Genomic DNA, 69,921 nt, shown 5'->3' with positions numbered 1-69,921 from the left:
GACGGCAGAGACCTAGGACTGCAGTGAGTGGGACACCGGACCCCTTACTCAGCTCTCCTCCGGTATCAGCGTCTCCCCCCAGGGGATGAGCATGGTGATTGTGCCTTGAAGAACCCTGGCTCTGGACGTCTGTAAAGGTGCTGGCCATGAAGCTGTTCACTTGCTTCTTGCAAGTCCTGGCTGGGTTGGCTGTGCATTCCCAGGTAAGGACCTGGCCTGGCTTCTCTTGACCTTCTCATCCCAGCCATAGCAACGGGGGGTGGGGGTGGGGTGGGGGCGCTACGGTCTGAAGTTACAGGCCCACTTTAGAGAGCAGCTCCTGCTGGGATGCCCACATCTTTCCCAGGGACTGGTCTGGACATCAGGGAGACCTCTGGCTGGGCAATCCCCAAATCCTGGGGGCTGTCTTGATGGGGGCAGGGAAGCCACAGGGAACGACGAAGGTTTCCTGTCTGGCCCTTGGAGCCCAAGTGGCTTTGCTAAAAGCATCTGTCCACTAATCCCAGTCAGTTCCCTGGCCTTGTGGTCAGGGTTGAGGCCCCATGACCAACCAGGCACCCCCAGGACCTCTGACCTGGCCAGAGAAGCTTGTGGTGGGGAGCTGAGGCCCTTCCCCCGACCAGTGCTCCAGTTGAGCAGGGGGATCTTGGGTGGGCTTCAGATATGACAAGGGATCCTGCCATTGCCCTTTCCTCCTGGTGGGTAGTTGAAGGTCCTGAGTGCAGGGCCTGGGGAAGTGAGCAGGGCCCTTTTCCCAGGAGCTGGGTGAGTCTGGCTGGGAGCCAGATTGGGCAGCAAAATCCTGACAAAGCCAATGCATTCCCTTCCTGCTACACTGCCCCTGCACTGCCCACTGCCCCGGGAGTCCTCTGCCCCAGCCCAGCAGTGGCTGGGTTGTGCAGTCCCCGTGCTGAGCAGCCAGGCCATCAGCCTGCTCTCTGCAGTGTTAACCAGAGGTGTAACATTACTGGCAAGCAGCACCAGCTCATGGCGCCGCCTGCTCCAGCCCCTGAGTTCCCACCAGCTGATCACCTCCCCCTGGGCTCTGGCACCCAGCCAAGGCGGGCTGTAGAAGGCCCAGCAGGGCTGGCCTGGGGGCTGGGTAGAAGAGAGACCCCACAGGATTAGAAGCCCTTTGGAACATGAGAAGCCTCCCGGAACCTCTAGCTTCCTACTCTTTTCCAAATGAGGAGACTGAGGCCAGAGAGTCAGGTGGGTTGTAGCGGTACAAAATAAGAGGCAGTTTTGAGACAGGGCAGAGTATGTGCAGAGGATGGGGAGGAGCTCAGGGCGGACTCAAAGAGAAGAGCCCCAAGGAGATGCTCCTTCCTCACAGCTGCACCTTTGTGTCCATTGCAGGGGACCCTGTCTGCTGGGAACAGCTCAACAGAAGTGGAAGGTAAGCCAGCCAGGCCAGCTATGCACGCCGAGCCCCTCTCTTCTTTCCTAATGAGCCCCAGCAGAGAAGGGATCGGTCTGAAGGATGGGAGCAGGCCAATAGTAAGCTGGGGAGGTTCTGCAAGCTCGACATGTTGGCTGAAGCCCAAGAGAGTCCACCTCTCGTGACCCAGCAACCTAGAGAGGTGCGGTCATAAGTTAGGGTCACCTCACCAAGCACACAGAAAGGAGGACAGGATAGCCAGGGTTCATCCAGCTGGCTCAGAGCCCCTGACCAGCATGCGGTAAGGGTGCAGATGGAGTCTTAGTGGACGGGATCAGCGTTGAGTGCCAGAGGCCAGACTGGAGTTTGAGAGCTGGATGTAGTAGGCACGCAGTCCAGAGGCTTGGTCAGGTCCAGAGCCTGTGCAGCTCTGACCAGGCCTTTCCATTGATTACAAACAGGCGGGCTGTGGCACACCCTCCCTGGCCCTTTCACTCTCTGCCCTGGGTTGTGTCAAGACGTAATCTTCAAAGGGCAGTAGGACCTTTGCCAAAGAGTCGGACATGCAAAAGGCAGGGAGCTCATGCCAGGTCCTTCCTCCTTCTCCCTTCCTGCCTCTCTGAGACTCGGAGGATGGCCACATGCCATTGCTGAGGCTTCCAACAGCACCATGGGAGAAGGGATGTACTTGCAGGGATGTCCTTGCTTACACAGATAACAACTGACTTGCTGTCATGGGCTGGGAACACCCTCTGCTGGCCTGCCCGCCTGTCTGTTCACCAGCCCCTTGGGAGCATCCTGACCCCTGCCTGTCCCTGCTCTCACACCTGAAGCTCCGACCACTGAATGGGTGAGAGAGGTAGCTGCCTCAACTCTACGGACTTGCCCATTTTCTGAGCTCTCTGGAGTTGGCACAATATCATGCTCTCTAGGGTTTGAGCAGGGCTGCCCCTCTCGTCCCAAGATCATATCCCTTATTGATGGTTTTAGTATGTAGATCAGGCACCAGCTTCCAAAGGTGTCTTGGCCTCTGTTTCCTCATCTGCTAAATGGGAGAGTTAGATAAGTACTTGGTGTCAAAGACTCTTTTCCCAAGGCTGTAAGAGTCTGAGTCCTTGGAGGAGACGTGAGTGTATATACTCCCAAGGATCCTGATGAGAAGGCTTGGAGATGTAGATTCAGAGTGTAGGCCAGCTCACCCATAATCCTAACAAGCAAGGGGCCTGCACTGTGGCCAAGGAAAGACCAGCTGTTAAAATCTGACTTTACTCTCTCCCACTAACGCCGGAGTCAGAGGCAGCACGTGCAGCCATGGGCACTGATTTTCACCGCTGTTCTTCCGGGTCCCAGGGATGGGCGTGTCCTGTTACTTGGCCTGACCGTAGGCTGTGAAGTAGGAAGGTAGCAGAGTTTCCCAGCTGAAGAACCTGAGGCTTAGAGAGGCCTCAGGGATCAGCCAAAGCTCTAGGCACTCTTCAGTGTAGTGGACAGAGCCAGCATGCTCAGCCTCAGGCCTCCCAGCTGCACAGGAGCCAAACAGTCCTAAGTAGAGTATCCCTGGTGGCAGGCTGGCTGGGTGCCTGGCCAGTGAGGAGGACACCAGCTAGGCTCCAGCTGGTGGCCAGTGGCTGCTGCAGGGATCTTTCCAGAAGCTTGCTCTCTGGACTAAACAGTGTTCTTCTTGGAGTTCTTCCATTCTGGGTAGCATGTCCCTGGGGACAGATGGCGGCTCACTCATAGGGTTGGACAGGTAGCTGAGGAGCCCATTCTGGCCCCAAAAGAGGCTCTCAGAGGAGGGCCCAGGGCTGGCAGGAGCAGCCTCCCAGTCCTCTCCCTAGCCAGAACAGGTTTGGGGTTAGTGGAGGTGCTCTTCAGAGCAGTGGAGCACAAGTCTTTCCTGAGCGGCACATCACACATCTGAGAGCAACGGAACTCTGTGCTTCCTCAGGCAGCCTCTCGCCAGGTCTTTGTGTTTTCTGCACACCCAGACAGGGGACCTCCAGGGGTGAACCTTCTTCCTATTTCTTGGTGCTTCCAGGTAAACCAGGCCTCAGCTCAGCTCTCTCTTGGCCTTTCTAGGCCACTAACAGGTCTCGGGATTTGGGGGTCCTGGAACCCAAAATGTTTACATGAGAGGATGTGGGATAGGCATTTGTATGAGTGGCAGGAGGGGGCTAGGCCCCCTTTTCTGCTGTCCTTCCCTGGTGACTGAGTTTTTTGTGCAGCTGACTGCTTCTCTCCCTTATTTACATTTCCACGGCAGAGATTAAATGTTCGTCCGTGGCGTGGTGCTCAAGAGGGCTTCAGACTAAACACTCAGTTCACGACGCTGGCGAAAGGGAGGTGGCCCCTGACCCATATTGCAAAGGCAGGCTTTCCTTGGACTCAGGGACTGCCTATGAGGAGAGAGAGGCCTTGTTTCCCCAATTGGGTCCAGGAAGAGTGTCCAGTAGTCTGGAAAAGTAGAGTCAGAGGGTCCCCACATCCCCCTCCAGCCCCTGGTCTAGCCCAAGTGCCATCAAAACAGAGCAGTGTAGGATGGAACACCAGACGCCTAGATAAGTACGGTTTATTGCCTCATGGACGCACTGCCTCTTGGGTATTTTCCACCAGCTTGCAGCCTTTCCCGAGGGCCTCTGCTATGTCTGAAGTTTATTTTTCTTCTGAGATTACCCGGAGCCACATATCCTCACAGGATCTGTGGGATGGACTTCGGCCCCCTCTGTCTCCTAGGAAGGACCACAGAAGTGGGGGTCTGCTGGGAAAGGCCACTGCTCTCTGTTAAGGCCAACTTGTAGGTGACCCAGGTCCCAAGTCTCCCATGAGCTGAGGATGGTCATTCAATGTGGAACAGGCTGATCCAGACAGTCTGTCAGGGCATACGTGACCTTAGCAACCATCTCTTCCCAGGCTGCTTCTCTCTCCCAAGCGCAGGAAACCGATATACCTGGAATGGCTAAGTGACCTTCCCAAGGTCATACAGCCAGTATAAGGGACTGCAGCCAGATGGCCTGCTTTGGCTGCTCCCTGAGAGCTTGCTGGTACCAGGCTACCCCTTGAAGGAACAGCATCTTTGGAGGGATTCCAGATCAGTCCCCCAAGAGATACCACTACCACCACCAGGACATCACAGGGCTCGGGGGTCTGTTCCTGGTAATCCTCCGTGAACTATCACCTCATCAGTCAGGAGTCACTTAGCCTGTGTTTACTGGGGGGTCAGCTCCGGCCCTCCCAGAGTCTCATTTTGGCTCCAGTGGAGATAAGAACCACTAGTGATGGTGGGGAGGATATGAGCTGGGGACCCAAGCTATGCTCCAGAGAAGAACACCACTCCTGGTAGCGTGGGTGGAGAAGGCTTCATGGAGGAGTGGGGCCTGGGGACAGGCACATGGATGCCCTTGGACCACTCAGGGCAAGATTCGAAGCTGGGGGGGTCAATACTGATATGTCCTAGCTCCTGTAATGGGTGGTGGGACCACATAGACAGGAGGCTGGACCACATAGACAGGAGGCTGGACCACATAGACAGGAGGCTGGACCACATAGACAGGAGGCTGGACCACATAGATGACAGGAGGCTGGACCACATAGCTAGGCATGCTCTTGGCTGCAGAGGATATCAAGTGGGACAAGACCTATGGAAGCTATAGTGAGGTTGGGACAGAGGGTAAGGGAAGGCTAGCCCTTCCTGGCAGGAGAACTGTTTTCAGCAAGTTCCTCAAGGCCCAGGAAGTACTGGGTCAGGCTAGAGAAAGACCCAGAAGCTTGAGGAGTGGTCAGGGCATAGTCCTCAAAGCTTCAAGGAAGCTTGGAACCAGAGAGAAAAACAGAATGAAAAACTTTGGATCTTGAGAGATTCCACTCCATTGGAATTTGAGCCCCCCAAAACTAAGAGGCCAGCAGACACCCCAGAGGGTTGGCAGCAATAGTCCAGAGCAGAGGGACCCCACATAGGCCCAGGGGCTTCATGGAAGAGGTGAACTCCGTGTGAACTGAACCCAGGAGCTGAATCTGGGCCATCAAGAAGCAGGTTCCTGCTGACCTGACCTGGCCTTCTGTCTCCCCATAGTGGTGCCTTTCAATGAAGTATGGGGACGCAGCTACTGCCGGCCAATGGAGAAACTGGTGGAAATTGTGGATGAGTACCCTGATGAGGTAGCACACATGTTCAGCCCATCCTGTGTCCCCCTGAATCGCTGTACTGGCTGCTGTGGGGATGAGAGTCTACACTGTGTGCCGCTGAAGACAGCCAACGTCACCATGCAGGTAGGGAGGCTCTCCCCCACCTGTCACCACCTGCCATAGCCCACAGAATCTCTAGAAATTACCCAGAGAGGGACAGAGGCAGGCCAAGGCCCTACAACGGGAACCAACCTCCCAAGCCAGAGTCCATTACTCCCAGCACAGAGTCCATCCTCTTGAACCCTCATCAAGGCTCTGAGCCCCTCACTGGCTCATAACTGTCCATCAACTTTTTACTTCCCACAGATCTTGAAGATCCCCGCCATTGGGGACCAGCATTCCTACGTGGAGATGACATTCTCTCAGGATGTGCTCTGTGAATGCAGGTTGGTCCTGGGTGGGCAGCAGGGACAGGCTGTGCACTTAGCAAAACCTAAGCCTCTGCAAATCTTCACAAGGCCCCTGGGGCAGAGGCAGGGGCTGCCACAAGCTGTGCTTGCTTCCCTAAGCAAGTGGTCCTCGGGAGATGCTTTTCCACTTTCTATGCCCTACCAGCCCACTCGGCCTGAGGAGCTGGCCTCAGCAGCTGGGGTACAGCTGCTAAGATATCCCAGTAGGAAGGGAAGACTGAGTCTCTCCTAGAGTCTGGCCAGGGCCCCTGTGCATGCCATGTCTCTACCCTCTGAGATGAGCAACACCTGCCACAGGCTTCAGGAATCGGTGCAAGAGGCAAAGACATCACAAGCCTGTACTTGATTCTGGACCAGGGACAAGGAAAAGGAGCACACTGCTAACTGTCCCCAGGGAGCTCTGACCAACGCTCAGCCTTGCTATTTGTCCCCCAGGTTCTTGGAACATTTGTGACTGGGAACAGCAGCCTGCCATGCCGTCTAGGTTCATGGGGAATGACATAGGTTTGATACTGCTCTTTGCTGTGGACAAGGGCACCAGACTAGGGGTTTGGGACCCAGGCTGGAGCTGAAGGAAAGGGCGGATGATGTTTCATGCATGTTTATTCAATGCCCACTGTGTGCCACGCTAGGTGCTTGGGATAGGGCAGTGAGCAAGATAGATGAGGTTCATGCCCCGTGGCCACCTCATCCGCATGGCATGCATGAGGAAAGGAGGTTCCGTGCAGTTCTGTGACTTGCTCAGCTAGTGAGCGTTGAAGAGGGATCGAGGCTCGGCTTCGCCCTCTCACTCCTGCGACTGCATTTTTCCTGCTGCCTTTCTTGGTAGTTACCACGGTCTCCACAGCCCCAGTGCTAGCCACGTGGCCTGCCTTGCCTAGTGCCCGGGACTCTAGCTGCCCACTTTGAATCTGAGCCCTGGCTCCAGGCCCTCCCCACTATGCCAGTATTGGGGGCCTTGACTCACCCCGTCTACCTCCAGCGAGGTAACAATAGCTCAGTCGTAACCCCCGCCCCCCAGCTCTGCACATTTGCCAGCCCAGCCACTCTTGGGGCAAGGTGTGACTGGGAAGAGTAGGACACACTCAGGGGGCCCCTGCTGCCCCTCCTGTCCGCAACACTCTTCCTGGGAAATACTGAAGCTATCCTCTTCCTTCAGGCCAGGCAACAGGGACACCTTTCTTCTCACTTCTGGGCCAACAGCCACGGTCCCAGAAGGCAGAGCTGGGACATGCCTGGTGACTGTGAAGCAGGATCCCTGCTGTTGCCACGGTGGGGTGAGGGGTTGAGCCCAGCCAGGCAGCCTTAGCTAGTGGCCACCATTGCCCTGTCGTCCACAGTCTTGTCCATCATTGAGGGAACTCCCACAATGCACCCGGGAAGGAAGCGGGGGAAAGTGAACAGAAAAAGTACAATAGCAGAGGACAGATCCTAGATTTGATGCCAAGAGTCTAGGACGAGCAGAAACATGTGATGGAGAGCCCCCAGGGGGAACATCGACCTCTCTGGAGGTTGCCAGGACCTAGGTAGGGCAGGAGCCCAAGTACAGGGTCCTCTACCATAGCTTCTTCACCAGCTCCGTGCTGCCCCCTAGCGGCGCTGATGCAACTGCGTTACAGGACTTAGGAACTGGATGGGAAGTGGGGAGATAGCAGGAAGCGCCCACTCACTCTTCTCTCCTGCACCTCTTTCTGTTTCCCTAGGCCTATCCAGGAGAAGACGAAGTCAGAAAGGTAAGCGTACTGACTGGGGCTCGAGGTGATTGTGGGGCCCGCCAGCCCCTGTCCTAGCTGAGGAGCTGAGGAGCCCCAGCTACGGTGTGCTGATGTTTCGCTTGTTGCAGGAGGAAAATCAAAGGGAAGAGGAAGAAAGAGAAGCAGAAACCCACAGACTGAGGGACCCCACCAGTGAGTGTGCTGGGGGCACAGGGCTGGCAAAAAGGCTGGGCCTAAGGGACAGGGGCTGCCCTAGCAGCAAGAGTCAATGGTCAGGGAGGGGCGAGGTAAAGCGGGATGAGATCTTGGGGTGAGAACAGGGAATGCATGTCTTTTAAGGTCCAACGTGCTTCCGGGGACCTTAGTTCTTGTCTCTTATCTATGTGTGGCCTTAAACAAATCACTTTCCTTGTAAACTGATGGGGCTGGCATCAGCAAGCGTTGGGCTATTCTGCAGGCATCTGCCAAGCGCTGCTGTGTGCCAGACACGTGGGTGACAGCCACATTTCCTGCTCTTCCCATGTTTGCCTTTTGCTACACAGCTGGCCCCTTCCAGGCAGCCCTGGGAAAGGTGTAGAATCACCCAACCCCACCCGCACGCACGCGCCTTCCGCTTCCCTGGCCAATGTCTCTGTCTTTGGGTCCCGTCCTTCCTCTCTTCTCTCGGTTCCTTGCCTGTCATGCTTCACGCCCACCCGGGGGGCAGCAGGACAGAGTCCCAGGCTACAGTGTAGCTGGAAGAGGAGGATCAGTGAAGGGACACACCAACCTGGCAGCCAAGTTAGTGGGAGTTAAACGTTACACACACACATAGATACCAAGTGCCATCGTGCCATTTCCCAGATATGGATGTTTGGGGGTGTCTCATTCAAGTATTCCCCAAAAGAATTTCGAAAGCTCATGTGCCTCTTGCTTAATTTTAGGCTGGCCATGAACATTTGCAGGGAGGAGGGTTGTTTTCGATAGGGGGCTGTGGAGCCCAAGTTGGCTTTAAACTTCCAGCAATCCTCCTGCCTCAGCCCCCCAAGTGCTGGGAGCACAGACATGTGCACTGTAAATATTTCCCTCTTTGTAAAAATCATATGAAGGAACAGCTGGGTTTGGAGTACCTGTCCTTCTTTAAGAGAAAGGGCTACAGCAGCCAGGACAGCATGTCTCAGGCACTTCCTCACACAGAGTTAGAGCGGAATATCCAAGAAGGCTGAAAACTGATCTCTTAAAAAAAAAACAATAAACAAAAAAAAAAACACCTATTTGGGGGAGTGACGATGTGGTACAGTGGTAGGGAGCTTGCCTATCATGTGTAAGGCCCTGAGTTCGATCTCCAGGGCCACAAAACATACAGTAATATAATACAAACGTTTGTCTGAAGATCGGTGTCTTGGGGTAACCAGAGACACGGTTACATGATGCCAGATTGGCTTTAAATGTCTCTGTCGCTGAACAGTTGTGTGATCTCAGGCAAGCTTCTTAAACTCACTGAACCTCAGCTCCTCGTTTGTGAGCAAGGAACATCCTCGTGGGGTGTTGTGAAGGGTGAGTGAGTACTTGGCACAAAGCCAGGCACCTGAGCAGGTGCTTGGCAAGGGAGGCTGAAGCAAGCGGCTTGCTAGCCTGGGTGTGAGCAGGGTTCCCAGGGCACTGCTTTTCCTGCTGCTCCTCAACCTCTGCATCCACCCTCCTCTATAGGAGGGAACCTTGTCCTCCACAGTGTCCTGGTCTCCCTGACTTGTCTGTGTTTGGTCTCTGGCAGGTACGGTGATGCTGTTCCCTGGAGGTAACCAGCCCCTCAGAGGGGAGACCCCACACCCAGCTCATATATTTATTACCGCCACCCTCTCAGATCCTTCCCTGCTGGTACCTACCCTCTATTTATTAGCCAACTCGTCCCTGCTGAATGACTTGCTCCCTTCAAGATAAGGGGCATGGAAGGACAGGACCCTCAGGAATTCAGTGCCTTAAACAGAACGTGAGAGAAAGGAAGAAGCCAGCCACGGTTCTGTGGGAGCTTCGGCTTGGGAAGAAGCAAGACATGGACATGGACTTTCAAGGGGCAAGCCGGGCCCCTGAGGCTCTGGGTCTCCAGGGAACTGGAGAAGAAAAGAGAAGGTCCAGTACCTACCCTGGTCCCTGGCTCCGCCCAGATAGCAGCTCTGGCCCTGGCTGCATTGAAGACAGGAAGAGGGGGACCCAGCCATGTCCTCTTGCTGCTGGAATCAACTGTTTACCCTGGAGACCAGGACAAGACATTTGGCTCTGGAGAACAGAGCTTGCCTGTGGGCTTTGCCTTTCAGTCTAGAAGTTCACGCTTCGTCCTTTGCAAAGCACCACCACCCTGCCCTCCATCTAGAACACAGGCGGAGTGGCCTGGGGCCAAACAGAGGGCAGGCTGGATAACAGCCCAATAGATTGGTGGATTTTTCACAGCTGCAAGCCAGGGGCATGTGTCCTAGTGTTCCGACTATGGAAAGCAAGCAGATTCCTGGAGGGCCCTTGCAGCTCACCAATCGTCTCTGCCGGGACTGTCTAACCGCCAAGCCAGATTCTCTTGAATAAAGCATTCTAGTCTGGAACCAACCTGTTCAGGATGTGTGTCTTCCCGAGCAGTGGAGGAAGCAGAAAATGGAAGCAAGGCAGATAAGGGAGGGTGTGGGAGAATCAAAGAGCATGATGGTAGACCCAAGCCTCTCTTCCTCATCTCCAAGAGCCTTCCCGGGCTGGCAGAGGGCATGTCACAACGGGTAGCATCATATATGTTCCCCCTTGGACAGCTGGGGAAACTGAGGCCTGAGAAGGCAGAATGAATGACACAGAGGCAAAAGAGCACTGGGCTGAGAGTCAGAGGCCAGTCTTATCCCAGACTTGTGAGGAGGCACTGAGTTTTCATCCGTTCACTCTTGGCTAGACCTCTCCAGCTTTGACACATGAGCCCTTCTACTGACTCAGTGGCCCTGCATGGTCTTCAGAGACTGTCCCTATATAGATTATGTCAGGGCTGCCCCTGGGATCCATCCGCTCCCAGAGATACAGCCTCACCTCTAAAAGCTGGGGAGAGGTCTGGCTCCAGCCTCCTCTAAGGCCCATTTTCCCACCCTATACCCAGCCTGGAGCACACATTCTGGATAGCCTATAAGTGGGTCTCCCAGGGTCTTCAGGCCTCAGGAGGGTCACCCTGTCCTAGGCTTGCTGAAGCACAATGTCCCCTCAATCACCATTTGGGCCCTGGATGCCTGGATCAGCTGCCAACTTCCTTCACTTTCCTTCCCCTCCCCCCAAAAAAGATTGTGTTTTTTGCGGGGTGGCGGCGGTGGTGCATGCCCCTTTAATCCCAGCACTCAGGAGGCAGAGCCAGGCAGATCTCTGTGAGTTCGAGGCCAGCCTGATCTACATAGCGAGATCCAGGACAAGCACCAAAACTACACAGAGAAACCCTGTCTTGACAAAAACCAAAGACTGTATTTCTTCTTCGAGTCCAAACCACTTTCTAAGAGACACCCTGACACGTGAGGTGTTGTGAGTACCTTTTTATGCCGTGTGTGCTGGTTAAAGAGTCCTACTTTATCTCTTGAGGTGAAACACACAGGGGCTCAGAGGGCAGAAAGGGGTGTGCCTATAGGCCAGTGGTTCTCTTCCTTCCTTTAATACAGCTCCTCATTGGTGGTGACCCACAACCACAAGATTATTTTCTATGCTACTTCATAACTGTAATTTTGCTGCTGAGGATGTCTCAGTTCCTAAGATCATGGGAAATATTTTTTTGATGGTTGCGACCCACTGCTATAGGCTTTGCTTGAAGGTCATGATGGTGAGCAGGGTAGAGGGGCCTCTATGTAGACAGCTGCCTTCCACTTGTCTGTTCGCAGAAGCCTGGAGCCCTGGAGGATGGTCTGGCAGTCCGGTTAGCATGTGTTCTTGGCTAGGGATCAGAGAGGGTGTGGGCTGGCCCCAGGGGACTCAGCTGAAGAGATGACTTTCTTGCTTCTCTCTTCCTCTGCAGCTGTTGGAAGGCATTATCACTGGCTATGTTCTCTGAAGAAAGCACCCCTCCCTCGCTCAGGCCTCTGGCTGGACCCTGAGGACCCCAACCCCACCCTGTAGCATCTCTAAGGGCTTTCAGCTCCCACTCAGGCCAGCAACCTCTGCAGTAACCTAGACAGAGACCAGGATGGTTCTGGGGTCAGAAGAAGCAAGCCTTGTCCTTGGCCAGGGTGTTCACTGCAGGAACAGTTAGGAAAGGAACATCATGGTGGGTGCATTTGACCAAACTGCAGGTCCTTTCAGGTCGTCTGGCTCCTCGGGGACCTGTGTAATGTGTTTGTCACTCATTGGTGGAATATCAGTCAGGTTCTGAGGAGCTGTGTGGAGTGGAGCACACATGGCCTTTGCCCTGGGCTCTCCTTCCACAGAGAGCTGTGTGTTAGAGGTTGTAGGTTGCCATTTCAGTTGCTCAAATTGATGACTGGACTCAAAGCTGAGGAAAAGGAGCTCTTGAGCACCCCAAATTCTAAAACAAGGAACAATTTGGGGCCATACCAGAAACGCTTGCCTAATAAATCCATTAAGAGATAACTTGATGGGAGGGGTGAGTTGGTTCAGTGGTTAAGAGCACAGGCTACTCTCCCAGAGGACCTGGGTTTGATTCCCAGCACCACACATGACAAGTCACAACCATCTGTTCTGAAGTTCTCAGGAATCTGACACCCACTTTCTGGTCTTTTCAGGGACCAGGCATCTCTGTGGTACACAAACATATACACAGTTAAAACACTAAACATATTAGATAGCTCGATAGATGATTGATAGATAGATAGATAGATAGATAGATAGATAGATAGATAGATTGATTGATAGATAGATGATAGATACATGGATGGATGGATGGATGGATAGATAGATGAGTAGATAGATGGATAGATAGATGAGTAGATGGATAGATAGATACATAGATAGATAACAGATGGATAGATGAATGGATGGATGGATGGATGGATGGATGGATGGGTAGAGAGAGTTGAGGAACAGAGACAGGAACATACTTTAAGAAAGGCTGGCAAGATAGTTCATCAGGTGGTGCTTATCTTGAAAACTTTGTGACCTGAGTTCGGTCTTTGGACCCCACAAAAGGTAAAAGAGAGAATTAACTAACTCCACAAAGTGGGTCTTGTGACCTCTGAACGTGTGCTATGTAGCCACAGCACATATACACACTAATAATGAGAACAATAATAAAAATTTAAACATCTATAGTTGAAGGTGGGCTGGTGGTGCATACCTGTAATTACAGCACTCTGGAAACTAAGGCAGGAAGATTAAGCATTCACGGTCAACATGAGTTACACAATAAGATTCTGTCAAAATTAAACAGAAGAGGAGCAAAGGAAGGTGGAAGGAAGGAAGGGAGGGAAGGAGGGAGGGAAGGAGGAATGAAGGAAAGATGAAGAAGGGAGGGACGGGAGGGAGGGAAGGAGGAAGGAAGGAAAGAGGAAGAAGGGAGGGAGGGAGGGAGGGAGGGAGGAAAGAGGAAGGAAGGAAAGAGGAAGAAGGAAGGGAGAGGAGGGAGGGAAGGAGGGAGGGAAGGAGGAAGGAAGGAAAGAGGAAGAAGGGAGGGAGGGGAGGGAGGGAAGGAGGAAGGAAGGAAAGAGGAAGAAGGGAGGGAGGGAGGGAGGAAAGAGGAAGGAAGGAAAGAGGAAGAAGAAGGGAGAGGAGGGAGGGAAGGAGGGAGGGAAGGAGGGAGGGAGGAAAGAAGAAGAAGGGAGGGAGGGAAAGAGGAAGGAAGGAAAGAGGAAGAAGGGAGGGAGGAAAGGAAGAAAGGGTTTTCCAAACTGCAGCTGAGGAATACCAGAGATGACCTTGACACTGCTCTGCTGGAGGTGGTCCTTCAGCTCCCTCCTTCGGCTGAGTCGGCCTGGTCTGCCTTGGGCACAGCCTTGGGTTCTTGAGCAGCTTTCAGGAGCACTAGTGCGTCACCTTCGTCACTTGGAATGCTGAGCTGTTACTGCATTAGCCATCTTGAGGGGAAGGGAGCTCAGACGACCATGGAGGTGGGAAGCAGAGGAAAGTCTCAGCCCAACCCAAGCTCCTCTGGCTCCAGTCATCATAGCCATCCCAACCGATGCCTCAGGGGGCTGGATGGAGGGCTCAGTGGTTAAGAGCACATGCCGCTCTTGCATAGGGGCCGAGTTCAATTCCTAAAATCCACCTTGGGTGGTTCAAAAACTGCCTGCAATTCCAGGTCACAAGTATAGAAGACCTCTGGCCTCCATGGTGTCGGCACTCACAGGCCCGCACATATACACATAATTAAAAATAAAGATTATGGGGCTGGATAGAGGGCTGAACAGGAAAGAACACTCGTTGCTCTTACAGAAGACCCATGTTCTGTTCTATTGTCCCACCTCTGCAGGCACCAGGCACACACATGACACACAGACATACATACATACAGGCAAAACACCCACACATGTAAAATCAAATAAATAAATCTTTAAAACAATTTTTAATGATTTATTTTTTATTTTATGTGCATGGTGTTTTATCTGCATATATGTCTGTGTGAGGGTGTCAGATCTTGGAGTTACGGACAGTTTTGAACTGCCGTGTGGATGCTGGGAATTGAACCCCAGTCCTTTGCAAGAGCAGTCAGTGCTCTTAACTGCTGAGCCATCTCTCCAGCGCCTAAACAAATCTTTTTAAAGTAAAATAAAAGTTACAGGGCTAGAGAGATGGCTCAGAGGTTAAGAGCACCGACTGCTCTTCCAAAGGTCCTGAGTTCAATTCCCAGCACCCACATGGTGGCTCACAACCATCTGTAATGAGATCTGTCACCCTCTTCTGTGCACATAACAAATAAATAAAAAATAAATGTTTTTTAAAAAGGAGTTTATAGGACTCAGCTGAGGGCCCACACCTCACAGGGCAAAGACAAACTGTTCCTACCATGCCTTTCCTAACTGGTGGGATCAGGAGACACCATAACAAGAGATTGTTCTAGAACAGTTTGCTCTGCAACGATACGTAATCAGAACAGAAACTCAGAAAAGGCAAAAAGGCAGTGTTCCAGGGAAATACTGTAGACCAGGAGGCCATGGGAAGTGTCATCATGGAAAGGACATTTACAGCATTTATGACAATGTGGTCATTCAGAGACAAGGGTGCTCCAAACTGAGGACATTGATGAGGGGGTTAGGAAGGTCCCAGGGTGGCTGGAGCATGATGGGCATGGGAGGAAATCAGGAGCCAGAGCCGATGGCTTTATCTAAAGGCAGGTAGAGAATCAAAGGTTGGTGTAATGTGACAGGAAACCACCAAAGGGGTTGAGCTACAGAAGAACTTGACACGCACTTTATTTACTTATTTGTTTTGTATACAAGGTTTCTCTACATAGCCCTGGCTGTTCTGGAACTCGCTCCATAGATAGACCAGGCTAGCCTCAAACTCACAGAGACTCACCTGCCTCTGCCTTCCAAGAGCTGGGATTAAAAGTGTGTGCCACCATCACCCAGCCACCACTGGGTACCTTTTTGAAAGATCATTCCCTGTCACTTGAAAAATGTTCCCTAGGGCCACGAGATTGAGAGGCCACAAATGATTCATAAGACTGTAGCAAATCCGGACACAATTATGGTAGATGGTTCTAGTAAGAGGCACAGGGCACAGAGAGAGGGAGAGATGGGGGGGGGGCATTCCTGTATGTGCTGGCTGTCGGGCTGGTTCCTGAGCATCGGCTCAGTCTCAGGACCAGGTGTTTTGGAGCGGATAGTAGTAGTAGAAGCAGTCGGTGACGGGACAAAATGTACTTGCATGCAAATGCCCCCTTCCACTTCTCCATCTGCTAAAAGAAATTGCATTCCAAAGAATTTAGGAAGCTAAGGAGCAGTCATAGCCGAGAGGCTACACTGATCTACTAAAGAGAGGGCTGGAGAGATGGCTCAGAGGTTAAGAGCACTGACTGCTCTTCCAGAAGTCCTGAGTTCAATTCCCAGCAACCACATGGTGGATCACAACCGTCTGTAATGAGATCTGGCGCCCTCTTCGGACCTGTGGTCATACATGCTCTATACATAATAAATAAATAAATCTTTAAAAAAAAGAACTAAAGAGAAAAGGCAAAAGGGCTGGGAGCAGAAAAGGAGCCTTTGATGATGAAGAGCGACCTGGGGCACAAAAGAAGGGCGCTGGGAATATTCCACCATGCTCCCTGTCCGTAAGGCTCTAGTGTTATTTGAGGGTCTGTTCAGTACCAGGCAGGGACTGAGTCCAGGTCACACAAAGGTAGGTGAGACACTGTCTCTGCCCTTAGAATTCTTGTTAAAAGGGGTTGAAGAGCTAGCTCAATGGTTAAGAGCATGCGTTGTTCCTGAAAGGACTTGGGTTTGGTTCCCAGCACCACGTGATGGCTCACAACCATCTTAACTCCTTCTCCAGAGGATCCATCACCTTCTTCTGGCTTCCATGGGCACCAGGCATGCGTATGGTACACAAACATACATGCAGGTCAAACATTCATACACATAAAAAAATAAATTTAAAAAATTTAAAGAATATATATTAAATTTATATTTATATGAATGTCTATCAAAAGGGCTAGGAGTATACCTCAGGGGTAGGACACTTGCCTAGCACACAGAAGGTCCAATCCTCAGTACTAGGGAAAAAAAGTTAGTCGAAGGATTAAGATTATAACTAGAAGGAAGGAAAAGTTAGTGGCAGTTGAGCTGCTTCTTAAAGAATAGGCACATTATGGACCAGACGTGGCAGCCTATGCTCTCAGGAGGATGAGGCAGGAGGTTTGTGAGTTCAAGGCCAGCCTGGGCAACATAGCCAGATGGTGCTTTAACAAATAAAATAACGAGATGTTGGGGGTGGGGGAGCAAATCACCTCAGCTCTAGGTAAAGGCAAACTGTTGACTGAGTTGGGAAACTCCTGGTTGAACTGTGTCCGTTCTCAAGCAGTTTTGGGGGTGTGGGGGGAGAGGACTGGTGAACTGGGAGCCACTGATTTTTTTTTTTAAACAAACACTATAAGACCAAAAGAAAATTTACAAATTTTCCCTCCCTTGTACAGATGAAGACATCAAGGTCCAGGCTGTCAAAAGCCATGCAGATTAAGTGAGCCAGAATTTTCAAATTCACAGGAAGGACTGACATGGGATGGAATCCAGACCTGAAGCGGACACTTCCTGGCCCTGGCCACCACTCCTCCTCCACAGGATGGGGAGCAGAGTGGGGAGGAGGGGAGCCCCACTGGAGATGCTGGCCAAGCCATCTGTGAGGTGTGTCTGGGTGGGTCAGCAGCAAAAGCCTTTCCACAAACTCGGGTGGGAAATCAAGGCTCCAGACAGGGCGGCAACAGAACAGAGGCTTGGTGTGGAAAGATGGCTGTCTGTCAGCAACAGAGCTTAACATCTGTTTCTCTAGAAAAGCCTAACCCTCCCTTTCCTGAGGGAAGCCTGAGCATCCCCTCCCATGACATAGGCTATGATTGAGGAAAATGAGACCAAAAGGATGCTGTTTCTGGTCCCTGTAGCCATGGAAAATATCAGATGGTCAGCAGAAGGGGCTTGAGGCATCCTCGTATTTGGGTTGTGGGATGTCACTTGCATGGCAGGTGAGACACTATTGGCCCCTCTGCAGGGATGTTCAGTGCAGGAGACCCAGGCGCTGTCTTCCTGCCCCTGCTCTCTCCTCTGTGGCCTTGCCCTGGCATGCCTCAGCTAGGGCCACCCAACACTACAAGGCCACTGCAGTAACAGGAGCCTCAGGCCTCCCAACCCACAGTGACAGTGTTGAGAAGCGTGGTGGCCCAGGGGATCTGAGGTTTAGCCTGAGGCTGGACATTTCCCTACAGAATCACCCGCCTCTGTCAGCACCATCCTGGGCCCATGAAGCCTGTGGAGTCTTTCCTCACTTGCTCAACAAGTCCCCAGGCGGGAGATCAGCCCAAGGAATTCCTTTCCCAGCATCTTGGAGGGTCAGAAACTGACAGCTGGCCACGGCTGGCTGCCACACAGACACAGAAGCCACGGGCTGAGGGAGCAGAGCCAGGCCCAGCAGGCTAGGATCACATGTAGTATCCTTCCTTCCTCCCTCATACAACAAGGCCAGACCTGTAGGCCATGGGTGTGTGTGCGCTAGAACTACATAAATCCTCAGTGTTCCCTGGGAAACTGGAAATACAACCTCTCACCCAACAGGAAGCTGAGGGGTCATGGGGACCCCTCTCATGTCAGAATCTCAAGCCCTGGGTCTTTCTTTTTAAGATTTATTATATTACAAATATGAGTACTCTATCTGCCAGAAGAGAGCATCAGATCCCACTATATATGGTTGTGAGCAACCATGTGGGTGCTTGGAATTGAACTCAGGACCTCTGGAAGAGCAGCCAGTGCTCTTAACCACTGAGCCATCTGTCCAGCCCCACTCTGACTCCCTCTTGAGAGAGGAGCCCTGGTCAGTGCAGCTTAGCTCCACCAAAGACACACAGTGCCAGGTGGGGTGTGGTGGCACTTGCCTGTAATCCCAGTCCTACAGAGGCAGAGGCAGGAGGATCTGTGTGAGTTTGAGGCCAGCCTGGTTTGCAAAGTGAGTTCCAAGATAGCCAGGACTACATAGGAGATTCTGTCTTAAAAAAAAAAAAAAAAAAAAAAAAAAAGACTCAGAGTGCCTCATTGCCTCATCAAGACTTCATCTTTGTGTGCATGGAGATGTTTCTGGCCCTCGCCTTCCTTCCCGATGAGAATATAATATCTAATACTCTTAAGAGAGTCTACATCACTATGAAATCACACTCCTCGGGCGGCACTCCTAGCATCAAAGGGCAGCCAGTAACAGCTGGCTCGTTCCTGAACACTGTCCTTGCCCCACACACCTACAGTAGTCTATCTATATTTTCACTTTCTGAAGTTTCAGTTACTTAGAATTGCAAAACATAAAGTGGGAAATTCCAGAAGTAAACAGTCTGTAGTTTTTACAGTCGTATGCTGCTCTTGGTAATGTGATGAAATCTCCTACCATCGTATGCTATCCCGCCAGGGATGTGCAGCATCCCTTCCTTTGGCTCATCCACGCTGTATGTGCTACCCTCCTATTAGTCACTGACTAGCTGTCTGTGGCTGATTTTCAGCTCGACTGTGGTGGTGTCATATTGCCTGTATATGGGGTTTGGTAGTAGGTGGCTTTTCAAGCATCAGCTGGGAGTCTTGGAACTACTGCTAAGGAAAAGGGGGACTACTGATAGCAGCAATCCTGTATCCTCCCCAGAGATGCTGTGCCTTGCTAGTACAGGTCTCTCCCTTGCTTAAGCAAGCAGCAACTGCTTGTTTCACGCAATTGGTGGCCATATCTTCTTTCAATATTCTCCTCCAAAATCTTTCTCACAAATACTCCCCAAATCCAAAGAACAAGCAATAGATATGTTTGAAAGCTTTGGTACAAAACTGGGCTAGGCTGCAGCTGGAAATTATTTCCCCCCAAATTATCTCTACCTCTTTCTTTCCTCTGCCCTCTCCACCAGAACCGGCTCAGTCCTGACAGGTTGTCTGTGGCCCATCCTCGTTTGGTCTTCTTTGGACAAAGCAGATCATACTTCTTGTCATAGTTTTTGTGAAGGTGTTTTACATCAAAAGACCCCGCCACTCTACCTTCATCACCAGGATGAAGACAGGGAAGAAGAAAGAGACGCAGAGCCATGGCTAATCTGCTGAGTTTAAGACCCAAATGAGGGGGCTGGGAAGATGGCTCAGTGGTTAAGGGCACTCCCAAAGGACCTGGGTTCAAAACCCAGCACCCACATGGCAGCTAACAACTGTCTGTAACTCAAAGATCTGACCTGCAAGCAAAACACCAATGCACATAATATAAAAGTAAATACATTTTAAAATAATAATAATTTTTTTAAAAAGACCCAAATGAGACTAAGATCCATTGTGTATTTCATAGCCTGCTTTTAAAATTTAGTCTGGCCAGGGGCTGGAGGGATGGCTCCATGGATAAGAGCACTGCACACTCTTCCAGAGGTCCTGGGTTCAATTCTCAGCACTCACATAGCAGCTCACACTGTCTGTAATTCCAATTCTAGGGGACCGGACACCCTCACACAGACATACATGCAGTCAAAATACCAATGCATATAAAATAAATTAAAAAGTCTTGGGGACTGGAGAGATGGCTCAGTGGTTAAGATCACTGACTGCTCAGCACCCAAATGGCAGCTCACCACCACCTGTAACTCCAGATCCAGGGAATCTGGCATCTCTTCTGATCTCTGTGGGTCCCAGGCATGTATGTGGTGCTCTTACATATGTGCAGGAAAAACACTCATACACATAAAATAAAAATAAATAAAATCTCTTTTAAAAAAATCATCTGTGTGGACTGTTTCCAATGACATTAGCTACTTTTCTATGATACGATTTTAAGTCATGAGTTGTTTTTCATCATCTGGAATTTCCATAGTTTGGTCAACAGATGCGCTATTGGGCATTTAGGTTTTAGTGATGCTTATTACTAAGAAAACTGTGACGAGCATCCTTGAAGATAGCTGTGTGCCGAAGTTTCTTCCTTCAAAAAACAACAGCCTCAGTAAATCTCTGTCCAGTTCTTCATGCAATAAAAACGTCTCTGCCACTCACGATTCATACACAACTCACGTCATAGTTGGAGAAGAGGGCCTTCTTGCTATTTCCCATGGACCTAGGCTCTCTGTTTCCATGGTCACTCTGGTGGGAGAAAGGGGAAGATGAATTATCCACCGGCCTTTGAAGCTCCCACCCTAAAATACCACATGCTTCATCCCTGAGCACTTCAAAGCAAGTCCTATGACTCAGCCTAACTTGCAAAGAGTTGGAGAAGCATGATCCTGCCTCATGCCAGGATGACTGACTGTGGGAACACTTCTAAGCTACATATGGGGTTTGCTCTGTTTCTGGAAGATAACCCATTATCAAGTTAAGAAGAAAATCTGTGAGCTTTGCCTAGAGTTTGTGAAGAAGTGTTTGTCTTTATGAGGAAGTGGTGCTAATGTCTGCCAATGACTTCATGCCTTCTTTGATCTGCAGATGTGATCACTCATGCCCGACCTTACTTTATCAGGGCGTTCATACATATCTTGTCTCTGCCCAGAACCTTCTCCACGGCTCTCCTCAATTGCATTCCCTGGTTAATTTCTTCTCAGGCTTTAGAGCTCCCTCATCCGCTCGGCAATACTACATGACATATGCTGCTGTTCTTGGCATTTGGGGTACATCAGTGAACCAAGCAGACAAAAGTCCATGTGGCTCTCACCCCAGAAGTGGGAACGAAATGTAAGCACAGAGAAAGAACCAGTAGAGGAGGCCATGCTGTCAGTCTCGGGGAGAGAAGGGCAGCAGACGGCAAGAGGAGCCAGACTGGGGAGAAAATGCTTGCAGGGCTCTGACTCAAACTAGGGCAAGGGGAACCAGGCAGATTTCTGACGAAGACTGTTCTAGAAGGGGGCAGCTCCAGGGCAAAGGCCTTAGGGTAAGCAATATTTGGTTTATGGAGGAGCTTGTATGAAGTTGGATGGGTGAGGTCAGCAAGGGTGAAGAAATTAGAAATGACAGTGAAGGGGGGCCTTGGGGGCCACAGGAGGTCCTTGAGTACATCTTGGAGCAAGATGGGAACCCTCACAGGTTTGAACAAGGAGGGGCAGAATCTTACTCATGCTTTGAGGCGTTCCCCAGGTGGCAATGTCCTTTGCATTTGGGACAAGATTAGGAAGAGGAGAATGAGGTGAAGAGTCTTCAACAGTAAGTCAAGTACGCATAACCCGATTCATGAACTCTACTATGTGCAATTTTGGGGAATTTTTTTTTGGGGGGGGAGTGGGCCAGGGTGGGGGGATGGTTGAGACAGGATTTCTCAGTGTTGCAGCCCTGGCTCTCCTGGAACTCACTCTGTAGACCAGGCTACTATATGCAATTTTTGTGGTCGCTCATTTACTGCATATGTAGGGGTGTTTTATTTGCATCTATGTCTGCATCACATGTGTGCCTGGTGCCCTCAGAGGCCAGAGAGAGTGTTAGATCCCCTGGGACTGGAATGACAGGCCATTGTGAGCTGCCTTGCCGGAGCTGGGGATTGAGAATTGAACCTGAGTCCTCTGGAAGAGCAACAAGTGCTCTGGACCACTGAGCCAACTTTCCAGTATCCAATTTATTTATGTTTTTGAAAAATAAATCAGTAAGACTGGGCAAGGTAAGATATGCTTGTAATCTCAACGTTCAAGAGTCAGGAGACTTAATGGATTAGAGAACAACTTCAACAACACAGGGAAATCCTGACCTAAAGGCAAAAGCAGGGGACAGTGAGACGGCTCAGGGTGCCAATGTCACCTGCTGCCAAAGCTGGCAACCGGAGCTGCTGGATCTTTAGACCTGTGTGGTAGAAAGAGAGAGCCGACTCCTGGAAGTTGTCCTCTGAGCTCCTTATGTGCCATGGCTTGTGTGTGTGTGTGTGTGTGTGTGTGTGTGTGTGTACATATACACACAATAAAAAATAAGATGTCAAAACACCCAAACAGAAACAAAATTAGTTGGAAATGCTCTCTCGGTAAATGGAATAGCAAATAAAGATGCTCACATCCGAGGCATTGAAGCAAATGGGAAGAAATGTTTGCATTTGGGAAGTTCAAAGGCAAACAACTCCCACAGTGAGAGGCGGACAGGAATATATATGTATATATACGTATATATCTTTAAAATTTAGAGTTCACAGAAAAACAAAAAACAAAAAACTAGGCATGGTGAGGCACGCCTTTGATCCCAGCACTCAGGAGGCAGAGGCAAGAGGACCTCTGTGAGTTTGAGGCCAGCCTGGTCTATAGAGAGTTCCAAGACAGCTAGGGCTATTACCAAGAGAAAACCTGTCTCAAAAACACTTTTAATGAGTGAATGAATGAATAAGTAAATAAAATTTACAGTCCACATTGAAAGACCCCCGGAGAGATCTCCCTTCAGGAAAGACCCCCGGCTCAATGAGCACGCAGCGACCACCGATCAGATGCAACAGCATGAGGTTTATTAAAACACAGGTACCTGGGGCAACCAAGCCTCTCGGAAGACCAGCGCGCCTCTGGGTTGGTGGGATGGGTTTTTATAGCAAGAAGCGCGGGAAAGCATTAGTCAAAGGGTTCTGATTGGATAGTTTAAACAAGGCGCAAATGGTTACAAAGCTCTGATTGGACAATTCAAGTGAGGCGTGAATAGTCAAAGGGTTCTGATTGGATAGTTTAAACAAGGCGCGAATGGTTCTGATTGGACAATTCAAGTGAGGCGCGAATATATAAGCATAAATCAAATGGGGCGTGGATTCAGGCTCAGGGCGGTTTGTGGGTTTCCTTGGTAACCAGATATGTGTGTCGACTCAACCCCTATATAGAATTCCAGCTGCTCTGGTTGCCTTCTAGCTGAATTCCTTTGTTCCCCTACGTGCCTCACAAGCTAGGGGGTTTGCACAACAGGGCAATGCTTATCGGCTATCTGGGCTGCGGTGGGGCCATTCTATTTCCTGGAACTGTCTTTTGTTCCCTTATAAGCCTTGCAAACATAGCATTCCTATAGGGGTGCCGGGGGGTCTTTCAACATGAAAAATCAAAATGATTTTTTTTTTTTTTTTTGGTTTTTCAAGACAGGGTTTCTCTGTGTAGCTTTGTGCCTTTCCTGGAACTCACTTGGTAGCCCAGGCTGGCCTCGAACTCTCAGAGATCCACCTGCCTCTGCCTCCTGAGTGCTGGGATTAAAGGCATGTGCCACTACCTACCGCCCAGCATCCAAAATGATTTTTAAAAAATAAACTTTACAATTCACTGAGTTTTATCATCTTTACAAGGTTATGCAACAATTGTCAATGTCTACCTTACAGTCCTAGATAGCCTCCTCCCTCTGTCTACCTTACAGTCCTGGATAGCCTCTTCCCAAAGAAACCCAACATTCATTCTCCTCTCCCTGACATCTACTTTCTGTTTCCACAGACTTGCCTGTCTGGGAACTTCATCTTGTGTGTTGTTTTTTGGTTTTTTGTTTTTGTTTTTGTTGTTGTTGTTTTGTTTTGTTTTTGGAGCTGAGGATCGAACCCAGGGCCTTTCGCTTGCTAGACAAGCACTCAACCACTGAGCTAAATCCCCAACCCCCGGAACTTCATCTAAATGGTTTGTAGCCTTTTCTATCTGGCTTCTTTCACTTAGTAACTATTTTCAAGGGCCACACATGTTGCCCATGTAATCAGTATTACATCCTTTCATACACAAATACTAGTTCATTTTATGTAAATTTCTCATATATCGATAGACTTTCTCCTACTTCCTTTTACAAATCAGATGTGGTGTACCACCTGCAATTCCAGCCCCCTGGAGGTGGAGGCAGAAGAACCAGAAGTTCAGCATCATCTTTAGCTATAAAATGAATTTGGAGCCAGCCTGGGCTACATGGAGTCCCATTGCAAAAACAAAGAGAGAGGAGGTGAGGGGGTGGGTCAGGGTCTCCTGTAGCTCAAGTGGGCCTCAAACTCACAATGTAGCTGAGAATAACCTTCAACCCCTGATCTTCCTGACTCTACCTTCCAAGTGTTGGGACGGCAGGCATTTGTAGCATGCGTGGCTCACTTTAACGAAAATTTGTGTTGTTTTTGGTCTTGTTGCATAGCCCCAACTGGCTTCAAACTCAAGATCCCCCTGCTTCAGGCTCCTGAGTGCTGGGATTGCAGCTGTGTGCCAACATTCTTCCACTTCTGCTTGCCTGTTGTGACTGTTGCTGCTAACAGCATTTATGTACGGACTTCCACATCAGCGTGTGTTTGTGTCTCACACCGATGCCCAGGAGTGGACTGCTGGGTGGTTTGTAACCGTACATTTGACTTTGTGAGCATCTACTGACTCACTTTCTGCAGATCCATACCACGCACATCCTCAACAGCAGTGTACGGTCCCAGTTTCTCCAGAACTTTGGCAAGCCTTGCTACGGTAATCATTCTTATTGTGGACACCCAGCGGGTGTTAGTGGTATGTTGTTTTAATTTGCATTCCCTTATGGACCAATGATACTGAATATCTTCTCACCTGTTTATTTGTTGTTTCATGTCTTCTTTGAAGAAATTATTAAAATCCTTTGCTCAGTTTTGAACTTCTCATCTTTGAACTTTAGGGAAAACTTGAAATTTTTGTTAAAATGTGTAGTAGTTTGAATAAAGATGGCCCCCATAGACCATTTGCATGCTTAGGGAGTGGCACTCTTTGATAGGAGTAGAAGGATTAGGAGCTGTGGTCTTGCTGGAGGGAGTGTGTTTTGAGGTTTCAAAAGCCCATTGGAGACCCAGGCTCTCTCTCTGCCTATGGATCAGGATTTAGCTTTCAGCTACTGCTCTAGTATGCTGCCGAGCCCTCAGCCCACCATGATGATATGGACTAACCTCTGAAATTGTAAGCCAGCCCCCAGTTAAATGCTTTCTTTCATAAGAGTTGCCCAGGTCATGGTGTCTCTTCAGAGCAATAGAAAACAGTGACTAAGACAAAATGTAGGAATTCTTTTGTATGTTCTGGATACCAGACCCTTATCAAATGCACGATTTCCAAAATTCCCTCCCATTCTACGGGTAATGCTTTAGTTTTGTTGTAGCTTGTTGGGTTCCAGATATTTTATTATATTAATAAAGAGATAAATCTGGAGCTGGTGAGGTGGCTTAGTGGGTAAAGTCATTTGAGCCTGGTGACCCGAGTTTGAACCCCAGAGAAAGCAACAACTCTGGGTGCGGGGGGGGGGGGGGATTGGAGGGGGGGAGAGTGTGGAGGAGGAAGAGGAGTCAGAGGGTACCGTTGTGGAAAGCTTTCAAAGAGACAAGGCCATAGCGAAGCGCAGTGTGGGTCTGACAGGTGAGGGGCTCGGGTCAGACGCGGCTTTCTTGGTAATGCCTTTGACTCCAGGTTAGGCCACAGCCTCTGCGCTGCTTAACTCTGTACGACTCATTTGACCTTAATGCCCAGGAAGACCCGGGCAGATCTGTCGAGGCCATAGAGGCATACCTACACCTAGACCCTGGGGCAGAGGACGCACCCAACTAAGAAACCTTGACTAACTGAAGTAGAGAATGAGAAACGTCTCAGAAGTGCGTGGTGCGTTTCATTTGGCCCAGAGGTCTGAGGCAGCCCCTCCCACATCCCTGAGTGACCCTAGACCTCTTCTCTCCACCCTCCACACACTCATCCCCATCCATCCCCACCCATTCCCACTCCCACCCCAGTCCCAGTGTCAGACCTGGCAAACTCTAGGGCTTTAAGAGCTGTCAGAAGCCCAGGAGGACGATGATTGGAGGTTTATTCTAACGGGTTGAGGATGAGCTCATCCGTAGCCAATGGCCAGCAGGCACCCAGGCTAGACGCCCCACCCCCTCCCCCCAGGCACCTGCGGAAGGGCGGTAGGCACGGACCCTTGCGGAGGTGAAGGGACAGCGTGAGCCCGGACGCCCGGAGCTGGCACGCGGACAGGTACAGTGTTTGCTCGGCTCTTCAGTCAGCCTGCCAGGCGAGGAGGAGCCTTCCTCTCCCTGCCTTGGATGTCCCCCGGAGTGATGCACCTTGTGTGCCTGGGACGCGCACGCGCTGCTCTGCTGGACGTGTGTGCAGTCCAAGGCGCGCGGCTCGACCCGAAACCCCGCAGCCCTGCGCAGCAGGCGTTGGTGCCCCCGAACACAGCCCAGGAAGCTTCCTGTCCTGCTGGGCCTGGCAGAGCAGGAAGGCCGCCTTTCTCCATCCCCTGGCCTCAACCTTCTGGCTGCTTGGAGATGTGTGTTTCCTCCCCCACCTCTCCCTTTATTCTGTGTGATCAAAACTCCCCCTGGGTATTTTCCAGGGTCCCTGAGACAGCAGAGGTGGCTTCTAGGACTGCGGGAGGGACAGAGTCCATGCTGCTGACTGCTTCCACTAGCAGCTGCCCATTCTTGTCCCTTGGGCCACTGGCGTCACACATTACTTAGGGAGGGGTTGGTGTCAGGTCCTTGGGAGGACGCACTGGCCCTCGGGTCTTCTGAGAGTCAGGAGGAAAAACCATCGACTCACCCTGACAATCCCTGAACTCCACGTGAACTGTCCTCACTCACTCATCTCATCTGCCAAGGGCCTTTGATGAGCTCTGCACTTCCCGCTTGGTGCCTGGGGAATGAGGGGTTTCCTCACACACTGACTCCTGACCTCAGGGGCAAAGCTAACAAAAAGCCTAGACATGTGTTTTGTCTAGGGGGAGAGGTACCATGGAGCTGAAGCCCAAGGCTGAAGGAAATTCCACAAGGAAAGTGGGGGATCGGGGGGAGGGAGGGGACGGGAACCTGTGGGAACAGAAGCTTCGAGCCTGTGTGTGACCTCGATATGCTTACTGTGTGTGCCAGACACTGAGTTTGCTCTGTGGACACTTTTTGATGGCGGCTGTGGACCACGAGCATCCCAGCTCCCGGATGCTCCACACCTTACAACATGCTGGGGAAGTACTTGTGGAATTGAATTTGAGCAGAAAAGAAAGGAAAGGTCCCAGCTGTGTTATTCTATCATTACCACCCCTGAGGTAGGACCCGGCTCAATGAAAGGGACCTTATCAGCGTTAGCCCGAACCCCTCCAGAACCCCTCCAGCTCGGCAGGCACGTGGATATCAGTCTCTCCGATGTTTAGTGGAGGATGCTGGAGTACAGGTAGGGGAGTGGCTCCCAGCAAGGGCCTTCCTCGTGCATTTACTTCTTCCAGGTCACAGCTGCAGGAAGGTCCACAATGAGCCTGGTAGCCTGTGAATGTCCACCTGGCCCAGGCCTGGAGCCGGAGCCCTGTTCACGAGCACGGTCCCAGGCCTGCATGTACCTGGAACAGATCCGTAACCGGGTAGCTGCCGGGACCCCTGACGTGACCAAACGTGACTACCTGGTAGATGCAGCTATACAGATCCGCCTGGCACTGGAGCGAGATGTCAGTGAAGACTATGAGGCAGCCTTCAACCACTACCAGAATGGTGTGGACGTGCTACTCCGTGGTGTACATGGTGAGGGCCGGGGTGCTTGGGGACAGAAGGAGGGTGGGAAAGGGCCAGTGAAGGGTCCTTTGTATGTCTATACTGGGGGTGTGGGGCAGAGCACTCACCCTGCCAGGCCTCCGTGAAGGACAATAATGAGGACTTGAATATATTATGGCAGACCCCACTAGGCTTTACCTATATTAACTCGTTTGAGTCTCCCATTAATAGACTTGTTTATTGCACGTAGTTACAAGTATACAGGAGTTATTATTACCATCATTATCTGAAATAGGTCTTTGACTGTTGCCCAGGCTGGTCTTCCTATCTCAGTCTCCTGACTGCTCAGACTACAAGCGTGTGTGACTCTGGGCAAGAACTAATGTTCATAAAACTTTCCAGATGAAGAAATTGAGGCATGAAGCAGTTAAAGAACTTGCTCAAGGCTCCTCAAAGGCTCCAGAGCTACCAAGGGGGTCATCGGGAGTTGGAACTGTTTCTGCTCCTGTGGCTGTGTACTTGACCCACCGCACTTGGCTAGCCATGGAGCTGGGCTGGGCAGTGGCCCCGTGGAAGCTTGCACTCCAGATGAGGGGAGAGGCCTGACTGACAGGTGGATATGTAATTATAGTCCTGGGTGAGGAGAGCAAGGGGGGGCCGGCAAAGGCGGGGAAGAGGTAGACGGACCTGGCACAGGACATTTTCTAGACATGAAAACTAATGGGGATGCTGGAGGACAGCATGTGTGTTGTCCAGGGTAGGGTCTGGCAAGTGTTCTGGAGAGGGGGAGGTCCCAGGCCTATGGGGGCAAGAGAAGGGCTGGTCAGGCTGGTCAAACTGGCCTCCATGCTGAGGCCAGTTTGAGACTCTAGAGTCTGTGGCCACGGTCACAGTCTCCCTAACTCTCTGTTGAAGAGACCCTCCCATGCCTAGGCTTCAGGGGTGCCTGGTGCATTCCGTTTCCAGCTCATCTGGTCTCCACCCTGGCCTTTTCCGTGGCTGGCGGAGATAGAGGAAGCACTGTATTCTGGGAGCTTCTCTCCCCTCTTCTGAAGGAAAAGGTTCTGCAAATTATTCCCCTTGTTCCTTCCCGGGCTATGAGAACAGCCAGGGAGGTGGTGGGCACCAGCTGTGAAGAGCAGTTGGCTGAGGGGTGAGTGTGCTTCCCAGTCTCCTCCTGCATCTTTCTCTTCATCCCCAGCTCTCACCCCAGAGCAGGAGCTCCAATGGAGCCAGAGGATGAGCTGGCTAAAACTGTCTGCGAAATAGGAGCCATCAGCCAGCTGTGATAGGCAGAGGTAGTTAACAGGAGCTGCCATCTCAGCCCACCAGGAAAGCCCAGGATAGAGGGCAGGGGTGCAGCCCAGGTGACCACAGATGGTGACCCCGCCACCCCCACCCCCACAGTTGACCCCAACAAGGAGAGATGTGAAGCTGTGGAGTTGAAAATTGCCAAGTACCTACGGAGGGCAGAGGAGATCTTCAACTGCCACCTGCAGCGGACACTGGGCAGTGGAGCCAGCCCCAACACGGTGAGGAGACCCTCCCTGGAGCCTTAAGGAAGAGGAAGACTCTGGGAGAGACAGCCACTTCCCACCCCCATTCCCCTCCTGCTTCAGGGAAGAGTGGGTAGTGGAGGGTGTGAGTCCAAGCGTGAGCCAGGGGTGCCCTCCCATCCTTCCTCTCTCTCCTGCACACACCCTCACACCTCATTCAGCCTCACAGAGCACTTGGCATGCATGACATAGACAACCACCCCAGTTTGCATGGGACTCCACGCCATTCTCATATGTACACTCAGCACCTCTGGATTCTGTTTCTGGTGAGTGGGCACACCACAAGTATTTGGAATGTGCATGCTTGCTCCCAGGTCACTGCATCCTGCGGCTTTCCTTTCACAAAAGTAGGCTGTCTAAATTTCCCACCCCAAACCCTGAGAGCATCTGCCTTCTGTAGACAAGGCTTTTGGAGAAAGGGCTTCTAAGTCCCCGAGAAGCATTCCTAGCATGACCCGGTAAGAGCTGAGCAAAAAGTCAACCTGGGTGCCTTGAACCAGTGTACCCCCAAACTCTGAGTCAAGAACAGGTCCTCTGCTCAGTCTGTCCCTTTGAGGCAGGGTATTCCTGGACCCTAAGTCCTACCCACTGTGGCCCCCAGGACGCTTTCCTGGCATCCAGAAGTGCCTGTCCGCAGCCAAAACTGAGGCAGCCACAGCTGAGGCCTTGTTTCCTTCCTCTGCAGGGCTTCAGCAGCCTGAGGCTCCGGCCCATCCGCACACTGAGCTCTGCCCTGGAACAGCTGAGGGGATGCAAGGTGGTTGGGATCATTGAGAAGGTGAGCAAGCACCGGGTGTGGGAAGGGAAGCAGATGTGTACAGTCGGGTGGTGGGTGAGGGAGAGAGGTGGGCTAGGGAGGGAGGTGGGAGGTGTGGCAGATCTTTCTTGTCAGACTATCTTTGGATCACCAGCCCCCAAATAACAACACGGAAACTTTTTATTAATTACGAAAGCTTGGCCTTAGCTTAGGCTCGTTCCCAACTAGCTCTTCTTATAACTTCTATGTTCTGCCATGTGGCTTTCTTACCTCTTTTCCATTCTGTATGTCCAACTTGTTCCGCATCTCGCTAGTGTCTCATGCACCCCTAGGTTCATCTCCGGAGTTCCTCTCTGCCTGGAAGTCCCACCTATTCTCTCCTGCCTAGCTATTGGCCATTCAGCTCTTTCTTAAACCAATCACAGTGATGTATCTTCACACAGTGTAAACAAATGTTCTGCAACAGGAAGACATCTGCAGCAGCTGCCTGCATCCAGAGGGTGATGTGGGGGCTCAGAGGGGATAGCAGCTGAGTCCAGTGGCCCTTCTCCCCTCACCCCAAATCTACCAGTCAGGTTCTAGAGAGGAAATGAGAATGGGAAGAGACCTTCTGTTCCCCTCTACCTTCCAGCTCTGACACAGGAAACCCTCAGAGACTGTGGGAGGAGCTTTTCCCAGGGACCTCTTCAGCACTCACCACCTGATCACCCCCACTTCCCACAATCCTCCACCTTACATTCACTCTGCACACCAGGCCTGCAGCCCTGAGTATCCCTGACACACACAGCTGAGCACTTCCTGTGCCGAAATGCCCTCCTCCCAAACTGGCCAGTGGACATATGCACTTCTGTGAGATGGCTTGTGTTGTCCAGGGCCTTGGCAGCCCACACCCTTTCTCTTCTGGTATGCCCGCCCTCATCTGACCCTGTCTTGTACCATTTTCCTTTCCCTCAATTCAGGGTGGACAAGAAGACAGGCCATGATGGCCTAACCCCTACTGAAGTAGAGAAATCTGAGGGACAAAGAGGTCATATAAGAGTTGAACCTGGGCCGGGCGGTGGTGGCGCTCACCTTTAATCCCAGTACTCAGAAAGAAGGCAGAGCCAGGTGGATCTCTGTGAGTTCGAGGCAAGCCTGGTCTATAGAGCAAGATTTAGGACAGGCACCAAACTACACAGAGAAACCCTGTCTCAAAAACCAAAAAAATAAATAAGAAAGAAAGAGTTGAGCCTGTATCAAATTGCCCTCTGCCTCTAGCCCAGGCTCCTCTAAACAGTTCTTTCCCAAACTGGCCGTTTATGAGAGTAATCTGGTAAGTTTCTCAAATATATAGATATCATGACTCCATGCCAAACGTATGGAATCAGAATTTCTAGGGTTGAACCCAAGAATGTGTAGTTTAAAGCACTGGGCAATTTTGGTGGGTCTGGGAGGCCATAGAGAAAAGGACAGCGATGTGGGATTCTCTGCCACACAGGAGGGCAGCCTGCTGCCAGGGATGAGGGTCTGGGTTTGGCCAATGAACCATAAACAAGTCCCCTCACAGTGCTGAGAATCGGTTTCCTCATTAGCAAAGTAGGGTGGGAATTCTGCCCCAAAGGGGTGATCAGGGAAGGAAACGGAACGATTTTTGGAAAGGCCTGGCACCTACTAGGACACTGAAGCGTGGTTGATGGCTCTGAGCACAAGCGACAAGGGTGGGAGGTGCTAGTTCCCATCTCTAGGCCTTGCTCCAGCTGCTTCTCCTGGGTCCCTGGAACAGGCCCCAGGCTCAGCTGAAGGCCCAGCCAGCTTCCCATCTGTCGAAGCCTCCCCTCCCATTGAACTGCCCAGTGGCCACAGCCTGACCTTGGCTAAGCGCAGCTGCTCTTACAGACAGACTGACACCATGTCTCTGAGTGAGATGCCAGTTAGGAAGAGAGGGGTTCCCACTAAGGAACTTTGGGAAACAGTGAGTTGAAATCACACCGCTTGCACTTTGATTTTAGACAGTCTTGGAGCTTTCGAGATGTGCGTGCATAGGAGTCCCCAAGGGAATCTGACTCAGAAGGTTCAGAATTGTTCAATCCTGGGGCGTGCGCATGTGCAAAACATTCTAAACATCAGTGAAAGTACGCATTAAGATGCTGAGGTCACGCTGGGCGGCAGTGGCGCGCGCCTTTAATCCCAGCACTGGGGAGGCAGAGCCAGGAGGATCTCTGTGAGTTCGAGGCCAGCCTGGTCTATGGAGTGAGATGCAGGACAGGCACCAAAACTACATGGAGTCTTGAAAAACCAAAAATTAAAAAAAAAAAAAAAAGACAGATCGCCTCTTTCCCTTTTCACCCTCTCTCAGATACTCAGGTGGTGAATGCCAGCTCCCTCCTGGGGGCTTTCTTCCTCCCCTGGGTTATGCCCAAGCCAGGGACAGGAATTTCCCCAAATTAGGAAAGGTGTTAGGGCTATCGTTCCCATTCCACGGCTCTGCCCAGGCAGATCCGGGTGGCAGGGCTGTACCAGTGTCTGCCAGTGGCAGCCCTCAGGCTCAGGAAGGGAGCCAAGAGCTTGCTTAGGACAACCCTGCCCCCCTTAAAGGTGTTGGCTGTGGGGCTGACAGGGAGGGATGGAGGTGGTAAGGGGGCAGTGAGGTGAGTGTGTCAGAGATAGGTAGGCAGCCAGGATGCTCAGGGCTATTTCGGGGATTGTTCCCACCTCCCTCTGGACCTCCTCAGAGAGCCATGCTGAGTCTGGCATAGGGAAGAAAGGTCTCCTGAGTTGCTTCTTGTTTTATTTGGCTCAAATACATGTGGTTTTGTTTGGTTGGTTGTTTTTTTGTTTGTTTGTTTTTGGTTTGCTTTTTTTTTTTCTTCCAGGGGTGAGGGTTCTTTGAGACAGAGTTTCTCTGTGTAACAACCCTGGCTGTCCCTGGAACTCACTTTGTAGAGCAGGCTGGCCTCGAACTCACCTGCATCTGCCTCCTGAATGCTGGGATTAAAGGTGTGTGCCACCACATCAGCTTGTTTTTGTTTTTTAATTGTAACCAACATCTCCAAATGTGCAGATTTCATATAAAAGTCCATATTTCAAGCTTCTCCTGGAAAAAAAATAAAAGATCTGGAAATGAGGGGCTCACATTCCCACGAAGCAGTAGGGAGCCCAGGAGGAGCTGCCCACTTCAAAGGAGGCACTGGCCTTGTCTGCCCTCTGCTCCAACTTTGCTAGAGCATCTGTTCCCTGCTGAGCCTTTGAGTTTAAGAATCTGTCTGAGCCAGGCATGATATCTTTAATCCTAGCACTGGGAGAGGCAGAAGCAGGTGGATCTCTGTGAGTTTGAGGCCAGCCTGGTCTACATAACAAGTTGTAGGTCCGTCGGGGCTTATAATAGAGAGACCCCCATCTCAAAAACAAACAAGAACACCTTCGAAGCTTTGGGACTTGTTAGCTTCATGAAAGGTTCCACTGAAGATCTAGATTTCTTGTGTGTCTTTAGAGAAAGGCCTTATTGTGTTTCAACAATGCACACTGTATCTCCATGCTCCCCAGAGCTCCCTGCCTTCCTTCTGGTTTTTCTTTCCATTGTGTAGTGTGTATGCATGTGTGCCCATGCATGTGCCCATGAGCACACACAGGAAGCAGCTGTCCCACTCTGTCCTCTCTACTGTATTCCCTTAGGGTCTCTCACTGAACTGGCTGGTGGCCAGCATGACCCAGTGACCCTTTGTCTGTGCTCCCCAACAATGCTGCTTCTTACCTGGCTATGAAGATCTGAACCCAGGTTTCATACCTTCACAGTAATCCCTTTTGCCCACTTAGACATTTCCCTAGCCCCTTGGGAGGGAGTGTGTGTGTAGGGCCATAATTGTCTTCCATCTTCCCAATTATGAGGCTAACATCCCCATTTGTGGATTAATTAAAATCCAGTGTTCTGTGTCTCAGCTATATGGACTCCATCATGCAGAAAGCTTGGCAGTGCTATATTTTAATAATTATCCCCACTTTTGAGACAGGGTCTCATGTAGCCCTGAATGGCTGCAAACTTGAGATGTAGCCAATGATGACCTTAAACTCCTGATTTTCCTGTCTCCATATCCTGAGGACTGGGATGACAGGTATATGCCACTATTGCTAATTTACAAGATGCTGAGGATCAAATTCAGGCGCTCTCTCTCTCTCTCTCTCTCTCTGTTTTTGTTTTGTTTTGTTGTTTGTTTGGGGTTTTTTGCTGTTGTTTTTTGTTTTTTGTTTGTTTTTGTTTTTGGAGCTGAGGATTGAACCCAGGGCCTCATGCTTGCTAGGCAAGCGCTCTACCACTGAGCTAAATCCCCAATCCTGTTTTTTGTTTTTTCAGACAGGGTTTCTCCATGTAGCTTTGTGCTTTTCCTGGATCTCACTCTGTACACCAGGCTGGCCTGGAACTCACAGAGATCTGCCTGCCTCTGCCTTCCAAATGCTGGGATCAAAGGCGTGAGCCACCCTGCCCAGCTTCAAACCTAGGGTTTCACGCACATGCTGGGCAAGCACTCTACGAACTAAGCAACATCCCCAGCCCCTTAATGACTGTCTTAAAGGGAATAAGGCTAAGACTCAGGGGAGTCAGGTGCTGGGTATTCTGTCCTCCAAGCCACTTAGCAGAGGCAGAGGATTTTTTCATTTGTTTGGTTGGTTGTATCAATGGGAAAATGCCTGCTCTAACAACACACTGGAAGAGAAGGAAGTTTAAAAGAAAGAAAGAGAGAGAAGGAAGGAAGGAAGGAAGGAAGGAAGGAAGGAAGGAGGAAAAGAAATTAACTCACTATTGTACCTAACTTTAAGATAATTGTTGCTAACATTTAAGTCTAATTTCTTCTGTAAAATGGGTTGTAATGTGTTTTGAATACAGAGGTTTTGATGCACGGGCCCTCTTTAATTTCTGTCTCCCATCCTTGTTGAGTTTCCGACTGTAAATCAGAGGGCTTGACCAAGAAGGAGGTGGTGGGGAATCCCACTTGGGGAAGGGTGGTGGGGAATCATCTGGGGTGTCAATACTTGTGGGAAAATTTCTTAAATTGCCCCAGCCGTTTTCTGCCTCTTCAAGTATTGCACAAGTTTGGTCAGGGAGCCAAGGCCCTCCTGAGTCAGGTCTCTAGCCATTAGAGGGAGACCTCTTGTGCTCAAAAAGGGTACTGCTGCCCTGATATAGGAAGGAGGTCCTGGGGCTCCGGCAGCCCCTGCTTTCACTTTACTAGAGATGGAGACACCAAGGGCCACCCCGGCAGGCACTTACCCACTCCAGGATCAGCCTGTTTGGATTCAAATTCTGATGCTACCACTTCTTAGCAGTAGGGTTAAAAGTGAGTAATTTCACTTCTCAGAACCTCAATTTCATCAATGAAGCGATTCACTACTGACTCCCACCTGGTGGGGAGTACGCACTTAAATAAGCTGTACAAAGTCATTAGCACAGAGTAGGCGCTTTATTGTCAATGTCCCAGATTCTCTGCTTTTATCAACAAGCACAATGATGCTATAAAGCATTATGAACTGCCGTGATCCCAATTTTAGGGGGCTTAGGGAAATGGCTCAATGTATGAGGGACTTCCTGTGTAAACAAGGGGACCTGAGTTTGATTCCCAGCAATCACATAAAAAATCTGGGCATGCTGGGGTATGTGTCTGTAACCCCAACATGGAGGAGGTAGACAGGCTGATCCCTGGAGCTTGCTAGCCAGCCAACCTAACTGCATAGGTGAGCTCCAAGTTCAGTGAGAGACTGCCTCAGAAAATAAGATGGAGTGAGGCTGGAGAGATGGCTCAGAGGTTAAGAACACTACTTCTTCTTCCAGTGGACCTGGGTTCAATTCCCAGCAATCACATGGTGGCTCACAACCATCTGTAATGAGATCTGGTGCCCTTCTTCTATTGTGTAGGCTACGTGCAGATAGAATACAATAATAATAATAATAATAATAATAATAATAATTAATAATAATAATAATAATACAAGATGGAGAACAGTTAAGGAGGACACCCAGCATCATCAACTCTGGCCTCTACACACACACACACATATACGCACACATGCACACACACACACACACAAAACCACAAGAACAAGGTTCAGAGAAACTATGTGGCTTGGCAAGTGTCTGATATTTTCACGACTTTCTTTAAGGGCTTTCCTGTTTATGACCTAGTAAACCAGTGATAGAGCAAAGGTGGGTATTTATAATTCCTCTTCCTCTTTGGTCAGTTTGTTTGAAACTGGGGTCCTTAGCTAAGTCAGTAACAGAGCTTTTTTTTTTTTTTTTTTTGAGACAGGGTTTCTCTGTGTAGCTTTGCCTGTCCTGGAACTCACTGTGTACTCTCAAACTCACAGAGATCCGCCTGGCTCTGCCTCCCGAGTGCTGGGATTAAAGGCGTGCGCCATCACTGCCTAGACAGTAACAGAGCTCTTGACTAGCATGTATGAGGCCATATGTTCACCCCCTCTAGGGCATAAAGAAGTAATCCAGGGCTCTCTTCCCCACTCCATCACTAGGCTACAGCTTTCACCACTGTCTGGGAGTGTGGGCCCAGCTTCCCCCTCTGGCCAGCCTGTCTGGTCAAGTAGTGACATCAGAGTGCTGTCTGGCCTTTGCCCTCATCCTGACAGAATCCTGCCTCCCTGCTCTGACACAGCCATATGGCCACTCCTTCCCTCTCCGACAGCCGGGGCCACCCTTGCCTGCCTAGGAGATGATTCAAGGGTCCAACGCTAAAGAAGGTTTAGTGGTGGGTGGACCACTACCTCTCACCAAAGCCAGCCAGAGATGGAGAGTTACTACCAAAGGGCAGCCTGGGGTGGCTGGTGTTAAACATGATCACACTTTATTTAAAAGGAAGTGTAGCAAGGCAGTTCCTGGTCTGTCAATCACATTCTCAAGAGCCTCAGCTCCTTCGCTTGTTTTTCCAGACAGGGTTTCTCTGTGTAGCCTTGGCTGTTCTGGAACTCTCTCTGTACAGCAGACTGACCTCGAACTCACAGGGATCCACCTGCATCTGCCTCCCAAGTGCTGGGATTAAAGGCGTGCGCCACCACTGCCTGGCTGGTTTGGGTTTGAGACAAGAATTTACCATGTAGTCTTGGCTGGCCTTGAACTGAGAGAGATCTGCCTGCCTCTGCCTTTCTTTCTTCCTTCCTTCCTTTCTTCCTTCCTTCCTTCCTTCCTTCCTTCCTTCCTTCCTTCCTTCCTTCCTTCCTTCCTTTCTTTCTTTTTGGTTTTTTGAGACAGAGTTTCTCTGTGTAGCTTTGGAGCCTGTCCTGGAACTCACTCTGTAGCCCAGGCTGGCCTCGAACTCACAGAGATCCGCCTGCCTCTGCCTCCCTAGTGCTGGGATTAAAGGCATGCGCCACCATGCCTAGCTTCACTTGTAAGCAAACCTCAGGAGAACTGAATAGTTACTAGGAACTTCAGCCATGCCACCTTTAATCCCTGACAGGGTGATGGGCTCTGGCCAAAGCCTGTAGTGAGGGGTTGACCTTGGCTATCCTCTGGCCGTATAGAGCCTAGCTAGTGTGGACAGCCTAGGGGGATGGGTGTTCTAGTGAGGGTTCTGGCAGAAACAGAGGATCTTAGACCACTTGCCATCATAGGTGAGGTACCTACATCATCCTTGAACTTTGCAGAACTGTGGGGATCCCGAGTTGACAGCGTGGTCCCCCCCTTGTGGAGTTCACAACCAGTGGAGACAGGAGGTTAGATCATGTGAGAAAGCCCTCCTGAAGGTAAGCCCAGAAAACACTCGAGATAGGGTAGGCATCCCGGATGCCGGAGGAAAAGGCACCAGAGCTTAGATCTTTGGGTAGAGCCAGGGGAGGCCACTAGGACAGGATGGATGTCTTCCTCAGAGCATGGAAAGCCCAAGAACTAACACACACCATGACCAGTGCCTCCTGGATTTTGGCAGGTGCAGCTGGTCCAGGACCCAGCAACGGGAGGAACCTTTGTTGTGAAGGCACGTGCTACTCAGCTGTGCTGTCCAGTGGTACTTCCTTGGAACGTTCTCAGAGCTTTTGAGACCCCTGCCTGCCCTCTCTCCTCTCCCCAGAATGTACATATGGGGCCCTTGCTCCCTCCAAAGTCCAAAGCTGCTTGTTCTTCTGAGCATTTCCCCAGGCATGGCCTCCAAGACTGACATACATGCACACTACCTCACCCTTGGACATTAGACTCCATGGGATTAGAGGGGTGAGGGCTGGACCCGGGACTGCTCAGGGCTGCCTTCCAATCCCTATCCTGGTGTCCTGCAGCCAGAGCATAGGCAACATCAACTCATCTACATGCCCTGCCCCTCCCCAGGGCCTTCCCAGGTGCCACATGGGAAGCCAGGAGCGGCTGACAATCATCCCACACGGAGTGCCCTACATGACAAAATTACTTCGATACTTTGTGAGTGAGGACTCCATCTTCTTGCATCTGGAGCATGTGCAAGGTGAGGGGACCTGTGCCCTCTCCCCGCCCCACACCCCCCACTCCATTACCTCCCTGATGAGCCCTGGGGAGGAGTGCAGCTTCCTCCAGATGTGTGGCACAGACAGGGAGCCCAGTCTTTCTGAAGGCTGAGGGCAGAACCAGGCTGTTGCGAACCTCTCTGTGGTGCCCAGGGAAGAGGGGGCATCCTGCGGAGGATGTCCCCGCCCTAGGCAGGTGAAGAGGGCGTTCATTCAGCTTTCTCCTCTGTGGCCATTCGCTTTAGTCTTGGCTCTTTGCACTTTCCTGGTCAGTGCCCGCCCCTAATGGCCGCAGAGTGGCTGGTGCTGAAAACCGTAAAGGGAGGGACTGAGCCACGGAGCTGATACTTAGTGACTTTAAAATGTGCGGCACATCCTTGGGTCGTGGCGTGGGCACTGAAAATCCGTGCTTGGCCCCTTTGCCTTCTGTGACACCACTCTCCCTAAAAGACATAAGAGGAAGTACGACATGTTGAACACCGGTATTCGAACAAGCTGGTGCTCCATTTAATCCAAGCTCACGAGCATCAGGTGTGCGGGCTGGGAAGCTGAGCTCCCCGGAAGTAGGTCAGAGCAGGGGAGAGTGTGTCCTAGGTCACAAGGGGAAGAGCAGGGTGATGAGATGGCTGAGCAAGGCCAGGAGCCCTGAGAAGCAGGCGGTGGGCATGCTGAAATGGAGAGGGGTGGGGTGGGATCGGGCCTGGACCTAGTGTCCACACTCTTCTCCCTCCCACACTCTCCCTGTTTGGCCCAGGAGGTACTCTTTGGTCACATCTACTCTCCCAGGCCCACTTTCAATATTCTGGGCTCAAGCCTGGCTCTGCCCAGGAGAAGTCAAAAGTCCAGCCCAAGACCCACCTCTGCCTCATGACCCCTGCAAAGCTCCCACCAGGCCACAGCTTGGCGCAGGACAGATTCCCAGTGGAGCCTCCCTGGACTTCTCAGAGCCTTCCCCCAGCCAAGGAGATCCCATCCCTCCAGCTTCAGAAAGAGGCTGACAGCGAACCTTCAGCCAGGACCAGTCTTTTCTGCTCTTCGGACCTCACAGAAGCCCCGTGTGGCCACTTGCGCAGTCAAATCAGGCGAGCTGGCCAGAGTTCGAACCCTGCACCCAACCGGAGGCTCCACTGGGTACGGGAAGGGGCTGACCGGGTGCTAGGGGCCTATGGCCGAGGCAGAGGTCAGAACCCGCCATCAGCAAACAGGGCCAGCCTGGGGTGTGGAAAAGCTGTCTGGAGCCCGAGGGAGGAGCAGGTGAAGCGGTGGGCTGCGGAGATGCTGGTGGCACTGGAGGCCCTCCATGAGCAGGGGGTGCTGTGCCGGGACCTCAACCCACAGAACCTGCTTCTGGACCAGGCAGGTAGGAGCCCCAGCCTCCCCTGCTTCAACCCTACTCCTCAGGTGGGAGCCCAGAGTCAACAGGACCCCCAAGATTACAAGGCTACCTGCTGTTTCTCTCCACTCCCTTTCTTCCATCTGGCCCTGTACAGAAGACCCAAGCCTGGGACTACCGCTCCAGGAACACCCCTAAGTCCTGGGCAGCAAGGGGCCATACCCTTAGGGAGACTCCACTTGGGATGACATTCAGCCCCCTCACATGATTGTATTGGGGGAGCCTTGGGATTGCTTAGAGATGCTGGCCGCTCAATGACGCTACTTTCAAACTTTGTCCCATCATCCCTCCCTACACACCCTGGACAAGGTCACATCCGACTCACATATTTTGGCCAGTGGTCAGAAGTGGAGCCCCAGTGCAGCCAGGAGGCTGTGGACTGCCTGTACAGTGCTCCAGGCAAGATGGGAGTTGGGGGAGATTCCTAGACCTCGGGTGCTTTTGTACGGGTTAAGGACAGAGGAAGGGCAGGGGGTACTAGAATGCCAACAGAAAGAACGTGTGTTCTTGTTCTCACAGAGGTTGGGGGCATTTCTGAGCTGACTGAAGCCTGTGACTGGTGGAGTTATGGGTCACTTCTGTATGAACTGCTTACAGGAACAGTGAGTAGCTGGGCAGGGTATAGAGCCCTAGTGGGGGGCGGGGGGTCATGGATTATAGGTTGAACAGAGGCTTAACCAGCTAGGGTCAAAACAGAGGCAGCCTGGTTCTCCATGCCTGACCTTAGGGCTGGACATCCCTCTACCCACAAGACCACCAGCAATAGAGGAAGTCACTGCCACCAAGCCATCCAAGACTTTAGCACTCCTACCACACAAGGGACTATCGCTAAGGATGTGAATGATACAAGCTGGGACAGCCAGAGGTTTATGGATGAGCATGCCCGGCCTGAGGTTTGGAGGGCTTCTGGATTATAGCCAGTCTCTTCCTATTGCCCACTCCCACACACCCTTCAAGGCTGTAATCCCTAGACCTCAGCTGGAAGGTGGAAGGAGGCTCTTGCATGGAGCCAGCAGTTTCTCTAATCAGCCCGGTCAGCCAAGCCCACTTGCAGGCTGCAGAAGTGGCTGGGCTGGTAAACTGCCTTCTGTTCAAGCATGAGTTCGATCCTCAGCAACCATGTGAAAGTCAGGTGTGATGACGCACATCTGTTACCCCAATACAGGGCCTGGGGTGAGACCAGCAGACTCCTAGAGCTTGCTGGTCAATCAATATCGAGTTCAGTGAGTCCCAGTCTCTAAACAAACAAACAAACAAACAAACAACTAAATAAAAGGTGGAGGGCAGGAGAGGAAAGACACCCAGCTCCAACCTCTGGCCTTCCCATGCACACAGCACACACACAGAAAACCCACTTGATAAGGCTTCGCCCTCTCTATTCCTCTCAGAAGAGCCCAGAACTACATCTGGGGCCAATTAGGTTGGGAACAGGGGATTGGACAAACTACAGTTGAGTGGCACTGGCACACTGTGATGTGACTGAAAGGCCAGACCTGTCCTGCTTTGGTTCCCAGTGGCTCAGGGCCTCCGAGAACCCTTTACACAAACAGCCCTAAGCCCCACACGGCTCTCCTCCCGTCTTCTTGCAGCTCATCCTTACCACAACATCCTTCTGCTCCTCTCCACATTCCTGCCTTGGCCTCAATGGCTACATGCCGTGTGGCGTGTGCCGTGTGGCGTGTGGCGTGTGGGGCCTTTTTTTCCTGTAAGGAGGGAAGTTCTAGTGCTGTTCCCAATAGAGTCCACTCTAAAGACATCGGAGATAATGCTTCCAACAAGCTTCAGGTTCTAACCCCGATGTTAACCTAAGTCCCCTTTCCTGAGCTTGCACTCCGTGTCTGGGTCATTAGTAGATCCTCGCAAAAGGCCACTAGACATCTTCCTCCTGGCATGTGTCACGGGGGTGGGGCAAGTCTTGGCTGCCACTAGGGTGTCAGCTTCCCTAAGTGTCTTTCAGTGCTGTTCCTTGTCTCCCCCTCCTCTCCAGGCACTGTCCCAGAGCCACCCCTCAGGATTCCAGGCCCACACCCAACTTCAGCTGCCTGAGTGGCTGGGTGGCCCAGCAGCTTCTCTGTTGACTGAGGTGAGGTATTGGCTGGCCTAGAGATGGCTTGTTGGGACGTGGGTGGGGGCTGGGGGAACCACCTGTCCAATATAAGTGCTGTAAAGTACTAGGGTAATAAATGCCCAGAATGCCGGTGGTAGCTACCCCCAATGTCATGGGGCGGTGGTTACTGACTGGGTTAGCAGGGAATGAGCAGCCTAAGGCTTTGAGGACAGGCGTTTCAGGAGGTGGGTGCCTACCTCCATGATGGAGAAGGGATGCAGGGTGCTGACTGTCTTCCCCCATAGCTTCTGCAGTTTGACCCCCAGCGGCGCCTAGGTGCTGGAGATGGTGGCACCAGCCAACTCAAGTCCCACCCCTTCTTCAGTGGTATCCAATGGAGCCGACTAATGGGGTAAGGGGTGGGTAAGTGGACAAAGAAGCTGGCCTGGTTCCTGATCGGCTGCCATCTGGGCTGGCCCTCGTCAGGGGACTTCAGGGGACGAAGGCAGTTTCCTGCTTGGGCCTCAGAGGACTGCCTGTCCTAAAAGAAGTCAGCCCCCGTAGGAGCTGTTGGAGGGGCAGTGCGGTGCAGCCTGCTGAGCAACCTATGCTCAACAGTCGACAGACTCCCTGCACCCTTAGCTGGGACCCATCACGTTAAAGGATGCCTTCTGTTGCTCTAGCTCCAAACTACTTAACACCGTGAGCCAAGTGAGAATCTGGTGGCACTGCCATGTTGTACACCACTCAGGACATCTCAGGACACTGAACCTGTGGCTCAGTAGACCCAAACCAAGACTGTTCTGGGTCCATCCCAGTGAGCTGCTGCTTCTACCAGAGGATGCTTGTTCCACAGGGGTCGGGGCACTCGGAAGGTTATTCTGAGGAGTAAAATGCAGAGGTGGGGGAAGAGAAGCCAACAGGGTTAAGAGTGGAGTAAGAATACAGCGTCACCACGTAGACTGAGTTTGAAAATAGAATAAAAGAGCTTTATTCTCTGGCTGGCTCTCCTGTGTCAGAAGAGTCTGCCCCACAGGACCAACAGAAGATTCTTTCTCAGGTGTTCTTTTCCATTCTGCATTTTGGTATGAAGCTCTGTTCAATTCACTGCCCACTGACTTTTAGAATGAGACACCACAGAACATACAGAGCAATTTTACCCAATGCTTCTGGCCAGGTATTTCTGGTCTCTGAAGAACTGGGTAAGTTGGCATCTCCAGACCACATCCCCTTCCCTAGGTGTGAAGGCTTGCCTCAGGACAACCCAGTCGCTGGGGTGTGGCACATGCAACAAAATTTCACTTGATCAACACCACAGGTGGCATCTGGCATAGTTCACCAATCAGAGAACTCACCAAACACTCGTGTGTGTGTGTGTGAGGGGGAGTTGGGGGGCTACACAATGACACAGATTACTGTTTCCGAGTCTGGAGCAGAGGACAAGGAAAGCTCAACGTTCCATGGCCCGAATCCTAACAGCCCCTGGGGTTTGTCCAGTTGCTAATAAAGCCTATTCTTTCTGTGATGTCTTTGCATCATTAGTCAGTCAAAGAGGCCTGCAAGGAAGCAGCTCCTGCTCTACAGAACAGGCTTGGGAAGGGAGGAGAGGAAAACAGACCTTAGAAGATCACAGTGCCTGAGGCAAACACTACCTTGACCTCCAGTGAACCCATGGAAGATTCTACTAAGAAAACAGAGGTTCTGGATGGAGGTTAACTTAGAACCAACCGCTCACAACAGCTCACAAGTGTAGGTTCCTTCTGTGGTAGACCATAACACTAACCTGCTTCAGCCGCTGCTTTTGAAGTACAAGCCATTTCTAGGCTCATCTAGCTAACGTACTGTACATATGGCACTCTGTTGAGCCATTGATTTGGAATACCAAGGTCCTAGTTCTGACAGTGGTTATGTGTGGCTTTTCAATAAAATAGAACGGTTACTCCGGAAGTTTCCTGGAAACAATAACTCTGTAGCACATCAAGCACTGCACCTGATTCATGGCTCACTGAACCCATCCACCAGCTCAATTGCTTAAGGACCCCACTCTTCCTGTGTCAGGCCTCCCCAGGCCTCCCTGCGAGCAGGAACAACAGATGACATTCTGTATGGAAAAGGCAGGCTGTGTTGAGGCCTGCACTCCATCATGCCCATTATCCCTTGTAGTCATTCTAAGTTAGTGACCAACCCTGTCCTGACCATTGTCCCTCACATATTATTGTTCTAAACTTAGGAGGTGACCTCTCGCTGTTCATTCTAACCACAAACATCTCGGTACACATGTGGCAACTAAGTCCAACTGAAATTAGAAGTGTTCATGTCTCTCCACTCTATCTCAGAAATAATGCAAGCCCCTCAAAAGGGCAACTGTCCCCTAGTGTTTTTAAAGGGCTTCACATAGGTGGGAGTTATGATTTCTCTTCAAGAGTTGGCTTGTCAGGACCATAGGGCTCCCTGAAAGGAACCCAGATATTGAGAGATTGGTGGGTTCCCCTGGCTGGCAGTTAACATAGCACTAACATGTCTGAAGTCTGGGATGGGGGCCTCAGGACACCCCAGGATAGCCAACTCCAGATGAAGGAGTTTTCAATGATAAAGACATCGCGGTTGCCAACCAGGGGCTGCACAACCTCAAGGGTCAAAAGGAGCACAGATGCTGGAACCCTGTTTGAGAACATTTGCCCTTTAATTTTCATTCAAAATCAGTCTCTTTAAATATTTGTTACAAGTTCTGAATGGTGACGATGTAGTAGCAGACGCTGCAGGCACTCAGTACTGGCCTTTCCCTCCCCCCAGCTTGTTCCTGGATTACAAGAACAAAGGGCATTTAGCACTAATGGCCCCATGTCAATAGTCAGCCTCAGTCTCAGGCCTCAGTGCAGCTGGATACAAAGCCTAGGAGCTTTCACACCTAGTGATTTGCATTTTACCATGTGACAAGAAATCCCAATGATTGTGCCTGTACCCAAAGGGCAGTGCCTTAGAGATGACATCCTCCATTTCATCACTATGCACTAACTCCTGAGGCTGGTTCCCACCAGTCCATCCTCCCCCTGTATCTGTGTCCAGCCAGAGGCACCAAGGCCTAGCTTCCCACAGGCCACACCCAGAAAGGGAGAGAACAGCCCCTTCCCATCACTTGCTGATACCACCTTGAATTTAAGAGTTCTAGACAACCTGATCTGGTCAGAGCCAGTCCCTTCACCAGGCTCTGTCCCACTGCCATGATGTGCTAAAATCTGCTCTAAATGAGAACCATGTCCTAGATTCCTAGAACCCCGGGAAGGGTTGGTATGACCACAGTTGTATCAGATTATGCCAAAATCAATCTTCCCAGTGTGAGCATACGATGGAGTCTGTGAGGGCAAGCCAGGGTTCTACTCCCATCTGTGATTACAATAGGTAACCTCAGGGGACTCTGCACCATCCTGCCTATCCCCAAGTCCCCTAGCCTGTGCTTCCCAGAAGAGGTAGAGAGGCACCATGAAGCCACTGACAGCTCAGAATGGTGGTCAGTTAAGAAGCAAAGCAGCGCCTCTTGGCCTGGGTCCAACACCTCCACACAGGTGGTATCCCGCGAGAATGTGCACAGCCAGGACAGAGGCTTCGAGCCTGGGAGGCAGAGAACCCCAGGCATCTCTGGAGAACACTTTCCAAAGATAGAAACTCAATCACATGGTCCCTGGTGGTATCCCTGTAGTACACTGTTACCGGGGAGAAGCGAAACTGTCTTTGCAGAGGGCTGGAAGAAAGGCAGGAATATTAATGAGCATCCATTAAGGCTCTCCCTCTCTCCCTCTCTCAGGCCCATGATATCATAAGGCAAGAGAGGGACGCAGAGAGAGAGAGGAAGAGTCTGGAAGGAACACTAAGAAAAGACCTGTGAAAGCTGGTTACATAGTGCCCTGGCTTCCTTGCTTGAGGCCAACAACATGGTGCCTGCCTGATATCAGGCTAACCTGGGACTGATGAGGGGACAGGGAGAAGACAGGTTTTCAGTTCCTGCATGATCAATAGGTAGGGTGTGGCCTCCTCCTAAAGGTCTAGGAGGAGGACTCTTGGGTCCTCTACTGCTGCCTTGATTTTTCGGAGGAAAGTCACAGCCTCTCTGCCATCAATCAGCCGGTGGTCATAGGTCAGGGCGACATACATCATAGGTCGCACTTCCACCTGCAGAGAGAAGAGGGCAACAGGTCTGTATTCTGCAGAGCAGAGAAAGCTCTGCTGAGGGAAAGAGGTGAGAAGGCACAGCCCACACCAGCATTTGTAGTTCCAACTTTTTCCTACTGTGCCACCTCTGGGTAACCTGGCTTTGTTATGAAGGCCAAGCTTACTTTTAGTGCAAAGCTCTGGGACTCAGAAAGAAGCAAGGCTTAAACAAGGAAATAGGCTCCTCAAACAGCCTTAAAACAAATAAGCAATACCATACTCTACCCGCTAATCTGTTACCTAAAGGAAGGTTTTCTCTCGGGTTGTGGCTGCCTGTAGGAGCTACTCTGAAGCTACAATCTTTTGTGTTGTTGTTGTTGTTTGAGACAGGTTTCTCTATGTATCCCCCTGGCTGTCCTGGAACTGGCTCTACAGACCAGGCTGGCCTCGAACTCACAGAGATCCATCTGCCTCTGCCTCCTGAGTGCTGGGATTAAAGGTGTTGAAGTTACAATTTAAAGAGAAAAATGTATGTTGTTTGTTTCCATGTCTGGTCTCATGTAGCAAGGGCTATTCTCAAACTCACTGTACAACCAAGGATGACACCACATTCCTGATCCTCTGGCCTCTACTTCCCAAATGCTGTACAAGCATGTACTATCATGCCTGGTTTATCAAACTTGGGGCTCTGAATACACAAGACAAACACTTTAACACTATATCCCTATTCTAAGGGGGAAAATTAATCTTTTGAGTTCAAATTTCCTGCTATCTGCCAGGCGTGGTGGCACACACATTTAATCCCAGCACTCAGGAGGTACAGGCAAGATCTCTCAGTTCAAGGCCAGCCTGATCTACATGGAGAATTCCAGGACAGACAATGCTACACAGAGAAACCCTGTCTTGAAAATCCATAAATAAAAAAATAAACCTGTTATGTGTAAATCTAGGTGCGGAACTGTTCTCCAGAAAGAAGATGTGTGGTTTTTGGATGGACAAAGGACTCAGTGACCCCAAAACATTCCAAACACAGCAGTCTCAGAAATCTCTTCTTATTTTTTAAACTAACTTATCTTCCAATGGCTAACTCAAGCTCTTTGGCCTCATTCCTTGAGTTCCCAGAAATCTTAGAATCTTCTCATACAATTCTACAGCTCATAGATTGCAGTGTATTGTACCATCTCCCAGGGTCAAAGAACATGTCTCCCACTCTATCCACCCCTGACTCCCTGTGGCACTCGGACAATGAAGCATGGCAGCAAGTCCCGGAGGCCTGGGTACAATTCTCTTTGGCTCAGTGGTCCTCAGACTTTAACACATCACAACGTCTGTGCTTCTGCTTCTGTGGGTGTGAACTGGGGTCCAAAGGAAACTGTTTTCAATTTGCTTTTTCCAAAAAAGTTACATTAATGTGAATGAGCATTTTGCCTACATGCATCATGTGCACATGTGCACGCCTGGTACCTGAGGAGGACAGAAGAAAGTGCCTGATCCCTCAGAACTAGAATTACTGATGGCTGTGAGCCATTATGTGGATGCTGAAAAGTGAACCCAGGCCACGAGCAGCAAATGCTCTTAACTGCTGATTCGTCTCTCTAGTCCAGCGCTTGCTTTTTTAACAAGCTCCCAGATGACGTTGATATCCGAAGATCACAGTTTGAGAAAGAGTGACTTAGCTATCATTCAGTAATTAAGAAATGGAACATAAGCCTAAAATTACAGTGCATGCTTTATAATAAGGATTTGGTTAATTTCTCTCTTATAGCCACTTAACAATTAAAAAAAAAAATCACAAAAATGATGGTTCTTACCTTGCCTCCCACAGCCACAGGCCTGTCAAAGATGCCATGCATGCCCAGAATGGCAGACTGAGGGGGGTTGATAATGGGTGTACCAAAAAGTGACCCAAACACTCCTCCATTGCTAATGGTGAAAGTACCACCGTCCATATCTTCAATGGCAAGTTCGTTCTTTCGGGCCTAAAAACAAGTTCATAATTGAATCATTAAGTCAAACCAGATATCTTCACTCCAAAAAAAGTAAATCTAGAAAATTCTTATCTGAGATCAGTAGTACAAACTTCGGCAAACAAGACAGGTATCCAGCTAAGGTGACTGTGAGAAAGAGCATGACTGTATAATCAACACTTCTTCCCAGCAGACCCTGGCTGTTGAGGTGCCTGTCACCTGAGCATGTGAGGCTCTGGCAGATGCCTGACCAATGACAACTTCTGAAGGCTGTGTCCCCTCAACTGCTCAGCAGCTCATCCACACACTCCGTCTACTGTACCTTCTCTCCTAGCTCACTGATGGTCCGTTCAATATCTGCATAATTCATAGTTTCCACATTCCTGATGACAGGAACCACGAGACCCTGGAGTGAAAGGTTGTTTTCAGTTACAAAATAACAGTACTTTTTATAGCTATAATTTCCTTGATTTCATCCACAGGTCTCCCTTACCAGAACACCCTAAACTCACTGGAACTAAAAAGACTTACACAAAGATAAAAGAATGTGGTATGATTTAAAAAAACAACAACAACAAAAAAATTACTCTTATGAATGACACTCTAAAATATAAAATTGTAGAAACAATCCCTTCCATATGATCTACTTTTTAATGTAAATAAGGTGAGATCTGTGGTGGTTGAAGTGAGAATGGCCCCCTGGGATCATAGATCTGAACACTTGGTCTGAAGTTGGTGGAACTGTTTAGGAAGGTTAGGAGGTGTGTCCTTATTGGAGGTGTGGCCTTACTATAGGCAGGCTCTGAGATTTCAAAAGCCATGCCATCGCCAGTTAGCTAGCTTTTCTGTCAGCTACTGTTCCAGCATCACATCTGCTGCCACACTCCCTGTCATGATGGAAACAGAAGCCCACCCGATAAACTCTTCTGTGAGCTGCCTTGGTCGTGGGTCTTATCACAGCTTAGACAAATGACTAAGACAGGGTCTAAGCAAGCACTCCCAACCTTGCCCCACATACCCTTGGGGTCGCAACCGCAACACTGATGTCAATATAATCTCTGTACACCACTTCTTTGGCTGCATCATCAATCACTATGAAAGAGAAAACATGTTACGTACAATCCTCTTGGCCAAGACTAATGAGTTAACAGAGTGAAATTTTTCAGTGGCTAATGCAGTGTGGGCTAACTATAATCAACAAGAAAATAACTACATTACAAGCAACTGACACTCTCCTTACTTCCATCCCAATTTATGACATTTTTTCTCAAGCTCTGAATGAACTTGCATGTAGGAGCATGTGTTCTTTCACAGCTCACAAAAGGTTCACACAGTAAATAAATGCACATTAACTTCTTATCTATGCAAGCCCTCCCTGAGCAAAGAATGACTAGTTACTGAGTGCTCTATAAAAAGGCAAAGGAGGATGGAGGAGGATGCCCAGCCTGCTTCCTCAGCAAGATGAGGGAAGCCTCTCTCTCTAGAGATCCAGGTGGAAGTGGAGGGGGTCTGGCTTTTAAATACGCCATCTTGAAATAGCATACCAACTGCTGAAAATTGTACCTACCACTTGTAAGAAAATCAAGGCTTAGGAATCTTCCTAAGAGTCTATACTGTATTGTTCGAACGTAGGTCAAATGAGAACACCGAGATGCCTAAAGCAAAGACCCTCCTCCTTATCCAGAGCACAACACTCAATGGGGATTACATGCTGAGGACTGTAAAGTGTCAGTCCCTTTGCTATCTTCCAAGGAACACAGAAGTGCCTCAACAGGAAAGAAAGCACTGTGAGCCACACCAGCACTTCAATAAGGAGGATAAAAAGGAAAGAAAGTGAGCACCAAGTCTCCCCAATGAGGCCCCTAACTGGAGATCAAACGCCAACCTGGAGTCTATGCCTAACGTGAAGTAAACCAAGTAAAGGGCTCACGGTGGTGGTGAGGAGCAGCCAGAACTGGGAAGTCCCCATGATGACAGACAGTCCCAGAGCTGCCGACTGCCACACACAGTAAGGGAACTTTTCTGCCCACCTGGTGGGGAGACAGTAATCATGACAGCACTCAAGGAAGGTGAATGGGGAAATTCACTTAGGGAAGGTAGTCATGTTTCCACACTTGTGAAATAAGAAGCCTTGGTGACCCCTAAATGTGACAGCAGGTCTGTATCCATACACCCAGCTCCAAAGACCTCTGCCACACTAGTCTTAGGAAACTCACCGGCATTCACAACAGGCTGCTCCTGCAAGGCAAAGGCTGAGGCCTTCACAAACGCTGACATGAAGCCCAGTTTGAGGTTATGTTTCTTCAGGAAAGCATCTTTGTGCCGAGCTCTCATCTCTTGGATGTTACTGTAAATAAATGATACAAAGAAACTGCCGATGAAGCTCTGGGGAGCGCGTGCGTGCGTGCGTGCGTGCGTGCGTGCGCGTATTGCCATAAGCTGAGTCAAAGCCCTCTGAGCAATGCTGGCAAGTGTTTTACTACTGAGCTATGCCACTCACACTTTCAGAGTGTCAGGACTGGGTGTCATGAAATTGTACAGGCTAACAACCATAGGCCTGCAATTCTCCTGATTCAACCCCCCAAGGAGCTGTCCTACATCCCAGGGTGGCTAAAGCCCTATTTTGGACTTCCATAGGCTTTTACCCATGTATACAAGTTGGATGAGCTTTTTCCCTTAGTCTGTACCGTCTAAGTTCAAGTCTTGAAACATTAACTAGAGGTCAATGTAATAAACTGCTCTATCACAAAAAACTGACCTAGAAGAATCAGTGCCAACCTATCTTCAAGATGGCTGAGCCTTTTAAAGGAATCCTTTTTTGTTCTGGAAGTAACAGATTTCAGTGACAGATACTATGAACAAAAGAGCACACTGAATACCAACATCCTTTCCCTGAATGAAAAAGTATCTTTGGCTACACTAAAATCATGAATTATCCACATTGGAAACAAATTAAGTCTATAAAAAACAAAACAAAACAAAAAACCCAACTCTTAAAAAACAATGTTCTTCAGGAGAGAGAGGCAGGCAGATCTCTGTGAGTTTGAGACCAACCTGGGCTACAGAGTGAGTTCCAGGAAAGGCGCAAAGCTACACAGAAACCCTGTCTCAAAAAAAAAAACCAAAAAACAAAAAACAACAACAACAAAACAACAACAACAAAAACAAAAAAACAATATGCCTCTCGTTAGAATTACATTAAACAAACAAAAAGCAAAGCTGATTACTTTGTGATACTTCTCCTTCCTAATTAGCAGAAAAAAAAAAACTAATTTTCTGGGTTGGGGATTTAGCTCAGTGGTTGAGTGCAAGGCCCTGGGTTTGATCTACAGCTCCAAAAAAGAAAAAGAAAAGAAACTAATTTTCTGCTACCCATGAAGTATGGGCTCCATGCAAGCACAAGCAATTCTAACTAACCCAGAAGGAAACACCAATGGTTCTTTCAGGCCATGCATAGCCAGCAGATTCACAACTTCCTGAGTTAGCAGTTCTATCTACTTGCTCATGAAACAGTTACTAATACCCATCACATGTGAGGGCTGGGCTGGGCACCAAGATACAAAGACAAGGCACAGTGCCTGCTCCTAAGATTAGTTTCACCGACTGTGGTTTCCTTGGTATTTAGAAAGTGGTTCTGTGTGGGCTGTGGCCTCTTTCAGATTCAGTAGCAGGGCCTGTCTCTGAGAAGACTTTACAACTTAACATCCTCTGGTCTATCAAGCAGGGTTTTTGTTTTCTACACAAGCACTGCAGAGTTAGTGAGAAACGTCTCTCCTATCATTTCCCCAAAGGAACGCCTATGATTATAGGAATGACATTCCATGATGGAAATTGAATTTAACTTTATCTCAGGTCCAAATGCTCAGTTCTCCTTTTTCCCCTATAATGGCTTAATTCAACATTAACAGGAAAGCTAAGATGTGGTACAGTTTTAACTGCCTACTTCAGACCTTTTGTTTTTGAAAAAAGGAAAATTTTCCTAGGGGGACTGATGGGTTTCATTGTCTACTTTCCCGAGTCTAACCTCATTTAGGGCTAGGATTACCGCCCTAAAGACATTACTGGTTCCCAGGACGCAGGGCTGCAAAAGCAGGAAAGAGGTGTGGTAAGTGTTTCTGCTCTCAGACCTGCTGCCTGAATGCCATTTTCTGGTCATTAAGGAGTTTCTATTTCAGAGCTCAGCCCTTGGAGGCAGAGCTGGGACAACGAGGAAGGAGCAAGTCTCAGAAAGGCCTCCTCTGGGTTAGCGGATAGGCACAGGACCCAAAGGGCATTCAATCGAAACCAGATTACTGGCCACAGTGAGGCCTCAGGCCACGGCTAAGGGACACCAGATTAGCTACTGAAAGGAGATCCAGCTATTAAACTCACTTGCAATCAAGGATGTTGGGTCAACTGCATCTTTTAGGGACATAAATATTTACATGCTTGTCTTAAGAAACTGGGTAAAATTTCAAAGTCCAATTTAATTTGTGTACAATTTGCCCCTAATGCAAGAAACATAAGCTGCAGCCTTTATGATTCATAGTGAGAGCCCTTCCCTATACTATGGATGCTACAGAAAATGGCACTCAGTATTCAGAAAGCTTCCCAGTAGAACAATGATGTCTAGTGAAATTAACCACACCCCACACACTGTCAATAAACCAAGGAGACAAATCCCCTCACCAAAAAGTAGATGGAGAGACTTAATATTCAGAGAAAAGGAGATGGATACCTTGGAGATTTGATGATGTATCTTTTGCTTTAATGAATTCTTACCTTGACATTCAAAACCTAGTGAAATATGGATCTAACCTTCATCGTTCTTCCCTAAAGATGAAATGATCGTTTCTGTTTCTTGTGCTTTCTTGAATGTGTCATGACCCAGACTGTTAAAACTACCTGAGATGATGTTCTCTATAACACTATTTAGCATTTTGTTTTTGGTTTTTGTTTGGCTGCTTTTGTTTTTATCGAGACAGGGTCTCATATAGTCCAGGGTGGTTTTGAACTCTATATAGCTGAGAATAACCCTGAATTGTCCATCTTTCTGCCTACACACCCCAAGCACCAGGATTACAGAAGTGCACCACTGTACCTGGTTTAAATGCTTGCCATTCTTGAGAGCCCATTCAAGCTCCTTTCTCCTGGAGACCTTCCCTAGCCCTACCTTTACTACTCACCCTTACCAAGAGCAAACCCACTCCCTCTTACACTTCACACTCACTTTTATCTTGTTGATGCTCTTTTTCCAGATTTTATTTAGTGTTCACCAAAATGAGACAGTAAGCTCCAGAGCTTACTGAACTGAACACTTAAGTACTCTGCGTAAGACAAACACTTAAGTACTCTGCATAAGACAAACACTTAAGACGCTTGTTAAATAAAACTATTTCTCCTCCCCACAATGCTTACACTTGCACACATCACAATTTTGAACAAATTTTGTTTTGAACAAACAAGTAAATCAACAAGCAGCTCATTCCAGGAATGGGTGTCATGAACTCAAGTCTATATTTCAGAAATCAACTTCTTTTGGGGCTGGGGAAGACACCTAGGCAAGCAGGAGGAGCCTGAACCCCAAAACCAACATCAAACCCACCCACCAGCCTGGGTGTGGTGACACACACTTGAAGTCTGAGAACTGGAAAGGCAGGAGATATGCAGCCCCCGGGCCACTGGCCAGCCAGCTTAGCCTGGCTGACCAACTCCAGCAAGCAGAAACCCTGCCTCAGTAAACGTGGCAGATGACTCCCCAGGATCGAAACTGGGCAGAGTGAGAGGAGGTGAGTCTCTGTCCTTCGGCCTGCTTGACTGAGTTGCTTGGGAACAACACAAGAAACAGTCACTTTTAGAAAAAAGCAGAGTGTGGTGCCCTGGCTCTGGGCATGCTGTGAAGGGTTTTCCATTCCAAGGGTAGCAGGTCTGGAAGTGGACCATTACAGCAGCAGAGCATAGTGGCACCATTAACATCACCCTCAGCTACACAAGGAACATCCTTATGCCTAGCCTGGGCAAGATGAGAGCCTGTCTCAAAAACAACCAAACAAACAATAAAAACAGGTTGGGCATGATGGCACATACCTTTAATCCCAATATTTTGGAGGCACAGGCAGGCAAATCTCTTGTGTGTTCAAGGCCAGCCTGGTCTACATAGTGAGTTCTAGACCAGTTAGGGCAACGTAGTGAGACCTTGCCTCAAAGACAAAACAGGGCTGGAGCATTTATGAACACATACTGCTCTTCCAGAAGACCTAAGTTTGGTTCCTGGCACTCATGTCAAGGGGTTCCCAACCACCTGTAATTCCAGTTCTAAGGGATCCAATGCCCTCTTCTGGCCTCTGTGGGCCCCTACCTACACACACATACACATAAGTAAAAATACAAAAACCTAAATAAAAAATAATTACTTTAGGCACATTTATCAGAAATTGTAATAGTTGAGGCATTAAAGTTTAAATAGCTCAGTGGTAGAGCACTTGCCTAGCCTGGGTTCGATCCTCAACTCCAAAAAAAAAAAGTTCAAAAGGTGAAGCTTTTTACACTGCAGAGGAAGCAGACACAGTATCAGCAAGGTAAATTAGCAAAGGAAACCAGTGGGTCACGCTGCCTAAGTCAACACTGAGCAAAGCTGAGAAATACCTCTCCCTAGTCGAGCGAGCTAGCGGTGGAATCAGCAGTTAAGGACTAGGGTGTGTTCAAGCATTCTACAAGAAACACAGGCACGGGGAATAGAAGGTCTAGAGATCTCACCTCATGTCAACCTCATTAAAAGTAGTCAGCATTGCACACGTATTCTGGGCCTCCTTTAGACGCTGAGCGATGCGCTGCCGCATCCTGTTCATTTTTTCCTGGAAGGAAAGGGAAACAAGTGTGACAATCTGACTGTCACCTCACCCCCAGGCGGGGAGAGAACTCAGCTGCCAGAGACGGATGGCAAGCGCCAGTTGGGGCTTCTGTTTTGTTTGTTTTCAGACAGGGTCTCACTACATAACCCTGACTGGCTGGGAACTCTCGATGTAGACCAGGGTGGCTGGAGACCCTGCTGTCTCCCAAGTACTGGATTAATGGCATACACCACAAAGCTAGGCCCAATCATTACTGTTAAGCTATGGGCTTCCCTTTTCCTGAATGGCCTCAGATCAAGACCACAGAATCACAGACCAAAGCATTCACTCAGATATGCCTGAAATTTGACCAAGAACAGAGGCTCAGGAAATAGTGTGATTTAAAAACCAAAACCAATTTATAAAAGGAAGATTGTGGTGTAGATCCAGCCAGCTTGAGAGTCATTACAGAAAGGGCGACTTCTGTTGGTAAAGACTTGCGTGAGAATAGTTACTTGGGGAACGGAAACTCAAAAAAACCAACAAAATTTTGAGGCTATGGTATTTTTAGGAAGTATTCTCAGGCAAAAACCCCCACACTTTTGACCATACTTCCTTGAGGTTTTATGTCTTCTCTGACAGCTTACTGTTACAATGCAACAATCTGGTCCCCACTGACCTCCCAGCTACAGCAAAATATCCCAAAAGTTTAAGAACAGAGTCCTCGAGTTGGGGATTTAGCTCAGTGGTAGAGCGCTTGCCAAGCAAGTGCAAGGCCCTGGGTTCGATCCTCAGCTAAAAACAAAAAACAAAAAACAAACAAAAAAAAAAAAAACAGAGTCCTCAACAGACTACCTCTATGAAGTGCATGTCACTGTGGGAAGGAAAGGATGGGCTACGAAGCTTCTGTTCTCCACAGATCTCTGACTCATTTCAGATAGCACAGTATAGTAGAAACACCACTGGACCAGCGCTCAGAAGCCATGCTTTAGTCCTACCACTTCACAGTTCTGAGACATTGAAAAGGAACTTTCTACACCCTCAAGGTCGAGGGAAGGAGGTATCAGCTCTTCAAAAATGAGCATCACACTGTCACTCTCCACACCAACCCTCTGCCACTTTCCCAGAAGGCTTCAGAGGCTTACCCGATGTTCTGAACGCACACCTTTAGCAGCTCCCAGCTCAACCAGCGGAGGGGCAGCAGCAGGTTTTATTGCAGAAACTGCAGATGAGGAGGACAGCTACTTAGAAATTAAAAGCAACACTTTCACACCTGAGCTGCACTTCCTCCTCAAGATCCTAAGGGTATCAGCACCATTCCAAACCCAGATGAGCAATGTGCTCTTAGAATAACAAGACTAATGTCACGTGGTTAGTAGGCGGAAAGCAGGTCTTAGAAATGGAGAGGGCTTTGTACAAAGCAGCCGATGGGTGATCAGAGCCACGGACAGCGTTAGACTGTACCTGTGAGGAAGAGGGTACTAGGAGGCACTCTCTCCTATAAAGACAGACTATGCAGATTAATCTTGACTGTTGGTTTGGCAGACTTACAACCATTCAGGAGGTAAGACCCTGTGTGTGTCAATGAGGGTGTGCCAGAGAAACGGTAAGTTCTCATTCTCAGAGGGGAAGACTCACTCTAAATGTGGGTAGCACTATAACTTGGGCTGGGGTTTGGGAGTGCAACACACACACATACACACACACACACACACACACACACACACACACTTTTTTGAAAGAAGAAAGTAGGTAAGTGAATGGAGCAGTAGCGTTAATCTTCCATGCTGCAAAGGCTATGTAACCATCTGCTTCACACTGACAACGTGTCTTCTCTCACATGATGGACTCTCATCCTCAAAACAAGCCCAATCCAACCTTTCTTGAGTTGCTTTTCCAGGTGGTTGTGATAGCAATGAGATGATTAGCTAACACAGGGTCTTACCTGGCTTGCTAGAAGGAAGTTGTGAGGGTGAGGGCACTGGCGGCATCTGAGTGGGTATAGCTGCTACAGGGGGTGGAGGGACTGCCGGGGCTTCTGGCTCTGCTTTTGGGGGTGCAGCAGGAGCTTCTGCTGGTTTGGCCTTAGCAGGAGCAGCTGGATAAAAAGGAGATGTCACTGGCTCTATCTGGAAGAGAAAGTCACTACAGACACTAGGGAGATTTAGACAAAGATCTATTTCCAATCCTTTAGGTGTTTCTATGGGCAAAGCACTAAGAGACATACACACTAACAAAAGCCCTACTCTCTATTCCCAGGACTCCCTAAATGTCTCACTGCTCAATTCAGCTGCCTTCCTGATTTCACAAATATTAATATCTACTGAATTTCAAATCCTGTAAATACTTTCAAAGCACCTACTAAGCCCAAGGAAATGAAACTTTTAGGACAATGGTTCTCACCCTTCCTAATACTGTGACCCCTTAATACAGTTCCTCATGTGGTGGTCCCCCCAACACACAATTATTTTTGTTGCTACTTTATAACTGTAATTTTGTTATCTTGATGAATCATAATATAAACATCTGATATGCAGATATTTTTTAGGTGACCCCTGTGAAAGGGTCATACAACCCCCGCCAAAAAAGGGGTTACATCCCACAAGTTGAGAACCATTGTTTTAAGCAAAACCAGCCTAGGTACTGAAAATGTTAAAATGGATACATAAATGTGACATACTTCTAATTACAGTAATGCTGATATATTCATCTTCTATTTTAACATAACATACAGAAGGAATACTCTTAGCCATTAAAAAATAAAAAAATTTAAAGACTTTTCATTTGCTTGTTTGTTTTTTCTGAGACAGAATTTCTCCATATCAGCTCCAGCTGTCCTGGAACTTGCCGTATAGACTAAGCTGGCCTTGAACTCACAGAGATCGGCCTGTCTCTGCCTCCCGAGTGCTGGGATTAAAGGCGTGCGCTGCCACCACACCTAACACGTGTGGATCTACATGAAGGTATGTGCATGTAAGTGCAGGTGCCCAGACAGGCCTGTGAGAACCTGTGGAACTGCAGCTGCAGACAACTGTGAGCTGCTAAGTCGGTACTGGGAGGTGAACTTGGGTCCTCTGTTAAGAGCAGTCTGTACTCTGAACTACTGAGCCATCCCTCCAGCCTCTGAACTCTTTAATCTTAAATGAACATTTGATAAAAATTTTATTTGGGGTCCTGGAGATAAGGTTCAGGAGTTCATAGTACATACTGCTCTTACAGAGGACCTAAATTCAGTTCACAACATGCACATGGGATGGGTCACAACTGCCTGTAACTCTAGCTCCAAGGTATCCAATGCCTATTCCTGGACTCTGAGGGTATCTGCACTTACAGTTGCACATGCATTCATATTCTCTCTCTCCACCTACACACACACACACACACACTAAAAGATTAAATAGGCCGGGAGGTGGTGGCACATGCCTGTAGCACTTGAGAGGCAGAGGCAGGTGGATCTCTATGAGTTCGAGGCCAGCCTGGTCTACAGAGCTAGTCCAGGACAGGCTCCAAAGCTACACAAAGAAACCCTGTCTTGAAAAACCAAAAAAAAAAACAGATCAAAGCATTTCATCCATGATGACTCTTAATAGGAAACAATGAGATGCTCATATAATAAATATATAACTTTTTAATATGGGCATTATATCCAGTTTTATAGTTAACTTAGAAAAATTTTATTTTAAAAGTAAAAATAAACGATAAAGTTGGGTTTGGTGGCACACACCTTTAATCCCAGCACTTGGGAGGCAAAGATAGGGGGATCTCTGTGAAACTGAGGGCACCTTGGTCTACAGAGTGAGTTAAGGGCCAGTCAAGGCTACAGTGCAAGACCTTGTCTCACTAATAATAATAATAATAATAATAATGATGATGATGATGATGATGACGACGACGACAGAGTTCAGACTAGAGAGCTTCCCCAGTGGGTAAAGCACCCGCTCTGTTAACATGAGGATCTGAGTTCAGTTCCCCAGAACCAACATAAAGCTGGGTGTAGTGGGTACATCTGCATCCCCATCCACCCATGGATGGTAGGTAGAGACAGGAGAAATCCTGGAAACTCTCGAGCCAGCTTCGAGCCAGCTGGCCTGGCCTATGCAGCAGAGAACAAGCTGGAAAGCAAGGACCAACACCCAAGAATTGTCCTCTGACCCCGGCCACACATACACACAGCTGTACTCACATGAGTACACATAAAGAGGCAGGCATTAAAAAAAGAAAAGGGTGTGGGGTGGCCTTCAACAGATTCACTCTTCCTAGCTGCTTTAGATTTTTTCCCTCACTTTGAACTTGATCTTGGCCTGACCAACCTCAATGGTCCAATCCATCATCTTTCTGTTTGACTGTTTTAACAGTTAAATGCTACAACTACAAAACTCTTTATTTCAACGTCAGAAAAGCTGATCTAATCTTCAATACTGATTACAAGGTCCAGTACAGACATACACACACCTCTCTCTGGCATTTCTTCCAAAGAGACTTCAGTCTTCCCTAGGATGTCAGGTGTGGAAAGGGATTACTGAGGGCAGCAGGACGACCCCGTGGGGAAGACACTTGCCACCACTTCTGACACCCTGAGCTCACTCCTGTACCCACAGGGCAGGAACACCGGCCGCCACAGGAGTGCCCCTACATGTGCACTCCCCTCTACAGATAGAAGCGCGCGCGCGCGCACACACACACACACACACACACACACACACACACACACACACACACACACTTGCCTTTAATCCCAGCACTCGGGAGGCAGAGGCAGGCAGATCTCTGTGAGTTCGAGGCCAGCCTGGTCTACGGCGTGAGTTCTAGGACAGGCGCAAAGCTACCCCGTCTCGGGGGGGGGGGGGGGGAATCTACACTGAATTGTCTGCAACAGACGCCATGAAGTGGTGATTCTCACCTTTTTGTTTGTTTGTTTCTCGAGACAGGGTTTCTCTGTGTAGCCTTGACTGTCCTGGAACTCACGCTGTATCCCAGGCTGGCCTCGAACACACAGAGATCGCCTGCCTCTGCCTCCCGAGTGCTGGGATTAAAGGTGTGCACCACGGCCTGGCTGTAATTCTCACTTTTAAACAGTGGCTCTTAGGCCCGACTATATGTCAAAATCATTTGGGGGAACATTAAAAAAAAAAAATCCAGCTATTATATCTGGCACTCAAAGCTTTTTCATTTGTATTTTTTAAAGCGCAATGTGATTCAGGTCAGTGTGGGGAAAATCTTTAGACTCTTCACTTGCTAGTTACTTAAGAAAGGGTCCAATCTGACAAAGATGGGCTATTGTTTTCTATTACCCTTGTTGCTCTAGAACTTGACAAAGTTCACCATACAGCAATAGGATTTCTCTTATCTCTCACTGAGAGTGCACAGAATGCCAGTGTGAGGCCGGCCTAGCCGAGCTGCTGCCAGAGCACTCAGCCCCCCACACAGGAAAACACTGGAGACCTGACCACCGGAAGAACTTCTTTACCACCAGTTTTCCTGAGTGTGAAAAGTGGAGTTCCTCCTTCAACTTTGCCCCCATCAGGTACCAAAAGAGCTTCAATGACGCCATGCGCTGGTGAGGGAACCTGCACCGAAGTCTGAAAGAAGAGATAGAGACGGAGTCTACATTTGTGTCCGCATTCCCTAACTGGGCCATCAACAGGATGAGTCATGAGACCTGCAACACGTCACATCTAGATGGTACATCTCCGCACACAGAAACACCTAAGGCCACATTTTCAGAGTCAGGGAATGACAAGTCATCCCCATTGTCAAGATTCACCCTTCTATCTGTTCTTAGAAACATTGAAACAATCCTGAATTACCATGTTTCCAAGTGATACTAGGAAACACACTGAAAACAAAAATAGCTATCAGATTAAAAAGTTACTAACATACACAGTCCATACAGAATAATCAAACTCAGCTTTAATAAATCATTATTCCCATGATTCCCTCAAGAACTTTTTAAGTGAGGTTAGAGCTACTTAGACTTGATCTTTGAACAATAAGCCCCTATCTCTTTCCTTAGACTAACATGGAAATGTCACTGATTTAGGATAAGCCCACCTTGTCCGTTTCAATCTCACAAACCACTTCATCTTCTGCAACTGTATCTCCAACAGCTGAAAGACAATCAAAGGATACCTCCTCTTAGCCAGGAACCTCTAGTCCCCTTTCAGCCTAATGTGTTAAAAAAAGATCACTGTCCTCAGGACTGGGAGGAAGTGGGTATGGATGTTTAAAAAAAGGTGAAACCACAGGTCCCACTGGCTGTGTTTCAGGTAAGAGAGACCTTAGGAAGTTCTGAATTGAAATGAGAAGAAATGAACTCTTACCTTTCTCCCACCTGACATCCCCCTCTGTAACTGATTCTGCAAAGGCTGGGGTTTGGACTGTAATCACATCATTCTCTAGGAAATAAACAAAAAAGGAAAATCACAAGTGCTCCATTTTGTCATTTTTCCTTTTTTATTTTTTGTTTGTTTGTTTGTTTGTTTTAGTTTTTGGAGACAGGGTTTCTCTGTGTAGTTTTGGTGCCTGTCCTGGAACTCATTCTGTAGACCAGGCTGGCCTCGAACTCACAGAGATCCACCTGGCTCTGCCTCCAGAGTGCTTGGATTAAAGGCGTGCACCACCACTGCCCAGCTTGTGTCTTTTTCCTTTTTAATGATTTTCTTTAATAAACTCAGTCAGTTATTGCTCTGTTCATTCATGAGGAATCGGGTACTTACTGCACACAGCCGTGGTTTGGAAGAAGCGGACACTGAAGACATTACTGCTGTTAATACTACAAAAAAACACAAATGTGAACTCATTTAGAATGTGCACCACTAATGCCTTGTCTAGTCCAGGTACCACAGATCACCTCTTTAAACTGGTGAATCTTGACCAGATTCTCATGCAGGGGAAGTTATCAAAGCATGCATGTCAGGCAAAACCTGGAAAGATTCTGATTCACCAGGTAGGCCCCCAAAGCCTGATGACCTACATGACATAAAGAATGCCCTGTACTGTAATGAAATGTCACTTCTCTAAAGAATGAGACATTTGGTTCTATTAAGTGAAAGAAAAACAACAACAACAACAACAACAACAACAACAACACCTTGGTCCTTTGCAAATGATTTACCTTTTTGATTAGATTTCGTTAACAAAATCTAAGATACATGGCATTTCCTCAGCAGAACTTGATATGTTAAATACAAAAGTGTTTCTACCCTCAGACTTTCAGATTTAGATCAGATAGGGCAGAAAGATGATAGTAAACTCAGAAACAAGCTGTTTTAGGAACCACCAACTTCCACAAAAACAACCTCAAAAGAGGAGGGGGGGGAGGAGGGAGGGAGGGAGGGAGGGAGGGAGGGAGAGGGAGGAAGAAGAGGGAGGGAGGGAGGGAGGGAGGGAGGGAGGGAGGGAGGGAGGGGCTACACAGCATTTCCGTTAGCACTATCTTGCTAAGAGGAAGCATGTCTGCCCATCCTGGACTCACTGCCAAGAACTTCCAAAGCAGGCCTTTTTAAACCCAGGTAGTTTAAGCTAGAAAGTGCTATCTATCACCTTGTGTACATACTCATTAACAGTTGCTTCTGAAGAGTTAAAGATATATAGATACACAGTTACTAAGACTACCTGTCAGTCAACTGTTATTTCTACAGTTTGAGAGAATTAATTAAACTGATGGAAACTTTTGATTTTTACAAAAGGATTTGGGAGACATTCTCAACAGGTATCTTCTTTTGTTTGTTTGTTTGTTTGTTTGTTTGTTTTCCCAGACAGGGTCTCACTATGTAGCCCTGGCTGTCCTGGAACTCACTCTGTAGACCAGGCTGGCCTCAAAGTCACAGAGATCTGCCTGCCTATGTCTCCAGAGTGCTGGGATTAAAGGTGTACAAAATTACACCTCAACAGGTATCTTTACAATACATAAGTAAAATAGACTTAATTGCCTTTTGGCATTTTTACTTTTAAAAAAAAATTTATTTAACTTTATATTATGTGCATTGGTATGAAGATATCATGTCCCCTGGAACTAAAGTTACCAGACAGTTGTGAGCTACCATATGGGTGTTGAGAATTGAACCTGGGTCCTCTGGAAGAGCAGCCAGTGATCTTAAGCCATCTCTCCAGCCCCTGGCCTTTTTACTTTTATGCCAGAATAACTTTATAAGGTACATATATAGTATCAAGGGGAACAATACAAAAATGAACACAGAGTGTGTGCATAAAGCCTGTACACATACATAACCATGTAACAAAAGCACTTGTTCATGGGCAAAAACTAATGGCTAACACGGACATGCAGGAACTACTGCCCTGGCAGACACCTAGGAAGTTGGTTCACTGGCTACCTCTTGGGAGAGGTGTTCAATATGCTACAGGACAAGGATAAAAAATACTTGCCGGGCTGCGGTGGCACAGGCCATTAATCCCAGAAGTAGGGAGGCAAAGTTCAAGACCACCTGGTCTACAGGACAGGCGCCAAAACTAAACAGAAAAACCCCGTCTCAAAAAAACAAAACAAAAAACCCAAATACTTGATAGCACTTTTCCCCCTTTGAAACATTATCTATTAAATAAAATGAAGTAAAAAAGTTGTACATCAGAGGATCTTTCCATCAGGTGAGACTGCTCAGGGGAGAAGATTCTGTGGAGCCTGATGACCTGAGTTTGGTCCCCCTGGGACCTACAGAGCAGAAAGTGAGAACTAACTTCCTCAGCTGTTCTCTGACCTTCACATTGGTGCCATGGTGTGCTCCCTTCACCCACCACACAAGTAAGTATAAGAAGATGATTTTTAAAAAAGATCTTTAAAACAAAAAAGATATGCGTAGAAAAAAGACCAAAAAAAGTAACACTAGGGTGACATAACTAGGGTGTCTCAACCGGAAGTTTAGATTGTTTTCACAATCAACATTCAAATAATTATGTGTTTATTCATTACATAAATCCTGGTTACTTCTGATTACCCTAATTGTCATTTAAATTGCTCAACTAATATAGTTTGACTCTCTCGGTCACTTTTTTAAATTATGAAAGTATTACATGCTCACTGCAGAATACTAGAAACAATAAAAAGAACTCTACAATGGAATTACACAACACATCAGAAAATGGAATATTCTGTCTCTTTTATTTCCTACTTCTCATGGTGGGAACATGTTAAAATACTATAGCATAACCCCTGGGTGTTTCTCAGATTTGAGAGGGATCTTGAGTACGTAAATATTTCAGTATAGATCCTAGAAATGCAATTTCACAGCCAAGCATGGTGACAAATTCCTTTATTCCCAGCACTTGGAAGATCTGAGTTCGAGGCCAGCCTGGTCTTCAGAGCTATTTCCAGGATAGCCAGGGCTACACAGAGACACTCTGTCTCAAACAAACAAACAAAGTTTCAGGAGTTTTATACTTCTAATAGCACGTTAATGAACCATTTTTGGAATGAAAGCCAAACTTATGGTGATGCACAGTAAGAAAGTAACCTGCCAACTCTTCATTCACCCTGTAAACAAAGCAGCCCCACAGTTCTTGAATAGGTTACTAGAAAGCAACCTCTCAGCACCCTAAAAAAACTTGGAATACAGAGTAATTCAAAACAACATTCACAAGTACAAGTTAATCTGGACCACACGTGGATGGCCCTCCTCCAAACTCTCCATGATGCAATAATAACATTCCTACCAAACCAGTCAAAAGTCCTAGGGCTCAACTGGTCTTTTTCATTTACTGATTTTTAAAATGAGTAACTATGCAACCAAGAGAATGCTCTCAATTTCTACAACTATGTGACCTCCAGCCCCTCCGCTGCACTTGTATCCAACTAGAATATTCAGTTCTCTTTGATAGCCACTCTCATCAAAACAAAAAAAGAAGACAGCTCCAAGTTAACTACCCAAGAAGGTTTGGGATACTCCTGGTCCAACACCTGACCACTGAATGATGACAAAGGTAGATTATAATAAAAGTGACCATGACTATCATCAAGGTTGGGTCTAGGGATTCAACATAATGACCTCAATTATAGGACTGAAGGTCTGTGAAGAAATCCAGTATTTAAATTTAGGATCCATGTCTAAGTAAATCAACCATGGCCACATATCTATATTACCCAGTGATACTTACACCATCCTCCTGCTGTAAGGGTAACCTGGTCCCTGACATAAGGAGACCCCTGTAAGAAACAAAACAACTCTTAACAGCTCTTACTGTACATAGTATATTAAATGGAACTATTCATAGTATATTAAATGGACAGAGTGGAGCAACTTCAGGAGATTACATAATTTTTATCATATGGAATCATGCTTCTCAAATTGTCTACCTGCCTTACTGGCAGAGAACAGGTATGGGAGACTAAGAGTGGGTATGCATCGAGAGGAGAGATCTAATGGGACAGCCCTAAAACTTGTAATAATCTACCTGCCTTTATGTTTGCATAATGTCTCTATTCCCAGAATCATCAAATACAATAGAAACTTGAAAAAGAAGACACACCATGGTGAGGCTGGAGAGATGGCTCAGTGGTCTAGAGCACTGGCTGAGAACCAGGGTTCCAGTCCCAGCACCCACAGGACAGCTCACAACTGTCTGTAACTCCAGTTTCAGGGCATCTGACACCTTCACACCAATGCACAACAAATAAAGTTAAAAAAAAAAAAAAAAAGACACATGATGGCTTGCCCTGTGGCTTCACAGGACCTAACAGGAGGTGGGGAGCTGATCTGGGCTTTAGTGATTAGGCTAGAAAGTTTGCTGACTGAGCCCTAGCAGCAAAGACTAGACTGCTTTAGGCCTAGGGTCTTCAACTGTCTGTGACTGAGTAAATCATTTCTCTCCTCCAGCCTCCTCCCTCCTAAGCCTTCCATCCTGGTCCCTCTAACAAAAGATGGGCCTTGAGTTCTAATTCAAAAAGGACAACTTCTCTTTTCTTTTCTGGACAGTGGCCAAAGACCCAAGCAGGCTTTCCTTGACACTCTGGGTTCCCACTGTCTCTGTGAAGACTCCCTGCCCACAACTTCCACTGCTGAACACGGCTGCTTTCCTGGACCCTAATTCAAAAGGCCTGCTTATCTCCTATGGCAGCTGCCAGATCCACAGCTTACCTAACCTGCTGTTTTTCTCTCAAATTCTAACACAATGATCCCTGAGTTAGAAAGAGAGAGAAAGAGAGAGAGAGCTCTCTCCACCAAACCAACTGTCCTTATCATAAATTCATTTCCTCAATATCTACTAACCACAGCTGCTTCTTCTGAGTATTATTTCTCATGTTTTCTTTGTTGTTATTTATGTCAATTAACAACCCTTTTCACACTGTGGGTGCACAACATACTACTGACTGAGAAAGAGCTGGTCCTTATGCACACTCCCTCACACATTCCCAGTCAGTCATCTTTATATTCAGCAGCCAATGACTGCCACGCACATTCTAAGCAGAGCCTGTCTTGGAACTAGAACACAGCAGCCCACACAGATGTTCGGAAACTGGAGTCCAATACAAAGTTTATCCCATAACAAGTTTCATTTGTACAGTGCATTAAGCTTACAAAGAAACTTCACACAATGGCCTCTTCATTTGCCACTGATAGCAACACCCTACATTACTCTTATTTTATAGACAGCTAGGTTGGTGACTAGCATAACCAGAATGCCTGAGTCAAGATGCAAACCCCTAAGTACAAGGCTTTTCCTTTTCCGGACAGCTTAAAAAGTGGAGAAAATATGTGTGCTATCTTTCAGCATTCCCAGCTGCAAAGAAAGGTTATTACTGAGAATGCACTATGAACTGTGCTGAATGCCTTATGTCCTCCTGACATGGGCTTAAAGTCCAAGCACCCTACACTCCACCTGGCCTACTCTGTATTTCCAGCAAACCATTTCAGTACCTGGTCAAATCTCTTCCTGCCTGGAAAAACCACAAGTCATTTCCTACCTGGACTATCATTTCCCTAGCTAACTCATGCATTCTTTAAGACCCATCTTAAATGTCAGTTCTCTGGGGAAGCCTTCACCAACATGCCCCTCTTCTGACTTCCAAAGCTGGGCTTTCACAACCTGTACTTCTTAGTAACCACAATGTTATTTTGTCCTAATGTGTACATAAACGTGTACTTGCTCGTCTATCCAGCTAGCCCATGAGATTCTCGCAGATGGAGACCATCTGTATCCCCACCACCTAGCATAGCAGCTGCCATAGTCTGCACTCTAGTCTGCTAGTCTGTTGACAAGGCTGGGACATAGCTCAGTCTGGTAAGGGTTTGTTTTGTTTTGTTTTTTTGCCCAGCATGCACAAAGCCTTGGGTCTGATCCCCAGCACTGCATAAAATCAGGCATGGTGGAGCAATCTTGTGATCCCAGCACTTGGGACGTTAAATGTCATCCTTGGACTATCTAGTTTGAGTTGAGACTGGGCTACATCAGATTCTGTCATTTAGACAGACAGACATTCTCTGTTACAGAGTACACAAGTAAATAAGAACACTTATTCATTCAGTAAAGCAGTTTGGGGGGGGGGGCTGATTTAACCAATAGTTTTGGTTGAGTGACCCTGGCCTAGAAATCTAACCCCTTGTTTTAGAATGTGCTTTTGTAAAATACAGATACTAAATCTTGTTTGGTTATTGACCCAAAGTTGCACAGAAAGCGTTCAGAACAATGCTTGGCACGAGAAAGCCTACAGTAAGATGGAATCTTTCAAGAAATATTTTGTCAGACCCAGATGTGGTAGCACAAGACTGTAATCCCAGCTCTCAGAGCCAGAGGCCAAGAGGAAGTTCAAGGCCAGCCTGGTATACATAGTGAGCTCTAAGCCAGCCAGTGCTAGACAGCAAGACCTTGTCTCAAAAAATAAAAATAAAAAAGAAGAAATAAATGTTTGCCAAGCATATGATTAAATGTAAGCTACATAAGATTGATAATTAATAACTTTCCCTCTCCCTCTACCAGAAACAACAACAAAACCAACCACGACAAAACCCCTAACACACCACTGTTGAGAATGAAAATCAAAACTTCTGGGGCTAGAGAGATGGCTTAGAGGTTAAGAACCCGTACTACCCTTACAGAGAACCCAGGTTTGGTTCCCAGTACCCACATCAGGCATTTCACAACCACCTGTAAGTCAAATTACAGGGGATCAGACACCTCTTGGGGTCTCTGTGGGCACATAAGGACAAGCATGCACAAACACATAAAGAAAATAAATTTGGGGGAGGGGATCTAAACTTCCAACAGCCTCTACACCATCCATTTATTTACCTTAGGATACTGTTTCCTTTGACTAAAGTCTTCTGGCAAGACACTTTGTTTCCAATTTCAAAAGAATATCACACCTGTTTCCTTCTTCACTGACTTCATGCATGCTATCCTTTCTCTCTCTCCTGCTTGTCACTTGCTAGCTCTGCCACATCCAAGTCACAGCTTTAATGTCACCTGCCTATGAAATCTGTCCTGTCCACTCTGCTTCCAAGCATTTACACAATCTGATCACTTGGTTAGCAATTTACACTTTGCTCTTCTAACTTTACCCTTAAGCTCCAGGAGGACAAGACTTTTTAATCGCTGTAGCTCTAATGAGTACCCAGCTCAGTGCCTGACAGTGTAAATTCAATAACCAAGGGCCGGTGGTGTAGCTCAGTGGTAAAGTCCTCGCCTCCCCGTGCCCTAGGTTCTATCCCCAGCGCCACAAAATGCAGAACAAAACCTAGTAAGTATGTACCGGGTGAGGAAATGACGGCCGTTATACTTAAGGAGCATTTTGCTTCGCATCTACCTGAATTCAGTCTTTAAATAGCATGAGAAGAAACATCACATTCCTTGACATGCTGCTCTGCCCACGAGAAGAGCATTTTAGGTGACCACAAGGGCAGAACTTACCAGGCAGGGAACGTCTCCCTAGAGGGCAGTTCCCCTGTTGAGAAAGAAGACATTATCGACGTCACCCAAAATGAAAAAGAGGGAAGAAACATTTTTTTTTTTTTTTCAAGTGCACGTTTAACGTGCTGCTGACAGGTGAATCTCGTAACTCCGAACGGTCAATGCAAAACACCGAGGCGGCCAAACTGTGTCAACCTCCCCACGCGACTGACACGCGCTGGTTTGGGGAGAACGAGGAAGGCAGGCCGCGGAAGCCGGTTGGGGGCCGTGCCTCCTCTCCAACCGAGTCAATGTCGCGGCGGGCGCGGCTCCCAGCCCCGGAGCAGAGGGTCCGGGACAGCGGCAAACGGCCGGCGCAGGCTGCCGCGGAGAAGCCAAGGGCTGCCCAACTCCGCACACGCGGCGGGGCGGCTCCGAGGGCGTCGGCTGCCTCCGCGTCCCGGTGCCCTTGGTGCCCGGACTGGCCAACGCACAGCGTCCCCTGGCCTTCAGCCCGCCCGCCCGTCCGCCCGCAGCCACGTTCCGCACCCGCCCGAGCCCCGGCCCCGCCAGACTGTACCTTCTGGAAGGCAGAAAGCGAACGGCTAAACGCCCGGGACACGCAGCGAGACCGGGAGAGCATCGCGGAGGCAGCGGGATGGAGGGCGGGCGGACACCGGATATAGGGCCCGGCAACAACCGGAAGTGAGGCAGGCCGCAGCACCCGCCCTGCAGCGAGGGGTGTTCGGAGGGAACCACTAGCAGGTTGAGGTGGAGCCAGGCCCGTAGCATTAGCTGTGCAGGTGCTGGGGATCTGTGGTGCTGTCAAGAGCCCGCCGACTTAGGCTGCCCCAGGCCGTTCTGCCTCTGCACTCTAGGAAGAGACCTGCTGGAGGACACAGGCTTTGAACTCGGATCGCAGCCTGATGTTAGACTTATGCGGACTTGGGCAGGGGACACTGCCTCCCTGAGCCTGGGGCTCCTCAAGCATATGCATGCGCTTTGTTGCCCTGTCTCCTTGGTTCCCCACCACCCCAAACAGACTAGAGTTCCAAAGAAACTGGAAAGGGCTCTCTTATTTTGTCTTTAGAACACTGGTTCTCAACCCGTGGGTCGCGACTCCCCGGGGGCGGGGAGGTAACATCAGATATCTTGTCTATCAAATATTTACATTACGATTTGTAACAGTAGCAAACTTACAGTTATGAAGTAGCAACAGAAATAATGTTATGGTTGGGGGTCACCACCACATGAGGAGCTGTATCAAAGGGTGCAG

The 69,921-nt window shown here is 48.9% G+C and overlaps 3 protein-coding genes across 7 annotated transcripts in view; 2 read left to right on the top strand and 1 right to left on the bottom strand.

Moving 5' to 3' along the window:
• Pgf (placental growth factor) overlaps window positions 1-10,261 on the top strand; it is a 10,465-nt gene extending 204 nt beyond the window's left edge. The window contains exons 1-7 of one of the 2 annotated variants that reach the window (XM_036206175.1): window positions 1-203; window positions 1,360-1,399; window positions 5,451-5,647; window positions 5,870-5,949; window positions 7,677-7,706; window positions 7,817-7,880; window positions 9,442-10,261. The exon at window positions 1-203 is cut by the window's left edge and continues 204 nt beyond it. In XM_036206175.1, the coding sequence (XP_036062068.1) occupies window positions 147-203; window positions 1,360-1,399; window positions 5,451-5,647; window positions 5,870-5,949; window positions 7,677-7,706; window positions 7,817-7,868 (456 nt within the window). In that variant the 5' untranslated portion in view covers window positions 1-146 and the 3' untranslated portion in view covers window positions 7,869-7,880; window positions 9,442-10,261. Of the gene's footprint in view, window positions 204-1,171; window positions 1,213-1,359; window positions 1,400-5,450; window positions 5,648-5,869; window positions 5,950-7,676; window positions 7,707-7,816; window positions 7,881-9,441 lie in introns of those variants that run through there. The other variant, XM_036206176.1, reaches the window with a different exon arrangement.
• A 15,812-nt stretch (window positions 10,262-26,073) lies between these two features.
• On the top strand, window positions 26,074-43,412 carry Rps6kl1 (ribosomal protein S6 kinase like 1). Of its 4 annotated transcripts, none has more exons than XM_036206191.1 (12): window positions 26,074-26,181; window positions 27,428-27,716; window positions 29,094-29,218; window positions 29,928-30,020; window positions 37,623-37,721; window positions 37,904-37,951; window positions 38,296-38,428; window positions 39,202-39,807; window positions 40,150-40,239; window positions 40,360-40,442; window positions 41,828-41,923; window positions 42,193-43,412. In XM_036206191.1, the coding sequence occupies exons 2-12, from the start codon at window positions 27,452-27,454 to the stop codon at window positions 42,301-42,303; spliced, it is 1,749 nt and encodes a 582-aa protein (XP_036062084.1). In that variant the 5' UTR covers window positions 26,074-26,181; window positions 27,428-27,451; the 3' UTR covers window positions 42,304-43,412. The 4 variants fall into 4 exon arrangements, with proteins under 4 accessions (XP_036062084.1, XP_036062083.1, XP_036062086.1 ...); XM_036206190.1 differs by having other exon boundaries at window positions 37,904-37,981; XM_036206193.1 differs by lacking the exon at window positions 37,623-37,721.
• Window positions 42,851-69,346, bottom strand: Dlst (dihydrolipoamide S-succinyltransferase). Its single transcript, XM_036206194.1, has 15 exons — window positions 69,226-69,346; window positions 68,667-68,700; window positions 64,917-64,965; window positions 61,526-61,581; window positions 61,130-61,204; window positions 60,861-60,916; window positions 60,277-60,388; window positions 56,755-56,907; window positions 55,955-56,031; window positions 54,736-54,833; window positions 50,217-50,347; window positions 49,019-49,092; window positions 48,323-48,406; window positions 47,845-48,012; window positions 42,851-46,054 (listed from the first exon to the last, which is right to left on the bottom strand). The coding sequence occupies exons 1-15, from the start codon at window positions 69,286-69,288 to the stop codon at window positions 45,920-45,922; spliced, it is 1,365 nt and encodes a 454-aa protein (XP_036062087.1). The 5' UTR covers window positions 69,289-69,346; the 3' UTR covers window positions 42,851-45,919.
• Window positions 69,347-69,921: the final 575 nt, after the last annotated feature.

The sequence above is a fragment of the Onychomys torridus genome, chromosome 14 (assembly GCF_903995425.1).
Source record: "Onychomys torridus chromosome 14, mOncTor1.1, whole genome shotgun sequence".
Lineage (NCBI taxonomy): Eukaryota > Metazoa > Chordata > Mammalia > Rodentia > Cricetidae > Onychomys > Onychomys torridus.
Note: the sequence above shows the minus strand (reverse complement) of the source record. Positions and strands in the feature narration are given on the sequence as shown.

Bases quoted from the DNA above. Each gene is read 5' to 3' on its own strand.
- Rps6kl1 (XM_036206190.1), top strand. From the start codon at position 27,452: ATGAGCCTGGTAGCCTGTGAATGTCCACCTGGCCCAGGCCTGGAGCCG. The intron at 37,982-38,295 runs GTACTTCCTTGG...GCCCCTCCCCAG, and splicing joins CTCAGCTGTGCTGTCCAGTG to GGCCTTCCCAGGTGCCACAT. The intron at 41,924-42,192 runs GTGAGGTATTGG...CTTCCCCCATAG, and splicing joins CAGCTTCTCTGTTGACTGAG to CTTCTGCAGTTTGACCCCCA.
- Dlst (XM_036206194.1), bottom strand. From the start codon at position 69,288: ATGCTCTCCCGGTCTCGCTGCGTGTCCCGGGCGTTTAGCCGTTCGCTT. The intron at 68,701-69,225 runs GTACAGTCTGGC...CTTTCTCAACAG, and splicing joins CGCTTTCTGCCTTCCAGAAG to GGGAACTGCCCTCTAGGGAG. The intron at 56,032-56,754 runs GTAAGACCCTGT...CCTCATCTGCAG, and splicing joins ACTTCCTTCTAGCAAGCCAG to TTTCTGCAATAAAACCTGCT.